At 35.3% G+C, this 72,089-nt stretch overlaps 3 protein-coding genes, 2 long non-coding RNA genes and 1 pseudogene across 7 annotated transcripts in view; 1 reads left to right on the top strand and 5 right to left on the bottom strand.

Annotated features, from left to right (window-relative positions):
• Window positions 1–5,793: 5,793 nt before the first annotated feature.
• LOC104899055 (monothiol glutaredoxin-S6) lies at window positions 5,794–6,435 on the bottom strand. Its single transcript, XM_010686188.4, has one exon. It carries the CDS (start codon window positions 6,338–6,340, stop codon window positions 6,011–6,013), a length of 330 nt encoding a protein of 109 aa, XP_010684490.1. The 5' UTR covers window positions 6,341–6,435; the 3' UTR covers window positions 5,794–6,010.
• Window positions 6,436–12,749: 6,314 nt separating this feature from the next.
• LOC130592158 (glutathione S-transferase T3-like) lies at window positions 12,750–16,283 on the top strand (annotated as a pseudogene).
• Window positions 16,284–24,077: 7,794 nt separating this feature from the next.
• On the bottom strand, window positions 24,078–32,398 carry LOC130589508 (uncharacterized). The gene is made up of 3 exons (XM_057390774.1): window positions 32,390–32,398; window positions 24,595–24,870; window positions 24,078–24,497 (listed from the first exon to the last, which is right to left on the bottom strand). Exons 1-3 carry the CDS (start codon window positions 32,396–32,398, stop codon window positions 24,264–24,266), a joined length of 519 nt encoding a protein of 172 aa, XP_057246757.1. The 3' UTR covers window positions 24,078–24,263.
• Window positions 32,072–41,187, bottom strand: LOC104899057 (BTB/POZ domain-containing protein At1g03010). 3 transcript variants are annotated; one of them, XM_010686189.4, is made up of 4 exons: window positions 40,536–41,187; window positions 34,862–34,928; window positions 33,167–34,369; window positions 32,072–33,038 (listed from the first exon to the last, which is right to left on the bottom strand). In XM_010686189.4, exons 1-4 carry the CDS (start codon window positions 40,628–40,630, stop codon window positions 32,493–32,495), a joined length of 1,911 nt encoding a protein of 636 aa, XP_010684491.2. In that variant the 5' UTR covers window positions 40,631–41,187; the 3' UTR covers window positions 32,072–32,492. The 3 variants fall into 3 exon arrangements, with proteins under 3 accessions (XP_010684491.2, XP_048504112.1, XP_010684492.2); XM_048648155.2 differs by having other exon boundaries at window positions 34,862–34,942; XM_010686190.4 differs by lacking the exon at window positions 40,536–41,187 and adding an exon at window positions 35,024–40,396.
• A 3,464-nt stretch (window positions 41,188–44,651) lies between these two features.
• Window positions 44,652–48,804, bottom strand: LOC125491649 (uncharacterized). The gene is made up of 2 exons (XR_008970284.1): window positions 48,393–48,804; window positions 44,652–44,853 (listed from the first exon to the last, which is right to left on the bottom strand). It is a non-coding gene; the product is annotated as an uncharacterized LOC125491649 (long non-coding RNA).
• Window positions 48,805–71,723: 22,919 nt separating this feature from the next.
• Window positions 71,724–72,089, bottom strand: part of LOC130592057 (uncharacterized) — a 965-nt gene continuing 599 nt past the window's right edge. The window contains exon 3 of the long non-coding RNA XR_008970132.1: window positions 71,724–72,085. This is a non-coding gene — a long non-coding RNA (uncharacterized LOC130592057). The remainder of the gene's footprint in view (window positions 72,086–72,089) is intronic.

Here is a 72,089-nt window from a genome sequence, read left to right on the forward strand (position 1 = left end):
CCTCAATTGCCACCCGATGAAGAATTAGGGTTTTTAAATTAGGGTTCAATTTAATGAAATTGACTGAAATTAACAAAGGGTTTTGCTCGAATTCGCTAAATAAAAGCGAAGTTAAGTTTAAATTCAATTTTTTTTTTAGTTTAGAATTAAGATCTACACCCACTCTCTCCTCATGCACCTCTTTATTGAACGCCTTGTCGCATTTGCCGAAGGCGGCAAAAGCTAGCGCCTCTTATCGCCTGTCGTTGTGGCTTGTTGGAGGCGTTTTGGCCCGCGCCTCCACTCGCCTAGCGCCTAGGCGCGCCCAAGTTTTCTAAACTAAGCCTTTCCCCACATGTATAAATGATGGTGGCAAGGAATCTGCCCTCGCGATCGTGGTAACGTTTGCATCGTTGCGGAAGCGGCTTGTAACGGATGAATGGAAAGGATCACGTCCGACGCTGCGTGAATTTTATAAAAAAATTCACATTAATATGCTCTAACCTTATTTGCAATGTTTTAATTAATGAATCATTATTATAACATAATATAATCAAATCTATCAAAATATCATGTGTCATAAGCTTCATAATCAATTCATCAATATTGCTAATGTTTTGAAAAGAACGAATGTAATGGGGATAAGAGCATTCCAACGCGGCGAGTTCATGTTACCGAACGCACAATGTGGCGAGAAGTATGTGATCTTTATTATGGCGTTCCGTAACGGGATTTCACGGAACGACAAATCCAAAATCCGTACAGAACGACCATTCTGTAACGGAATGGGAGAGTTGTAATTCCATGGATGGTGGGTCTCTTCCATGCAATACCTTCAATGGGTGAGATCATGGTTGATAGATAGGGTGAAGTATTATACTTCCCCCGTTTTGTTTTAAATGAAACATTAGGTGAAATGACACTATTCATTGATCAATATTGACTCCAATTAGTGCCACTATATGAAGAAAAACATAGTCAAGTGGAATCTTGTTAGATTCGTCTCGCTGCATACTATCAAATTATGACATTTTTATATTTTTTATGTGTGTGCACAACTAAAAATATTAATGATTTAAGAAGCGCGTTGGGTTCCATGAAAAAACAAACATTTCATTTAAAACAAAACGGAGGAAGTATGAAAATTCTGCAAAGGTAACCACCGAGCCCATTGACGAAGGTGTCCATTGATAAAGGAACACAAATAAGTCTTAAGAGTTTAACAATCTCGGTTTGGCCATCACTTTGTGGGTGATAGGCTGTAGTTGGGTTATGAAACAACTCCTTCCAAAAAATGCTTGGGAACACCTTGTCCATCTCCGAGAGACCGAGACTATAGAACTTGGAAACCCGTGCAACTTAACCATTTTGTTGATGAAAAGATTGGCCATTGCTTGTTATAAAAGGATGCTTTAACCCTATGAAGTGGAAGTGGTCCACCATTACGAGCATCAAGTTGTAAGCTTGAGAACATGGCAACCCTTCGATGAAATACATTGAAATTTCATCCCGTACTTGGACTGAAATAGGAAGGGGGTGCAGTAACCCGGCTGGGTGCATATTGAAGGCCTTTTGTTGTTGGCACGTTACACATGCTCGAACATACCTCGCCACCTCTTTCGGCATCCCTACCCAATACCACTATGTGGCTAGGCGTAGGTAAGTTTTCAGCTTGCATGCCCACCTGTTGGTGTGAGTCATGGTACTCCTTAAGGAGGGGTCCTGGAATATGAGATTTTGTAGGCACCATGACACGCCCCTTGTGCAAAAATTTATTCCAAGTTGTATTTCGAGCAGTAGAGAACCCCTGATAAATCTGCCCTTCCTCTGAAATTTCCTTTTTTATGCGTTGTATGAAGTCATCCTTCTCAAATCCCTTGTTCAATTTGACTCCAAGGAGTGCCACAACCACTCTCCAAGTTACCCAACTCCTCTCGATGAACCTTGTAGACATGGCATCGGCGACTTTGTTGGAAACTCTGGGTTGTATTGGATGGCAAACTCGAAGCCTATGAGTTTACCCAGCCACCATTGGTACTCCGCCCCTACACTTTGTTCAATAAGGAACTTAAAGCTCTTTTCATCAGAAGGAATCTCCTCCACGTCAAGTAGTGACGCCATTTTTGTACCACAAACACAATGGCATACACTCCTCATAAGTACTTGAGGCGAGCTCTAACCCGAAGAGTGTGGCTGTAAAATGCCATTGGGTGCACCGAACCCATGATCTATGACTCGAGGCGTCCGTTTCAAGGATAAAAAGTTGTTAAAAATTCGGCAAAGCAAGGACCGGGCCGTGTTCATTGCCTTTTTTAGGTTTTTGAAGACATATTTGGCTTCCTTTTGCTAAACAAAACAATCCTTTAGTTGTGCTGACAATATCTTGGCATGATTTGCAACGAGTTTGCGGTAATACCCATTGAGTCCAAGGAAACCCTTAATTTATGAAGGTTCTTAGGTTGGGGCCACTTAAGTATACTTTGAACTTTCTCCCTGGCCACCCTTGTTGCAGAAATAATGTGACCCAATTATGCCACCCTACTCTTTCCAATTTCACATTTTCCCCCATTTGCATATAACTCATCTTGGGCTAAAGTTTGTAGCACCACATTCAAATGTTCACAATGTGTTTCCATCACAACTATACACAAAAATATCGTCGAAGAAAACTAAAACGAACTTGCGTAAAAAGGGTTTGAATACCTCGTTTCTAAGTGATTGAAAGGTAGTCAGGGAATTAGTAAGTCAAATGGCATGACGCGGAACTCTTAGTGGCCCTCGTGGGTCCGGAAAGCCATTTTAGAGACATTCTCCTCCTTTACCTAAATTCGTTGATACACATAATTGGGATCGAGTTTGGAAAACATCGAGCCATGAATTTCATCCAATAATTCTTCGAAATTGGATACTTGTCGGGGACCGTTTCCCGGTTAAGGCTAATCCACACAAAACTCCACAATCCATCCTTCTTCTTTACCAACATGTCCCGGATGAGTCTCTTTATCTCATTCTTATGATCTTGTGGATAGTGGTAGGGCCTCACAAAGATGGGATCTTGCCCTTGTTTCAGTAAGATAGAATGCTCCATGCCTATTGTGGGTGGCATGCCATCGAGAGGTGGAAGACCTGCTTATATTAGGCGATTATGGGTCAAAAGAATGCTGGAACTTGCATCCCAGTATCTCGGTCTCTTTCTTCGTCACTCTGAACTTGTTTGAGTTCGATTAAGAACCCTCCCTCTTCTTTTTGTAGGTACCTAACCATGGCTCGCAGCGTTCAAGTTAGGGGTCCCTTTGCAATGTTACCATCTTGTCTCCTATTTTAATTCTCATACTTGTTGCTTCCAATTGGTCAAAAAATGAGGTTGAAGTTAACTGAGTTTGAGAGGTAAGAAATCCTCACAAATTTTCTCTCCTAAAACCTCTAACTTTAACGCCTTGCACCGCGTAACTCCATGAATCGCCTCCCTGTTCCGTGAGACACCCCAAAGCCTTTACTCAAACTTATGGGCACATGTAGCTCCTCCACGGTGGCAAGGGATACAAATTTGTGGGTGGCATTGGGATCCACCATCACCACCAATTTTCTTCCGTTCAATATCTCCACCATCTTCATAGTCTTTGGGTTCGAGAACCTAGAGTTTAGAGAGATTGCCAGTGAGGTAGGCTTGAGCTCCGTCAGATTTACTACCTCCGCCTCAGTTTCCCCCGTTTCTCCCTCCTCTTCCTCTTGTGCTACCAGGTTATTTAGCTCACGACACCAACATCGGTGGCTAGTCGACCACTTGTCGTCACATCGTAAGCATAACCCCTTCTTTCGCTTATCTAGTAACTCCTTGTAGTTAATCACCTAATTTCTGGGTGGGTGGTGTTTTGGCTAGTGAGTGGTAAGTGGTGGTCGTGTTTCTGGGAGTGTTTAGGTTTGTGTTGAATCTAGGTTTGGGTCCCTTTATTTCGAGAGGAAGGGTTGTGATAATTGGACTTGGGCCCTTTTTTTGTTTGGCTCCTATTCGGTGGCCCAGAGTGAGTATTATTACCGTCTTTAAATATGATTGTTCAGAATTATGCGTCAAGTATTTTGTTTGGCTTCTATTCGGTAGCCCAAGCCCAGGATGTGAACATACTATTCTTGTGCAGAATTATATTTCAATCTTCGAGTATGATTGTAGATGAATACTTTTATTTTTTTCTAAATTAATAAATATAATAATAAGAAGAATCTGGGAAATTGTTTCAAGAGGTTTTGGAAAATTCTCATATGAATCTCATACTTTTCAAATCACTGAGCAATGTCCTTATAAAATTACTCCCTAAGTTTGAAGTCAATATTTTGCCTAGCGCCTAATTACGGTATGTTCTATTTAACTTATCTTAATGTATTTGAACTTTTCGGAATTTATGTTCAAGTCTTATTGGAAGTTGAAACTTTTCTAATATATTTAAACTTATTTTTCTTTATTTTTTCTTTAATAATTCAAAATTAGATGAATAAAACACCTCCTGAAATTAGGACGCGAAGAAAAGAAAGGAAGGAGGTAAGTCACTAAGTTGTATTTTCTAAAATTAGGCACTACCACTAGGAGTTTGGTCAATATGGAGAGGAAATTGTGATATGAGGGTTACCCAAGGTTAATCTGAGCACCTTGCCTAACCTCAAGGTTCTCATAATATTTTCCAAAGAATTATAATCGATAATTATGATAATAAAACAATAGAATAATAATAAAATTTTCCATCTATAAAGGCCAAATTATATTTTTTCAGATTGGGGCTAATGAGTGGAGATAAGTTTAGTTATGGGCCAAAATGTTCGGAGGAATAGGTGATAGCTCAGTGGAGTACATCCCGAATTCTTGGACAATGTCTTGGGTTCGAATCCTCATCCCAATAATATGTTAGGGGACCGATTGATCTTCAAACCGACCTTTTCTTTCTATCAACGAATTAAATTAAGCTTAGTGGTGCATCTTTTTCGTAAAATGGAAGTTCAGATAAGGTTTTATTGGGTAAAAGATGAATGAAATCATGAATACCATAGAATATTTTCTTTCTCCTAATATCTTTCATTAATGAATTAAAGGCTTCTTAAGGACTTCAGACATATTTTGAAGACACCAGTAGGAGGAAGTATGCACCAAAACACTGATACAGGGCTACCTCTGAATTAATGTAGTATCTGTTCCAACTTTGGCAATATATGAGTGTCAGATCAATCCAACCATTTGATTAGTACGTCGTATTTTTACCCTGTACGTATGAACGATTTTACCCTAGCTTGCATCTAATAAGTTAGATATTTACTTGACTACAGGTCATGGACTTACGTTCGAGCGTCAAGACTCAAACATATTATTACAAGTATTTTTGGGATATAGTGAAAGATCAAGCATCTATATCCATGTCCATTGTTGTTTATTGACACAATTCTTTGAGGTGAAAGAAATTATTTACTAAGTTACAACATGCACTTATACAAATTATACTTCTATATATGAATTATACGTCTATTTGGTTATTCTGATCAAGAGTTGCACACCTGGAACAATTGTGTCTCACATGATTATCTGAAGTCAAGACTGGTATCATGGTTGCTGAGAAAAACATGTAGAGTAGTGTAGATTTTTATCAAGAAGAATTGCCTTTTAGTATAGTGAAGGTCGATTATAGTGTAATGTAGCAAATTGCGATTACACAAATGCTGATTCCCGTTTTTGTGTTGTCATCAAGAGTTAGGATTGAAATCATGATCTGGTACAGTAGCTTTCTAACCTTTTGGTTTGTGATTCACATTCACTTGTTGGTTTTATATAATATATACAAATAATAGACTGGATCTTTATTCACGCAAAGAATTAGAACAGGCGCTCGTCACAGCTGAAAGTGATTACGTTAGGTTTAGTGGGCATAGTTGAACTCGTTTTGGATAATAGGGTAGATCCTTATTTACACATGAAACAGTAGAAAACAACTGAAACTGATCATTCTTTACCTCATATGCTAAAACAAAGGTTTAGAAAGTTCTTATGGTTTATCTACTGAGCTGATGTTCTATTCCAAACCCATATGGCTCCTGCTTCTATGAGCAGAGGCACCAGCTTTCCTTGGACTTGGAGGCTAAGCACTTCATTAGACCCACCCACAAACTTATGGCCAATAAAAATAGCTGGCACACTTGGCTTATTTCCCATGCTAAGAAGGCTTTTTTCGATTTCTTTCCCGTTTGGAATTTCATCGAGCTCATAAACAGTTGTGTTAGCTCCATAGCTGCTCATAAGATGCTTCATCGAATGTGAAACACAGCATGAGCTTTTACTGAAGATTACTAAAGGCTTTTCATTCACTAGCTGCCTCACAGCATCCATTGCCAGAAATTATATCTTAAACTTGGAAATTTATGGATGTTGATGTTTGTTTTAGGAATTATAATTGGGATTTGCTTTGCAGAACTTGTGTTAGCTAAAAGGTCTATTTATAGCTGCTTTTTTAGGAAGTGATCTGAGATAGAGCTCTATTAACTGTTCAGGATTATTCCGAATAATTGTCCGTTGGTATTTTCAGATATTATGTGTGATTCATATTCCTCAACTAGCATTTTTCTGTGCTTTACATATGCTTGAAAAATCAATTAGGAATGTTGCGATGGTAACACGTAATGCTTTCTGGAAAAGTTTTTTGTGTATTTTCGGTGTGGGCGAGATTTCACTTTTACTTATTTTGCAAAGTGTTGTTCTTCAGAAGCTGAGAATTTCCTCACTTCAGAATAGATTCCAGAAATGACCTTTCAGTTCCAATTGTTCCAGATTTCTTGAACTATGGGGAAACTAGAAGCTGCTTCCTCCCTTTCTTCATCTCTGACTTTTAGTTCAATATTATAGAGTTGTTTGTGCTACAGCTGTTTGGTGGAATTTGATGAGGTGGATAAAACAGTTGAGGTTTATCCAGAATGTTGAAACTTTTCCTTCTGAACTTTCTGCTCCGGAACAGTGATAGATTGATACCCAGAAAAATTGACCGCCGAGAAATCTGAAGCTGATAAAATCTGATAAGTCAAGAGCTGTTTCGATGCCGTTTCGGATTGAAGATCAGACATTCGATGAAAGGGGAAAAATATCCTTAAATTCTTGCATAATCATTGCTTCAAGTTGAACAAAATGATCAGATTCGGAAGACTATTGAAAATGCTCTCACGCAAATACAACGTGCTTAGGTGCATCTTTATCATTGTTTGTCTCTCATCCTACATTTTCTTAGTGCATATAACAGTGGATTAGGCATTAATTTCTTACTCATCTCAAATTCTATACTTGGAAAATGTTGCTTCATGATAGCCAAAAGAAAGTTGCATCAGTTGATATTACCTCCTACCCCTCTTTTTTTGTTTACTTTTGACAGATCTTTGGAAATTAAGTAGTTCATCTTAAGGTGTAATGCTACCTGCAACCATCACATATAACTGCACCTTGCATTTTAATTAACTTTTGATAATTATGATATATGTGCATCACTTCATAACACAAGTATCAGTGTCATCTTCCTGTGGTTAGCAAGAGGGATTCAATGCATAAGTTGTATGAGAATTGAGAAAAATCTACAGATGCTACGAGAATATAGCATCAGACTCGGATATTTTTGTCCGACAAGTTTGCATGTTAAGTCTTAACTTGGGTATTTTGTGAAATAATTGCATGATTTTTGCCCAAAACTAAGTGTTAATTGGGTCGATAACTTTGTCAAAGAAGGAACTGATACCGCCATACAGGTACTTGAGGTAAATCTAAGAGTCCAGACTTTAGATAAATCAATGCTACTGTTTTTCATTATCTGCATTCTCAAATACATTTCTCCCCTTGTCTAAGGTCTATCATCTATATGGAATGTACATATATACATATGTGATGTGTTCACAAATCAATACAGATTGTCAAGATGATGCCGAATCTTGAGTAATTGGCACATAGCCAGATTTGTTAGTGTCCAAAAAAGGCATAGTTGTGAGTATTGATGATTGAGCTACTACGCTATCATATTACACTGCATCATACGCAGCTCAATAGCAAGCGAAGGGCTGATTCTTTTGGCCACTTGGATCTGTCAAATCTGAAAGATGATCCCTTATCCACAAACCAACCACTTAAATTTTCATGTTTACATTTGCATATGCTTTTCTTAGTGTGGTGTTCTTTTTATCTTTCTTTGTTGGTTATTCTTTCTTTTAGCCTTTAAGACTTGTAAATATTATATTGAATGCTTAATCTTTCTTTTTCAAGCACACATGACTGATTACACTTTGTTTCTGCAGTAAAAACTCAAAAGATTTGCTTCTCTTGTTGGTTAGCGCTAACAGTTCATATTACATGATAAATTTCGTTAGATTCTTTTCTTTTGTAGCAGATTGAAGATTTCCATATTTTCATTATTTGTCCAATGGTTTCCTGCTTAACAAAATTTCACCCTTTTTTTCCTAGAAAGAAGACTTGTTTGCCACAAACTTGCGAAATTGGTCTATCTTGAGTGAGATAATAGCAATAAATCTAATTTTCATTTCCATTTATAAAGAATTTAGGGAACAGTTTTGTTTTTGTGAACTACGATAGGTTGAGTTGCAGGGAAAAGAAGAGAAAAAGTACTCAAATAGATTGTTCATGGTGGTAGTGTACTAGTGTGGTGGTGTGGAGCAGTGTAAATAACATTTACCTTTCACACGTAATATCTTGTTGTATATTCCACACTTGCTTATCATAAAGCATATTGTTTTGTCTATTCTAAGAGCATGAGTAATGGGTGGGTTGATTTTTGTTGGTCTTTGAGTTTTTTTCTTTCTCTCTCCTTTCATCCTTCTTACACCTCACATCCTACTAAAATTCCCGCCAACTTATCTTTTTTTTCTCACAATGGTTTGGTTGGTCTTAGAGCAACTCTAATGGTAGAGCAAAATGAAAATTGGCTTAGAGTGCCACATAGATTTATCTAGCTAACTTTGACTTAAGCCAAAATTCCTCCAATGGTTAGCCAACATGAGTAGGTCCCACTTGAAGTAAGATAGTTTGTTTTTTTAGAGAAGAGTATAGAAATTGTTCACCAAAATTTTCACATGGGCTCACAACTTTAGCTCAAGCAAATTGGCTTAGTTAAGCTACATTGGCTAGCAAGTGAAATTTTAGCTACTCACTCCAATGGTTGGGCTAGTTGCTTAACGTTTATTTATTTGCTAGCAAGTCTCTAAGAGCATCATTAACCATGAGTGAAAAACAAGAATCATGAGATGATTGAAAAAAAAACAGGGTCTTAATCATGATTGGAAAAAGATCATGTGTTGAATGGGAGTGATTGGGGCAAAAAAACGGGATGGGGTGAGTGAAATGGTGATCAGGCGTGGGAGTGGGACCCACTGCCTGGTCAGCATTCCACTAATTTTTTTTGCCTCACCCAGCAGCAAAACGCTGCGTTTTGCTGCTGGGTGAGGCAAAAAAGAGAAGCCCGTTGACACGCTGCAGCTGGCAGCTGAAACGCGTGTCAGCGCCAACTGCAGCGTGACATTTGTCACCCACGCCAAATGTCAGCTTCTTATTGGTTTTTTAAAATATAACCGTTGTAAATTTTACAACGGTTATATTTTAAAAAATATAAATCAAAAAAAAAAATACCAACGGCTCTATTTTTTCGAGATCTATAAATAGAGACCCATTTTGCTATATTTTGGGCACATTTAATTTTCTCCATCTTCACTAAATTTCTTCTCTTTGTTCTAACTCTTCTTCCATTGCTCTTTATTTTCAAATTCTTATAATTATGGATCCTAATCACCCTAATTATATAAGAAATCCACCCTGATGCATATGCATCTAGCTGCTCTAAGCTAACCAATCCGGAATTTTTAATAAGTTTATTTAATTATTGGTTATGGTTAGTTTTGAGAATAAAAAAGATTGTCAAGGGCTTAATTTGCTCTAATCCAGGTGGTAATAAGCAAGAACAAGCACGGTTTTCCCTAAAACTCTTCTTAAGCATCTTAATTAGGCTAATCTCCTTTTAAGAAAAATTAATTAGTACAAATGATACCTTAATTATCATTAAGTATTGATAATTAAGTTTAGTTGGTGATTAATTAGCTTAATTAGGTTGATTAGTTAAGTTAATCATGTTTAGAGCTAAGCTAGCTTATTTTCCTTGTAATCCGATTATGTTATAGCTTAAGGAGATGTATTTTGCTGAAATTCCAAGCCACCTCAAGCTTGTTGATGATCTCATGGATGAGTAGAAGGGCCATGTGAAGTTCACATGGGCAAAGAAGCACCAACAAATGAGAGGAGAGAACTTCATGGCAAGGTATACCAAGCTGCCTTTCACACGTCCAGCAGCTTCATTTTGTTCTGCTTTGGGCAGCCACTTTCCGTCATCATCTTGGGGCGTGTGACCTATGGTTGGAAAGATCTTCAAGTGTAGGAAACCCTCCAATTGGTTTCATGACAAAATTCGCATCCAATCAAAAGTTATAGCCAAAGGAATGGAGAAAGGTCTTTCTGTCCGAGATTCCAGCAGCTTGATCATCTTTTAGGATATTTTAAATATATTTATACTTCTTATTTATATGTGATTTTTGGATATGTTGTACTATAAATAGTTTACTAATAGGATGTTAAATTTAAGCCTTGTTGAATGAAAATTGAGAGAGTTATCTCTTTTAGAAAACAGTTGCGTTTTCTGCCCAAAACCGGGATGGTTTTGTTTATCTTCTAAATCTTTGATTGTATGCTCGTCTTTCATTGAATTGAGAGCTAAACTTCAAAGTAGGTTGAATAATAAGTTTTTTCACCTTATTATTACCTTTGTTTGGTGGTTATTTGGGTTGTGTAAGAGGTGGTTGTTCGTTCATTCGAACCGGTTAGATACATTGTTCTTATCCTTTGTTCTTTGTCAATTCGAATGCTCTTGTTCTCTTAATCAATGTGCATCATTTGGTATCAGAGCTAATGGTTGTTTAAGAGCATTCAAATCATCCCATAAACATCCAAAAAACACTCCTTAAACCCAAACACAAAACCTTAAACACAAAACTACCAGAAATTTAACTCGAAAGTTTGAGGCTATATCTGATTCATTTCTTTGAGTTTTTAGACGTATGATATGTTATTTTGGGGGTTCAAGAAGTGATTTATATGATGGTAAATTTTGAGGCTCATCGGAGTTGATTTGCTATTAATCTGGGTTGTTTTTCTTAAGAGGTCCAAAACTGACGAAATTTTTTGAGTTGTTCTAGTTCTTAAGCCATGAGTGCCTTATACCAGAACCACGAAAACACTCTAATTCCTAAATTTGATGGTTCTCTTTGTCCATCCAAATTTCAGAAATGGCTTCACCAAGTTGATAAAGTTTATGAATGGTATGATCTTTCCGATTATGTTTTGATTGAACTAATCAAATTTTCTTTTAGAAAACATGCTTTAGAATGGTGGGAACACTTAAAGGCCAAGAGAAGAAGAGATGGAAAACAGAAGATAAGCACTTGGAGTAAGTTGAGAAGCGAACTCAAGAAGGAGTTTTTATCATGTTCTTATCAATTGGGTTGTATATGTAATTCATGTACAAGAGAAAAACTCGATTTTTGTACTCAACAGCTTCAAAAGAGTATTTGTCAACTTTAAGCTATAAAAGAAGATCTCCATCAACTTCAACAACCTTTTAGAGACAATGAAATTGAAGTAACCAAAGAAATCATCCCTAATGAAGAAACAACAATGGAGGCCGAATTCATAGTGGAAGAAAAGGAGGAAGTGGTCTCTTGTGAAGCAAAGGAAGCCACAATGATAGTGGAACTAGTAGAAGCACAACAACTCAAAAATGAAGATCAAGAATTGGAAGAAGATTTCATATTTCTTATAATATTATCTGAAAAATCTTGTTTTGCAGGTTTACCAAGGAAAGTTAAAAACTTTGACACAATTTTTGAACCTCTTCCAAGTTGGTTTATCCACACTTTTGGAGTTGAAGAAAATATTGAAGATGAAAGGGGACAAGAAGAGGAGATTGTTGGTGAAAGTTCAAGCTTTCGATGTCCAAAAAGCACTTACAAGATTCGAGGACGAATCTTCTTTCAAGAAGGGGAGTATGATGCATATGCATCTAGCTGCTCTAAGCTAACCAATCCAAAGTTTTTAATAAGTTTATTTAATTATTGGTTATAGTTAGTTTTGAGAATAAAAAAGGTTTTCAAGGGCTTAATTTGCTCTAATCCAGGTGGTAATAAGCAAGAACAAGCACGATTTTCCCTAAAACTCTTCTTAAGCATCTTAATTAGGCTAATCTTTTGCTAATCTCCTTTTAAGCAAAATTAATTAGTACAAATGATACCTTAATTATCATTAAGTATTGATAATCAAGTTTAGTTAGTGATTAATTAGCTTAATTAGGTTGATTAGTTAAGTTAATCATGTTTAGAGCTAAGCTAGCTTATTTTCCTTGTAATCCGATTATGTTATAGCTTAAGGAGAGTTATCTCTTTTAGAAAACAGTTGCGTTTTCTGCCCAAAACCGGGATGGTTTTGTTTATCTTCTAAATCTTTGATTGTATGCTCGTCTTTCATTGAATTGAGAGCTAAAAGGTTGAATAATAAGTTGTTTCACCTTATTATTACCTTTGTTTGGTGGTTATTTGGGTTGTGTAAGAGGTGGTTGTTCGTTCATTCGAACCAGTTAGATACATTGTTCTTATCCTTTGTTCTTTTTCATTTCGAATGCTCTCATATGCTTAATTAATATGTATCAAACCCAAAATCGCTCAAAAAACCAAATGCCTAGGCAACAAAATCGCTTAATTAGCTCTCAAAATCAGTCAAATTATCACCAACCTTCTCAAAATCAATCAAAATATCGTCAACCCTCTTAGATAAATACCAATCAAAGGGGAGAAAATTCTCAAATTGCTTCTCCTCAATATGATAACCTCTACAATGAATCTCCATCTGAAAATGCCAACCTTTCATATCGTCAACTTGATCCTAATTATGGATTTTCTCTATACCAAGAAGATGCATCTCCGAACAATGATGTTGATGATGATGGTGGTGAATACGAAGAAGGTGGTGATGGTTTTGGTCAATACCATCAAGATGATGATTCTGATGATGAGTTTGTTTAGGGAACTCAATCATTTTCGCAATTACTATCAGGTAATCAGTCTCAGCAACCACCGCAAAGACAAACCGTTCAATCACAAAACCCACTTATCCCAACAACAAGTTCATGTGGTAAGAGGGTTTGGGATCAAGTAACCAAAGAAATCATCCCTAATGAAGAAACAACAATGGAGGCCGAATTCATAGTGGAAGAAAAGGAGGAAGTGGTCTCTTGTGAAGCAAAGGAAGCCACAATGATAGTGGAACTAGTAGAAGCACAACAACTCAAAAATGAAGATCAAGAATTGGAAGAAGATTTCATATTTCTTATAATATTATCTGAAAAATCTTGTTTTGCAGGTTTACCAAGGAAAGTTAAAAACTTTGACACAATTTTTGAACCTCTTCCAAGTTGGTTTATCCACATTTTGGAGTTGAAGAAAATATTGAAGATGAAAGGGGACAGAAGAGGAGATTGTTGGTGAAAGTTCAAGCTTTCGATGTCCAAAAAGCACTTACAAGATTCGAGGACGAATCTTCTTTCAAGAAGGGGAGTATGATGCATATGCATCTAGCTGCTCTAAGCTAACCAATCCAAAGTTTTTAATAAGTTTATTTAATTATTGGTTATAGTTAGTTTTGAGAATAAAAAAGGTTTTCAAGGGCTTAATTTGCTCTAATCCAGGTGGTAATAAGCAAGAACAAGCACGATTTTCCCTAAAACTCTTCTTAAGCATCTTAATTAGGCTAATCTTTTGCTAATCTCCTTTTAAGCAAAATTAATTAGTACAAATGATACCTTAATTATCATTAAGTATTGATAATCAAGTTTAGTTAGTGATTAATTAGCTTAATTAGGTTGATTAGTTAAGTTAATCATGTTTAGAGCTAAGCTAGCTTATTTTCCTTGTAATCCGATTATGTTATAGCTTAAGGAGATGTATTTTGCTGAAATTCCAAGCCACCTCAAGCTTGTTGATGATCTCATGGATGAGTAGAAGGGCCATGTGAAGTTCACATGGGCAAAGAAGCACCAACAAATGAGAGGAGAGAACTTCATGGCAAGGTATACCAAGCTGCCTTTCACACGTCCAGCAGCTTCATTTTGTTCTGCTTTGGGCAGCCACTTTCCGTCATCATCTTGGGGCGTGTGACCTATGGTTGGAAAGATCTTCAAGTGTAGGAAACCATCCAATTGGTTTCATGACAAAATTCGCATCCAATCAAAAGTTATAGCCAAAGGAATGGAGAAAGGTCTTTCTGTCCGAGATTCCAGCAGCTTGATCATCTTTTAGGATATTTTAAATATATTTATACTTCTTATTTCTATGTGATTTTTGGATATGTTGTACTATAAATAGTTTACTAATATGATGTTAAATTTAAGCCTTGTTGAATGAAAATTGAGAGAGTTATCTCTTTTAGAAAACAGTTGCGTTTTCTGCCCAAAACCGGGATGGTTTTGTTTATCTTCTAAATCTTTGATTGTATGCTCGTCTTTCATTGAATTGAGAGCTAAAAGGTTGAATAATAAGTTGTTTCACCTTATTATTACCTTTGTTTGGTGGTTATTTGGGTTGTGTAAGAGGTGGTTGTTCGTTCATTCGAACCGGTTAGATACATTGTTCTTATCCTTTGTTCTTTTTCATTTCGAATGCTCTCATATGCTTAATTAATATGTATCAAACCCCAAAATCGCTCAAAAAACCAAATGCCTAGGCAACAAAATCGCTTAATTAGCTCTCAAAATCAGTCAAATTATCACCAACCTTCTCAAAATCAATCAAAATATCGTCAACCCTCTTAGATAAATACCAATCAAAGGGGAGAAAATTCTCAAATTGCTTCTCCTCAATATGATAACCTCTACAATGAATCTCCATCTGAAAATGCCAACCTTTCATATCGTCAACTTGATCCTAATTATGGATTTTCTCTATACCAAGAAGATGCATCTCCGAACAATGATGTTGATGATGATGGTGGTGAATACGAAGAAGGTGGTGATGGTTTTGGTCAATACCATCAAGATGATGATTCTGATGATGATTTGTTTAGGGAACTCAATCATTTTCGCAATTACTATCAGGTAATCAGTCTCAGCAACCACCGCAAAGACAAACCGTTCAATCACAAAACCCACTTATCCCAACAACAAGTTCATGTGGTAAGAGGGTTTGGGATCAAGTTGAAGATGAACTCCTGGTCTCCGCATTTATGAACACTTCTCTTGATAAGGTGAGTGTGACGTACCAAAAGTAAAATGTCTTCTGGGGAAAAGTTTGGGAAGCTTTCGAGGAAGGAAGAATAGCAAACCCAACAGGATTTGCTCCAAGAAATGCTGATATGGTGAAAGGTCGTTGGAGTAGACTTGCTCCACGGGTTTTAAGGTGGGCTGCATTTTATGATGAAGCTCTTGCAAGAAAGAAGAGTGGTCAAAACGATGATGATGTTCTAAGAGAAGCTCATGCATTGCATCGTAGGAAAAATGGTAGGTTCATCCTCGAACATGCTTGGAAAATGTTGAGGAAGTTTCGGAAATGGAGGTCAATAGTTATAAAATCAATGGAAATTCCACGTGGTCGCCCCAAAGATCCATAAGAAAATGTTGATTCACCTGGAAGCGGAGGAAGCGGTAAGAGGACAATAGTTGATGGAAGCGACTCAATGCCCGAGACACCTACTAGTGCTGATGGAGGTGAAGTGGACCCACGTCCCTATGGTACTAAGAAAGTGAAGTCTAAGCTCAAAGGGGTGGCTGGTCAGACAATTGAGTGTTTTGCTACATTCAATGAAAGGCTTCGGATCCATTCAGAGAGTAGGAGTGTAGATGTTGAGAGAGAAGACAGAAAGATGGAGGTTCAAGCAAGGAAGGTTGCTGCAAAGGAGGCAGAAATAGCGTTGCAAACCAGGATGCAGAAAGTGCAAGAGTATCATAAGAACATGGATTTGCTACAAGCATTGTATGCAAAGGAGAATCGAACAACATTAGAGGAGGGTGTGATTGAGACACTAACAACATGGTTGACGAATAATCCAATTTTTCAGTGATTTAGTTTAAATTTTAGTTTATGTTTTAGTTTATATTTTAGTTTATGTTTTAGTTTAAATTTTAGTTTATGTTTTAGTTTAAATTTGTATGTTTAAGTTCACTTAATAAAAAAAAAGGTTTTAAAAATGTACTTGTGTTAATTTTAAGCTTTACTTATTATATGAATTGACATATGAATACAACTTTTTACATGATTGTACTATTTTTTACATTATTGTTCTACTTTCAACATTATTGTACTGATGATAGCACTATTGTTTTACTTTTTACATTATTGTTCTGCTTTTAACATTATTGTACTGCTTTTATGTATTATTGTACTACTTTTTCACATTATTGTTCTGCTTTTAACATTATTGTACTGTTTTTCACATTATTGTTCTGCTTTTAACATTATTGTACTGCTTTTAACATTATTGTACTGCATTTATGTATTATTATTCTACTTTTTACATTATTGTACTGCAATCTCGGTTTGCTATTGTTCGTAAACCATCCCTCACATGGGATGAGGAAATTCTCAGTGACATCATGTTGTCTTGCATTATCATGCACAACATGATTGTGGAAGATGAACGAGATACATAGGCACACTACGCAGTTACTATCGAATTCAATACCAACACAAGTAATAATGGGGATGAATTTGAATATTATCATGATCGGATCGTAGATATCAACCAGTACATGGCCAATAGAGATGCAATTGAAGATCAATATGTGCATCATTCCTTGAAACTTGATTTGGTTGCCAATATATGGCAGAAATTTGGTGGGAATGCTAATTAAGAGCATTTTATGTATTTCTTTCTTAATTAAGTTTTATGTTTTTCGCTCTTAGTTAAGTTTTACGTACTTTTTTTCTTAATTAAGTCTGTAATTGTCGCACCAATGTAGCATTTTATGTATTTCGTTCTTAAAATTATATTAAAAATGCTAATTGTGTCTCATATCATTAAAAACGCTAACTAATTTCGTATTTAATTACTTAATGAAAACGCTAATTACATATGCTACGTATTAATAAAAGCTAATTATGTAGATAACTTAATTATTAAAATGATAATTATAATTTTAAATTTATTAATTTAATTAATTAATAATAAATAATTTTAAATTTATTAATTTAATTAATTAATAATAAAACGCTAACTACTTCATATCATTAAAAAGTAAATAATAAAAGTATTGTATGATGGTGGTTGGGTGATGAGAGAGAAAAAGTAGTTGGGTGGGGTCAAAAAGTAAGAGAGATAGGAAAAAGTAGTTGGGATGATTGAAAAATGGTTCATGGTTAAGGAGATGAGTGGGAATTGATTGTGGGATGTTATTTTTTAGAGAGAGAAAGTTAGAAAGAGAGTAGGATGATTGAGTTTTACTCATGAGTAATGGTGCTCTAAATGTTCACCATTGGAGTTGCTCTTATTTGGTTTTTCTATTTCTCTCTCATACATTTACTATACCTCATCATGTAATCTCTCTCCTACCCCCATGTTTATTATGAAATAGATGATTTGAATTAATAAAAACTAATTAGATTGCGTTAAATTAGATTACGTTTAATTAAATTACGTTTGATTAAATTACATTATTGGCTTAGTATGAGTAATTGTAGATAGAAGAGAGTAATTAAAAAAATAAGTTGGGAAGAAGTGTGGTAAAATATATGAAATTTGGACTCATTTTATAGATAAAATTATTTTATCGTCGTGACCGTAATTATTTTTAAATAATTATTAGCTGATTTTTTTATATTAACGTTACAATTTTATTACATTGAAATGTTGTTAACAAAATCAGCACAAGAAGCCCATAAATCTGCACAAGTAATGTACGTGGAAGCCCCTACTTGTTGTTCAGTGGGCCTTTGACACGCGTCAGGGCCACTGACAGCAAGCGCTAGCCTTGGGCCCATCAATTTGTTGAGTTGTGCGTTTCACATCTCTCATCCGTCTCTCTTTCTTCCTTTTTTCTTCCAAGCGTTACGTTCAACCTGGGCCCACCAGTATTTTCTCGCCAGTTGCTTCGCCACATGGCTGTTTGTCATTCATCTTGTGCACGCCATCCGAGGTGCTGTTGGTCTGGAATTCTAGACCAACCAGCTTCAAGGACCAAGTGCCCCAATGATTAAATCAATTAAAACTAGTTTTACTATTTGCTAGACCAATTAAAACTAGACCATTATAGATGCTCTAAGGAATTTGTTTTGGTAAAAACTACCATTCTTTTAGTAAGTTATTACTATCTTTCCCAAAAAAAAATTCAATTTTTAATTACCTTTATTCTTTCAAAAGTTAGATTACTACTACCTTATAATGGCTAATGTCTACCTTATAATGCTATGAAGAGTGCGACGCAAAACATCATTGCATAAGCAAAAAATATGAGCTATATGTGTCGTACCCTATTGATGTGCAACACATATAGCTCATGTGTGTTGGACCTTGAGGCCCATCCGATGCACATCGTTGCATCCAAGAGACAAAATTTGAAGCCCTATTTGCGTCGCACTTAACTAATGTGCGTTGCAAAAGGCTAATTTGCGTCAGACCCCTTGGCCCATCCGAAGCAGATCAACCCAAAAGCCCACTTAGCCCAACTCACTTTTTTTTAAACCCTAGCGCCTTTTAAATTCCTCTCGTGTCTCTTTCTTTCACTCTCAAACCCTCAAACCCTAAAAATACATGAGTAGGGTCTCTATCTCACCTTCTCACCCTCAAACCCTAAAAACACACGAGCCACGTCTCTCTCTCACCCTCAAACCCCCCTCTCTCTCTCACCCTCTCTCTCTCCTTCTCCCACTCTTAACCGCCGCGTCGCTCCCTATCTCCGTGCGCCTCAAGCGAACCGCGAACAACGAACAACGCTTATCGGCTTCTTCGTGCGCCTCCGGCGACTTTGTCTCAAAACACGTATATTCCACCGTCATGGATGAATACTCTTTCTCTCTCGTCGAAAACTACTACTAGTAGATCCAAATTTTTCGAGTTTGATATGAACGAACACTCTTTCTCTCTCACTTTGACAGGTTCAGTTTTTTTTTTTTCAATTTTTCGATCTGATTTTATAATTTTGTAGTCAACAATTTTCTGTTTTCGGATCAACAATTTCGTTTTAAATTTTTTCACTTTTTAGATCTAATTTTCTGTTTTATTTTTGGAGTTTATCGTAGTCTATTTCGTTTTTCATTATTTAGATCTAATTTTATGTTTTAATTATCAAATATGAAAATTCATTTTTTCATTTTCAGATCTGAAAAATAAAAATGTTCTAGATTCAGTTCATGCATCTGAAAATTATGGCAATCTGTTTTTACACTTTTTATATCTGATTTTTTTTTTTTGGCATTTATCCTAGTCTAGGATTTTCTTTTTAATTTTATGAAATTCTCATTTTCATTTGCACATTTGTGCTTGGTTCTTCTCGAAGTCTTCTTCGTCGGAAAATATCGGCAACTGCTTACTTTCGTCCTCAATTATTTTCATTTTAGTTTTACATTTTATTTACATTTGCAATGTAATTTGTTTATATTTAGTTTACATATTTTTGTGTCTCATTCTAAATTTTGTAATACATATTTGACATTATTAATATAAAATACGGGTTACTAATGTCTGACATTGTCTCCAAATTCTTTACCTTATTAATAATGTTCGTTTAGTTTAAGCATTAGTATATGAAAAAAAAAACTATAAAGCTGAAAAAAGACAAAATATGAAAGCTTAAAACTCATATGCGTCGCATGTTGTGTTTTATGCGACACAAATGAATGTTGATGAGAATTGGCATGGTTCAGCTGTTGGGAATTGGTCAGATTGTTTTGTTGGTACTTGGGAGAGCTATCTGTGTCGCACCTTGTGTACCGTGCGACGCAAATAGTTGTCTGCTGTCATTTGCGTAGCACCGTATGCTATGTGCGACGCAAATGGTTAAAAGATCTACGTCGTTTCTTAATACGACGCAAGTCACTTATTGGTCATTTGCGTCGAGACCTGTGCCGTCAGACCTATGTCCGACATAAATAGGGGTCCCAGGTCCGATGCAAATCAACCTTTCTCTACTAGTGTTAAATTTTTGCTCTTTATAAGCTTCCTAACAATGAGACTAAAGGCATTCTTAAAATTCCCCCAAATCCCCCCTCAACTAGGTTACAATTTATCGATTAATATGATGTGTTGCTCTGCAATCAATTGATCGAGGAATTTCGCTTGCTTGATTATTGTTACTGCCATAAATTAAAGTTGAATTTTCTCAAAATGCAAATTAAGATTCATAACATTGGGTAAATTGGGAAATTTGGAGAAGAGTGATTTACTATTTTGTTCCAAAAAGCTCAACTTTCCTTATGCTTATTAATAGCTTTGGGGTTAACCAGGCATTTTAATTGGTTAAAATGTCTTCCTCCTTTCAATCTCTTGATCTGAAGGTGAAATGCAGTTGTGATATTCCAGCATCCATTAAGAAGGCTTGGACCACTGATGATCCAAGGAGGAGATTTTTATCGTACAAATTCTATGAGCCTTGAATTGAATGGTGTAGGTGCAATTATTTTAGTGGTATGATACGGAGCAACTTCAATTCCATGGTAAAAGGTTGAAATAGATCAACTTGTCCTAGACAAACAGTTACTGATCCTTGAAGATGTTAACTTGAAGACTAAATTGACAGATGTTTGTGGCGAAACAAAAGTAGTTTAAATTGGGTGAAAGTAAGATTGAGGTGGGTGAGAGGAATCTATGGTAATAAAGATGAAGGTGGAGAGTGAAAAGAAGATAGGAAATTTCGAGTAGTTGGAAATTGAGATAAATTAAAACTTTATAGATAAAGAGTGGGTACCACAAGACAAGAAATTAGACGGCAATCGAGGTAGTAATAATCTAGCTTTTAAAACAACAAAGGTAGTTAATTTTTTTTGTTTAGAAGAAGAGTGTTTTGTTAGAAACAACCTTTTAAAACTGATATTTTGTGATGAACAACCTTATAATTTTTTTTTTTGTAAGAAACAACCTTTAAACTCTATTTTCTTGTCAGATCAAACTTATCAACCATTTTTCGACATTGACTGGATTTTTACGACATTGACTTCTTTTACCCCCCAATCTCCTCAATTTCCCTCTAGTTTATGTCTTATATACCCACCCTCTTTCAAACCTAAATAAATTATTCTCTCTCTCCCTTCTCTTGCACTTCCTTAGCATTGAAGAACAACATTGAAGTCTCTCCTCCGACAATAATCAATTAGTATCTGCAACAAGTAAGAACATTGAATCGTCTCCCTTCCCCCTTTCAGTACTTCATTTCTCTCTCTTCTCATACTGTTTATATCTCTCTTAAAAACCACCACTAGTGGAAAAAAGAAGTAGGGCTGCGCTGAAAATGGCATGTAGGGCTGCGCTTTTTGAGGACAGCCCTTTCCATAGCAGCCCTTCACTTTTCAAGTAGGGCTGCGCTAGTCCAGCGCAGCCCTTCAAGTAAGAAGGGCTGCGCTAGTTGACAAAAAGCGCAGCCCTTCAAGAAAAAAGGGCTGCGCTAGTTCTAAAAAGCGCAACCCTTTTGTGAAAAAAGGGCTGCGCCTTTTAGAACTAGCGCAGCCCTTCTTTCATAAAAGGGCAGCCCCTTCTATGAAAGAAGGGCTGCGCTTTTTGAACTAGCGCAGCCCTTCAAACATAGAAGGGCTGCGCTAGTTCAAAATAGCGCAGCCCTTCAAGTAAGAAGGGCTGCGCTAGTTTGAACTAGCGCAACCCTTCTTACATAGAAGGGCTGCACTAGTTCAATCTAGCGCAGCCCTTCTCATATATATATATATATATATTTTTTGTATATAATTCTGCACATTCACGGCCTGCATGCTTCCAGACCTGCACACACACAGCCCCCACTGCCCCCACCCCCAGCCCCCACTGCCCACCCCACTCCCCACCCCCAGCCCCACCCATTGCCCACCCCCACCCCCACCCCACTGCCCACCCACCAGCCCCACCCTGCACCCCCATCCACAGCCTACCCACCCCACCACTCCACCCCCACCCAAAACCTCCCTTGGACAAAAAAAAAGCGCAAATAAAATACGATAATATATGACAAGTGGAGAAAGGTAATAATTAACTTCTATATATTTAATAATGTAAAAAGTGTACATAGGATTGATAGAAACTTTTACATTCGGGCTAAAATCATCCTATGCAATCATCGGTAATGTGGGACGCCAACTTATCCCGAACTTCATCAATTTCTTTTTGGTGAAGTTCCTCAAACGTGGTGTGGAATTCGCATAAACCTTGCAAAACAACCAAGGAATAAACACACATATAAGAATTCATCATTTTACCGTAGTTAGTACTTCTAAAAATGACATATACCTTCCCGAAATTCAATCAAAATCAAATGCAAGCCTAAAAGTCTACACACTAGTTATAATATATCTCATATAATCATGTTCAAAGAGAATTTGGGGTTAAATCACTCCATAAGTACATTTTGGGAGCGAAAAGGCCAAAATAGGCCGGAAATGGCCTTTTCGTTCCCAAAATGCAACCAACAACAAATGAAGCCTAAAATCACATACTAGTTATATTATGCCTCATATAATCATGTTCAAAGAGAATTTGGGGTTAAATCACTTCATAAGTACATTTTGGGAGCGAAAAGGCCAAAATAGGCCAAAATAGGCGGAAATGGCCTTTTCGTTCCCGAAATGCAACCAACAACATATGCAAGCCTAAGAATCTACATACTAGTTATATTATGCCTCATATAATCATGTTCAAAAGAATTTGGGTTAAATCACTTCATAAGTACATTTTGGGAGCGAAAAGGCCAAAATAGGCCGGAAATGGCCTTTTCGTTCCCAAAATGCAACCAACAACAAATGCAAGCCTAAGAATCCACATACTAGTTATATTATGCCTCATATAATCATGTTCAAAGAGAATTTGGGGTTAAATCACTTCATAAGTACATTTTGGGAGCGAAAAGGCCAAAAAAGGCTAAAATAGGCCGGAAATGGCCTTTTCGTTCCCGAAATGCAACCAACAACATATGCAAGCCTACGAATCTACATACTAGTTATTATTATGCCTCATATAATCATGTTCAAAGAGAATTTGATGTTAAATCACTTCATAACTACATTTTGAGGCCTAAAAGGTCAAAATAGGCCGGAAATGCAACAAACAACAATTGGAAACCTAAAAGTTACATACCTTTCGAAGATCACCAACATCTTTGCAATAGTTGACGATATCGAGCATGAACCTCACGACGTAATACCCACACGCAAGTCCACCTTCTTGTACCGGACACTAAAATTCACCAAAGATGCAATAAATGACATGTTAGATGTGTATTATGTGTTTCTATTTTTTGGATGCAAAAAATTACTCATGCTACCTCGACTAAATACCAAACAGGAGGTTTCCTTGTCGAAGTCCAGATGCACTACGCTTCTTCATCACACTACATCAATAGATTATTATAAGATTAGATGTACATTTAATATTTAATAAGCTAAGTGTGCATATAGTTTCGATTAGGCTACCTATTTAACAATGATTTGACTAGTAAGGACCGTATTGTTCCTTTACGCAAAGAATCAAAGTGGTAGACTTCGTTACGTGACAAACATATTGCAATCAGTGTCCAATGGTTCCTACAACAATAAAAATGTTATTCTTATCGTAGAACAACTAATAGGTAGGTCAATTTAATTAATAAAAAAGTGAGTTTAAGAAGCATACGATTCAATGTAAGGAAGAAGAATGATCTTATATCCAATACGAGAACATGCGTTCAAAGATTCCTTGAGATATGCTTTCACCTCCTCTTCGTTTTGTACGCAACTGTCGTCTCGTACAAAGCTTGGACATAACCAACCAAACATTGGCTGACTAGATCGCCTCAAATCATAGTATAATAGCCTGAGAATTCATATTGATACAAATAAAACTTACTTATTATAGAAGTTATTATTAGTTGGATTGAATACTACTTAATTAAGGCATATATGTATATTTATTAATTTAAATATACTAATAAAGTATTACCTCATGAATGTTTGTATCATGGAAACATTCAACTCGTCCCCAAGTAAGAATTCTTTGATATCAACCTTAGAAAGAAAGGTCATGTTTCCTCAATGTAGTGGAATTGGTGGTCCGACAACTTAATCTCAATCATTGCTTCATCGTCTGCATCGCTAACGCACTCATGTAGCCAGAAGCACGGTTGAGTAAGGCCTTGCACCACCTCCATATCCGTAATGAGTGGAGACTTTGCCGTAGAAACATTTACTTGGGCACGTCGGCCTCCCTGAGGTGAAGCTACCTTCTTTCCCTTCCTGTCGGCCTTCCCCGAACACTAGTAATTAGTTAAATTAAAAGATATTACTGACAATCATATATAGGAACTATAAAAGAAAACTATATATGTATATAACTTATGTTAGACATTGTACCTGATCTGATAACCGCACCAATGCACGCGGCCATAGAATATAACTGCCAAGGGTATCAGACAATAACTGTACACCATCTCCTGCATTCGGCAGCGGAAGAGGAAATGCTTCGAAATCGGGCACAATGTCTGAAACGCTGACCACATAGTGAATATCAGCGACTGGCTGGTTGTGCAATCGTACCCGGTCCCTAGGGGGCTGTACAGATCCATAAGCCACGATAGTGAAACGACCATGACCATCTCCTTGATTTAGTAGCTCACATGGTGTCTCTACCTTTAAAAAAAACTCTATTAGTTAGTTATTATGAAACAACATATTTAAGAACAATAGTTGTGATATTAAATGATTCCGTCAACTCCGGATATGGATGAGGCTACGTAGGAACAGGCTGCGCAGGAACACCGCCCTGCGGGAAAGCACCAAAAGTCGGTAAGCCCATCTGGCGTTGAAATTCTGAGTCATCTCCGCTCTCAGCTCCTCCCGAAGCTCGGCTTTCATAGCCTCCACATCTATGGCAGCTGCTGAATTGACACTAGAGGCACTGGATCTTGACGTAGAGGTGTATTGATCACCATACACCTTTCTCACCCCGAGGCGGACACCTCCTACGCCCCTCACACGTCCATACTGGTCCCGTCCTAGAGTCTCGTGTAAGGCATCAACTTGTCCTCTAGGAGTGAACTCACCAGTTGTCTCCTTTTCCTTCAAGCCAATCTGCCTAAAAATTTACATACTAGTTACATTATACATCATATAATCATGTTCAAAGAAAATTTAGGGTTAAATCACTCGATAAGTACGATTTGGGAGCGAAAAGGCCAAAATAGCCGAAATAGGCCGGAAATGGCCTTTTCGTTCCCGAAATGCAACCAACAACAAATAACGACCTAACAATCTCATACTAGTTACATTATACATCATATAATCATGTTCAAAGAAAATTTGGGGTTAAATCATCGATAAGTACGATTTGGGAGCGAAAAGGCCAAAATAGGCCGAAATGGAGAAATTACAACACTGAGTTTATGTCTCATGATTTATTGACTTCCGCCGTTTCACAGGATCCTCAAGTACATTTATCCCTTCCGTGTGATCTACACGCATATAGTTCTCCGACATATTTACATCATCTTCCACACAATTTCAGGATAGGTAAAGGGGGGAGGTCCTCAAATGCATCATATTCTTCCTCATTATCAACATCACCAATACCGAGGATACTCCTTTTACACAACAATTGACCACTTATGATCAGCAGGATCAGTTACAAAAAATACTTGCTTACTTGTGATGCAATTACAAATGGCTCCTCAGTTTCACGTAGACGACTAAGGTCAACAAGAGTGAAACCGCAAGGATCATCGTTTCTTACACAACGTCGATTATTGTCAACCCACGTGCAACACAAGAGGCAAATATTAAAAGTACAGTAGTCCAGCTCCCATATTTCTTGTATTCGCCCAAATAGTTGCTTTCAGCATGTACAGGCGACTTATCTTTCGAGCTTGCATATTGTGTAGACGACGCCACAAGTGAAACACCACTATTTTGTTGCGATCTTGACTTGAGATCTTGACGTTCAGTCCAAAACGTATACCCATTAATATCATAACCCTCATAAGAGCGTACAGCTTCACGAGGACCAAATGCTAACCACTTGACTGTTTCAGGAACACTTTCATCCAAATCATTGAGTACTCGTTTATGAAACCAATCAATGAAAGTCTTGTTATGCATTTGCGTCAATGCCCTCACTCCTTTTCCAGGATTGCTAACACGTAATTCCTCCATATGTTCACTTAAATAAGGATGGACATCTGGTACGTGATGCAATACAAATAAGTGAGCTTGTTTACGCTTTTCTACGGAAGGTGTGATCAATTTTGAACCAATTGTACCCTTGCCCTCAAGTCTGCCCTCGTGTCGGGATGTCGGAAGTCCAACAGGATCAACACTAGCAAAATACTCAGCCACAAAATTACTGATCTCTTCACCCACAATCCCTTGAATTATACTACCTTCTGGTTGTGCAGGATTCGAACTTTATCCTTCAAAGTTCCCATATATCTCTCAAAAGGATAGCACCACCTCAAAAACACTGGACCACACAGCTTAATTTCTCGAACTAGATGGACAATGAGATGGACCATAATGTCAAAGAATGCGGGGGGAAATACATCTCAAATTTGCATAGAGTTTCAACTACTCTGACTGCAAGGAATCGAGGGTCGACGGGTCTAGGACTTTGCTGCAGATTGAATGAAAAAATGAACACAGTTCTGTAATGGTGTGCCTCACATGCTTTGGAAGTATCCCACGAATTGCAATCGGTAAGAATACTTGCATCATGACATGACAATCGTGCGATTTCATACTCGATAACTTCAACTCACCATTTAAGGTAACAAAGCGCTTCATATTCGATGAGTAGCCAGTAGGGACCTTAATGCCATACAATGACTCGCAAAAAATCCGTTTCTCTGCACGCGACATCGTGTAGCAAGCTGGTGGCAAATAATTCTTCTCCGAATCCTCCACCTTTTTACTTTTCTGTGTTTCATCATCATCAACCCTTTCCTCCCCTCTTTTCTTCTTCCTTCCGTCCCTTTTCTGAGCCCACAACTCTGGTCGAATCCCCTCTTTTTCCAAGTAAAGTCGTGACGCCTTAACATCTTTTGTCTTGCCCGGAATATTCATAAGTGTCGCGATAATAGCTTCACAAACATTCTTCTCTATGTGCATGACATCCAAACAATGTCTGACCTTTAGATCTTTCCAATATGGGAGTTTCCAAAAAATGGACTGTTTTTTCCATAATCCTGTAGGTCTATCAACCTCACTAGCAGGTTTACCAAAGACTGTTTCAATGCCCTTCACCTGATTATAAACTTCAGTACCAGTTAATGGTCTATGAGCAACTTCTTCTTCAACCGTCCCATCGAATGCCTTCTTCTTAAACCGATAGGGATGGTCGCGGCTGAGGAGCCTTCGTGTGCGCATATACACATGTTTGCAGCCCTTAAGGTGTGTAGATTTCATGTCATCTAAACAAATCGGGCAAGGTTGTTTTCCTTTAGTCTTATACCCAGATAAGTTCCCATAAGCTGGATAATCGTTCATAGTACAAAAAAGCATGGCACGCAGAGTGAACATCTCATTAGCATACGCATCAAATACTAACACTCCTTCGTTCCACATCTTCTGTAAATCTTCAACAAGCGGCTGAAGGTATACATCTATGTCATTTCCAGGTTGTTTGGGCCCCGATATAAGAAGCGACAACATCATGTACTTGCGTTTCATGCACAACCAAGGAGGCAAGTTGTAAACCACTAAAACTACTGGCCATGTACTATGCTGCGAGCTGAGATTGCCAAAAGGGTTCATGCCATCCGTACATAATCCAAGCCTCAGATTCCTATCCTCATTACCAAATGACTTATGCACCCTGTCGATAGTTTTCCACTCAGGCGAATCAGCCGGATGCTTGAGCAGACCGTCTTTCTTCCTACGATCTGCATGCCACCTCAAATTCTTCGCATCTCCTTTAATTGAGAACATGCGCTTAAATCTAGGTATTATGGGTAGATACCACAACACCTTGGCTGGTGGTCCTTCACTACCTCCAGCTCCTTCACGCTTGTACCTCGACAATCCACAACGTGGACACTCATGTAAATGCTCATACTCATTACGATAAAGCACACAATCGTTAGGACAAGCATGTATCCGCTCGTACTCTAAACCCAAAGGACACATCAGCTTCTTCGCATAATAGTACGACTTTGGCAGTTCATTTCCATCAGGGAGCATCTCAGCTAAAACTAAAAACGATGTGAAACTAGAGTCCGTCCAACCAGCGTTCGACTTAATGTTGAACAGTGTTACCACCGCGGAAAGTTTGGTGTACTTTGTACAACCTGGATACAACGGCTTTTCAGCAGCCTGAGACATAGACTCAAAAATACGAGGTCGTCTACACGACTGATCTTCAACCTCGTGTATCATCTCGTCTACCCGATCCCTATCATCATCTCCAAATTCATCATCCAAATTCTCATCCCCTAACTCATCATCATCCTTCTTTTTTTTCTTCACATACATCATTCTTTACTCCAGAGCTTCCCATATACCTCCCCTGCTCACCATGCCAAATCCATACGTGGTATTGAGGCCTAAACCCACGGCAAAGACATGCTCCCTAACCACATGTATACTACTAACCTTGCTCACATTTCTACAATCCAAACAAGGACAATAAAAGTCGACTGCTCCAGAGGATGTTTGATATTCTAATGCACTTCTACAGAATTCCGAAACCCCATTCACAAACTCAATCGATTCACGACTACCATACATCCAAGTACGATCCATCTCATTCAAGAAGACCACCTCTAATAATTAAACACAACATTCATTATAATGCATCAATCATTATTAAAGTACACACACTCACATATTCAAATCACACACGTATACAACAAGCTAAGATAGTCACATGTTCAATTGTATGCATGCAGTCAAAGGTCCTTATCACTCCAACCTAACCCATCCTTGGACGTCTAATCTCACTAGTGAATATATGCCAACTTTTCAATTCTAAGGAAAATCCGGCAGCATTTCCCTACAGTTCTCCAAGTACACAATGTAGATAATTGCTTATCTACATATGTACCCAGAGAACAATGTAGCGAAACGATAAGCCAAGATTTTCCTCAGAATTGAAAAGAAGACACACATTCACCACCTAAGTGAGATCAAACGTCCAAGAACAGTCCCAAACCGGGGACTATTCAAGACTTACTCCTAATGAGTAAGTCTTGAACGGGTATCTAGGCATATATGATGATGATTAAACAACTTGTAGATTTTCATATATAGCTAAATCACATTGCGTTTTCATACAATCTCATATCAACAAATAATATATATATACATTATAAAAATACATATATCATTCAATAATTATCAACTCTTATCAATTTAAGACATACAACTTTGTCTACATGTTAAAGTAGTTACCTCTTAACACCAACGACGACAATGAGAGAGAAAAGAGATATTGGACTTTATTGCCTTCCTTAGCCTCTTCTTCCTACATTAACAAAACCCACATTGCACATTAATCATTTAATTCAATATTAAGAAAAAATAAAGTAACTTAAAAACAAAATTAATTCATACCTAATTAACCACTCAAATGGTGGAGAAAAGAAGAGAAGAGAAGAGAATGGCGGCGTTGCACGTGGTGGTGCAATGTGGTGCGCAAGGAGGTGGGAAGCAGTGGTGCGCAAGGTGGTGGCTGCAGCAGTGGTGGTGCGCAAGGAGCAATGTGGTGGTGGTGGTGCGCGAGGAGAGTGGTAGCAGCAGTGGTGGTGGTGGTGGTGCGCAAACCCAGTGGTGGTGGTGCGCATACCCAGTGGTGGTGGTGGTGGTGCGCAAGGAGAGTGGTAGCTGCAGTGGTGGTGGTGGTGTTAGGGCTCGAGAATTTTCGCTCATAATAGACTAAGGGAGGAGAGGGAAAGTGGAATGAATGAGTAATTAGGCGCGCATAGGAAGTATCGAAAAAAAAAGAAGCAGGTAGTAGGGCTGCGCTAGTTTTAAAAAAGCGCAGCCCTACCTAGAAAAGGGCTGCGCTTTTTAAAAAGCGCAGCCCTTCCCAAAAGGGCTGCGCTTTTTTAAATGCGCAGCCCTTCACTTTGGGAAGGGCTGCGCTTTTTAAAAAGCGCAACCCTTCCAATTGAAGGGCTGCGCTTTTTTGAAAAGGCGCAGCCCTTCATATTTGTAGGGCTGCGCTTTTCCAAAAAGGCGCAGCCCTTCAACCATAAGGCTGCGCTTTTATCAAAAGCGCAACCCTTCTGTTTTTTTACCCTAGTGCACATATTAAGTTTGCAAGAATGCCTAATTCAATTAAAAAGAGAAGCCCGAATTGTTTTGAAGAAATTTTATGAATTGAGATGAAGAACCCTAAAACATAAAAGCAAAGAAGATTTAGGAATCAAGAATCCTAAACTTACCAATTCAAGATCCTGATTGGGGAATTTATTTGGGAAAAGTTGGAAGAGAGGGAAACAATGGTTAAGCGTGGAAGAGATGGAAAGAGTAGTTAAGTGTGGAAGAGAGGGAAACAAGGTTACATATGGCGAAATATGAAGGAAAATGAAACTATAAAACAAATAAAAGAGAGGGAAGAGGGGGTAAAAAAAAGTCACTGCCGAAAAAATCCAGTCAATGCCGAAAATGGTTAATAAGTTTGATCTGACAAAAAATAGAATTTGAAGGATGTTTCTCACACAAAAAAAAAATTGGGTTTTTCTATGATATACCCCTGTGTTTTTTAAAATTCTACGCTATACCCCTAACGTTTTTTTTGTTTTATACTATACCCTTATATTTTTTAAGTTTCCTACACATTACTCAGAATATGTATTAATGAAGACGAATGTTAGAAATCCCAACCAAACCTTTATTTAGTAGTTTAATAACCATGAAATTCTTCATTTGAATCTTCTAAGTTCTTCCCAAAACCTTCTCAGTTAGTTCAATCTTCTATTCTTGTCACTTGAAATCCCTAAATCACATTGTGAAACTGTAAAATTTGCTCTTTCCGAAAATTGGAGTTCCATTGAAGATAAAAGTGGAGACGGAAGATGAAAGTGCAAAACCAAGAGTATCTTAAAGGAGAACCAAGATTCAGGTAATTTTTTTTATTATAAGTTGTTAAATTGTTAAATTCCTGAATTTGCATTTGTTTCAGTGAAGTTTAAAGTTTGATTGAGCTGTTAAATTTATGGAGGAGAAGATCAACAATGAGAACTTTTGAGAAAGAGAGAGAGAGAGGGGGGGGGGGAGAGAGAAGTTGAGCAATGCGCATTTAAGAGAGAGAAGAACCAATGGAAGAGAATTTTCCTCCAACCGTTGTTAAAACGAATAATTAACAACGATAATAATTAATTGACAGTAAACGTTAAGTACACTTAACAGAGGAGTACTGTTTATAAAACTTTAAAAGCTCAAGGATACGGTATAGAATAAAAAACATTATGGGTACAACGTAGAATTTTAAAAAACACATGGGTATATCATATAAAATAATAATAAAAATTATTAGGTTATTTATCACAAAACGCCACTTTTAAAAGCTTGTTTCTGACAAAATTTTTTTTTTTTAAAAATAGAAAGGTAATAATTTCAATAACTTGCTAAAAGAAAGGTGATTTTCCAAAAATAGCCCTATTCTAAATGAAAATTTCTTCAACAATGGTAAAAGTTTCAACAAAAAAACCCATCAAGTAACAACATGATTGAAATTTGTATCTCCGATCAGCAATAATTGTGTTTATAGCATGCTTTCATATCACATCATTTGGTAAAAGTATTTTCACAATTTAATAAAGTTGGCAACTGTACCGGTTGTTGAAGAGCTAGATGAGCAAGAGCAACTAAAATTGCCCTGAAATAAAAGCATAGTGAATGAACACTGTCCAAAATCAACCTCCAACGTTTACATTTTCATGATCTTCAGATTACAAAGATTGTACTTCTTATATTATTTTTCCTCTGATGACACTTTGTTGAAAGAAAATTTTACACATCTATGATATAGGAGTAACACAAAAAAAGAAGAAGCCACAAGGCTTAACTCAAGGCACACAGAACCACCCAACATTTGGGAAAAAATCAACAAATTAATATCACAAAAAACCTATCTACACTATTTAGACAACAATTAACACTAATTAAGTACACTATACACCTATGAAGCCCCGGTATAAAGACACGTTTACGAAACCTGAGCCATCTTTTAGCTAGTGAAGTTCGGAAATGGATGAACTTCCGTGCTACATAGCTATACACTTACATTTGTATGTATAGACATTATAAGAATAAGAAATTCATCCAACAGAATGGCGCCTTCGCCTCTGGAAGAAGAATCGCGATTCCGAGTTAGCCTTAGACCCTAATGGCTTACCAGTACTGTTAAGCCGAAAAAGGGCATTAAGCTTACTAAGTTTCTTGGTAAATGACTTGAACAACTTATTTGCAGGATGTGTTCTTACCAGTTCTTGTTTCATAGAAACATGATCTTTTTCTAAGTCAGTTAACCTCATTCGCATCCTTGCGACTTCCAACTTAAGCTCGCGATTCTCTCTTCGAACAGAGGCGTAATTGTCCCTAGGAGATATGGCTCCACTTCCTGCTCCACTGCTTGATCTTTGTGGGAAATGATGTCCATTGACTGATCCAAAGAATAGCTGGTTGTGGCCTCCATTCATAGCATTTCTAAGCCTGATTTGTTCGAAGTAGAGTACTTGAACTGCCATTTGTACTGGCAGTCGTTCATTCTGAGCTGCATGACTGCATGCTTCTTGGGAGAGTTTTTGACAATCGATTGTTTTGCATAGTCGGTATCTTTCTGAGTCCTTGATATTTGGATGAACCTGAAAGGAGTATGTAAAGTTACTCAGTATTTTTCAATATATAGTACCTTAAAGGTATTGATTCAAGGAGGAAGGGGGGGCGTGGGGGAGGGAGGGATGACGGAAGCGGCAAGGAAAGAATGGCTTACCTTAAGGAAGATATCAGCTGCTCTATAGAGGCCATCAGTAACAACGCGAGCATGATCCGGCAGCAATTCCGCAAGAGCTATGAATTTGGATGGTGTCAGGTTTGAATCCAACGCAACTTCTGCAAGAAAGTTGTCTAACAACTTGGAAACCTTTATAATTGAGCTTTGCTTAGGAGATCCAGGGCTATCAAAACTATACATCATCTCACTCTGATCCCTCAAAAGAGTATCATCGTCATCATCGTCATCCTCATCCAAGTTCAGAAAGGTAGAGAAAATCCTCAACACTGAATCAATATCATACATGGGACTATGATTGTTCCCATGGGAACTAGAAGGAATAAGTATATCTTCCAAGATTGCTTGGTCTAATTGCAAGCCAATCCTTCTCTCTAAATCCGTCCTACATGATGTAGATGCTAACTGTGCAATCGCACTCTTCAATAAGCTCGAAAGGAATGCCATAGGAACAGTGCTTTTCCTGGATTGTGTTGGTAACAAGCTTACCATTGCTTCAACAAGTGTTCTTTGTTTCTTCTGAAGTTCTAAATCTATGTAATTTCCCTTTTGAAGTTGTAGGTCTCTTACAACTACACCTTGAAGTGATGTTTGAGCATAGTTTATCAAAATCTTGCTGATAATATCTTGTTTAAGACCCTTCAATTTCACTGCTGATAAAACCCTTTTAAAATAATCAAGATTTAAGACCGTCAGTGATTTCCCCCACCAATTTGCCGGTGTTTCTGGCTCCAAATTTGATAACCCTTTGGTAACAAAATTATGCTCGAGTTTCAATAATCCCGAACAAAGTTGTTCCTTGCTAGCATTGTTAGCAATTGCTGTAACTATCCTGTCAACAAGATTAATGTCCTCTGCTATAGGCAACAGTGTCTCGCATCTGTGTAGAACCAATATAGAATTTGATATATTAGTGAGGACCGTGTCTTTTAGATATACCTCAGTTCGTGTTTCCAAGCTCTTTTCTGCATAATCATCGGTCATTTCGAGGAAATGTGCTGCACACCGCAGCATAGCTACATTTGAAAGAGTGATCTCGACATTGATTCCATAACAGAACTTGGCAGCAAGCTCAAATGCCTCTGATCCACCAGGCACTGTAGGAAGACTAATCCTCGATGATTTTGAATCTTTAGCCTCCAATAAGAGTTTCCGGATTCTTCCACTGCGAGAAACAAGAGGAAACTGCAGAGAAATGTGTTATAGCCCTAAAATAGTATCACACATTCTGTTTTTTTTTTTAACAAGTCTACTATGCTACCCTCATTTTGTATATAGCTAATTGATAGTAGATATAATTGTGTAATGGTCCCCTCGATCGTGCATATTTAATTTCCTATTTAGCTCAATTCCTCATCTTTCAATATGAGGCAAAACTAATCAGTATATAAAGAAAGCCACAAAAAAGAACAAAGCTAAAAGGTGCAGTTTTGTTCTCTATATATATATAATACTGCCAATTAACTATTTTAAAGTGAGATGTATACGTTGTATATTATGTAGACTTTAATATATCATGTTAATCTTAATATCTGACAACAGATAACGAGAACCTAATGATTCTGTTTTTCTTTTAATGAAAAGAATAAAACCTCGAAACAGAAAACGATAACAAACCAAAGCTGCCTTAGTATAAAAACTTGAGTAGCAGTAGCCAGTATGAGATAGAGTGCTTACTTTGTGAAGTGCGAAGCTGGACCCGCCCATTTCAATGGTGAGATCACTAGTAACATCAGATATTGGCCTGAGACAAGAAAACTAATAAGAATTTGAGAAGTTTCATATAGACAAAGACATAAAGGTTGGATACTTGGATTCAATCTAAAACACAAACTGCACCTATACATGCTTTTGCTATGCTTTCTCTTACTCTTTTCTTTTCCTGTGACAGCACACATTAGACCATATAATTCATTCTGAATTATTCAGCTCAATAACTAGAACAATGTTTTTCATTATAAAGTTGGCATCTAATAGAATTCAAAGTAGCCCATTCATTTATTGTCATATGACTTTGACATAAGCTGGTCGGTCCACATGAAAAAATAATTTTGTTTTTGGTAGAGAAATTTTCGTGGGGTCTTTCTGAAACATAAGTGTTGAAACATGAGGTTGAAGTTGATTCTTGAAATGTACCAGATTTGGTTAGTAGTCAATGTAAAGCTATAAGATGACAAAATTATCAATCGAAATGCTTTTTATTTTTGCCGTACAATATGTTAATTCCTCCTCAAAGAATGATCAATCATCTATGTGGACAAAACTATAGTTCATCAATCATCTAAAAATGAAATTTTGATGCAGGTTGGTGGATAGACAGATCAGGACCAGGCTCGTGATTCAGTCATTTTCAGCAAGAGTGTAAGGGTTTATCTAACTACAATAAACAATAATGAACAACTAAGCCCTTTTCTCTTTTTAGATTTATTTTCCATTATGTTCACCTTAGCTCATTAAATTTAATTTAGTTTAGTTCAATTCAGCTCAATATTTTAATTATTATTTTTGTTTTATTATTACTATTACAATTAATTTCGTATTTTTTTTTCTTTCTTATTATTATCATCATTGTTAGTAATAATAATTAATAATATTATTATTATTATCATTAGCATTTCAATTCAATTCAACTCAGTTTCAGATCGTTCAAAAGAATGGGGCCTAAGTCTTTGTTTAACGAAACTCTAATTTATAACGGGCCCACACTTTTAGGCCATGGTGTGACGCCGGCTACCAAGAATGCATAAATGGATCAGTAAAAATGCATGAATGAGGGAACCGATAAGCACTAATAAAATGAAAGGAAGCCCTATCTTCACGTGAACCAATGTAAATGAAACTTATTACACCTAAGTGGACATAAACACCTTCTAAATTTATCTTTTTTTAAGATGAAAGAGAACCGACCCATAATAAGGTTCTCGTTAATGCACCAATGACTTATTAGCAAAGCTTTCATGGTAATACTGATAAAGTCATGGTATTATATTTAATTTTGCACAATCCTTGCTATGACCCCTCTATCCAATAGCAAACTACAGAGTATAGAACCGATCACACTGTACTCTTAACTCTTAGGCCTTAACAACAATGGCAGTTGTTATTTTTTTAAAAAAGTTTCCAAAAAACAAAATCTCAACCTAAATCTTGTTTCTTCTACTCTTCGTCTCTTCCGGCATTCCGGCTTCTGCAACCCTCGTCCACTTTTCCTTTACTCTCTCTCGGTGTTCTTCTTCCTACTTTTGCTCATCGTTGATGCTGAGTCGGGTCCTTATTTTTCTTCGAGTCTCTTATCTCTATCTCTTATTCTCTTCCCGCCGCTTGGAGATAGAGTTCCTCCGTCGTCGTCTGTGTATGGATCTTGATCTCTTAATCTTTTATTTTTCTTTTTCTTTTTCTTTGATGGTTTAATCGGAAATTGGATATTTAGATGCGTCAATTTCATTTGTTAGTGAATGAATTATTAGAATATTGTTATTTTATTGTAATTCTGGAAATGAATTTTTAGCGAATAAATTGTTAGCAAATTTTTAGTGATGAGAATTTTTAGTAAATTGCTTGAATTTTCTTTCTTTCTTAGATGTTCTTACTTCTTTTCTCATCTTATATTGGCTAGTTGTTGATTTATAGAATGAACTTGTGATTTCTGATTTATCAATTGTGGAATTACAAATTTGTGGCATTTGAATGGTGCATTGTGAATTTTCAACTATGAATTAACATATGTGAATGCTAGAATAATATAATAATTAAATTATGATGTCGTGGATGTGTGATATGTGCTTTGATGTCGGTTTATAGTAATATGATATCAAATTACAATGCGATTTAGAAAATGTTAGTTGAATTATTAAATAGTGAAACTATTGGATCGGACCGTCTGACCCAATAATACTATTAGACTGGCCGAGCCCAATTCATATTTCGCACGCGTGTGTTTTTTTTTTTTTTATTTTTTTATTTTTTGCTTTCCACTTCTCCCAGTTTATTCAACGGTTACCTCTAATTTAGCAGTTTTTCACTCCATTGCTAAATTTCAAACTCCATTCCTAAATTTCAAAATCTTTCTTATATTTTCTACTCCGAAATTCTCTAACCTCAAAGTTTTACGTTTGATTTCTACTTTTGCATTTGATCAACTCGACCATGGTAGTTAAGAGGGGAAGAGAAGATGATTCCAGGTATTTCGAAATTTTTTGGCCATTAATCTCTTGCTTGATAGTTTAGTTGATCTTTTTTTAAAAAAAAAAAATTTGTGTTGATCGTTTTTTTTCTTTAAATGTAGTTCTAACGCTTCTAAGAAGTTATAATGTTTTTTTTTGCAATTTTTGGAAAGAGGAGAGAGAGAATGAAAAGATAATGTTTTCCTTCTTGTGATATGATTTTTCTTTCATTTGGTCTTTTATGTTTTTTCAGTTGGTATTTAAATTCTTTCAGTTTGTGTTGTTTTTCTTTCATTTGGTCTTCTGTATTCTTTCAGTTGGTGTGTAAATTCTTGCAGTTTGTGTTGTTTTTCTTTCATTTGGTCTTCTGTGTTCTTTCAGTTGGTGTTTAAATTCTTTCAGCTTGTGTTGTTTTTCTTTCATTTGATCTTTTGTGTTCTTTTAGTTGGTGTGTAAATTCTTTCAGCTTGTATTGTTTTTCTTTCATTTGGTCTTCTGAACAAAAATTGAAACCAATTGAAAAAAATTTGAAACTAACGGAAAAAAAAAAAATGAAACCAACTGAAAATCGCCCGACCAAATATTATGGTCGGACGCGTCTGACCCAATACCTTCTCTATTAAATAAATTCTTGTGTTCTCTGCATTTGTGTATTTCAAAATCATGAACATAAAATATCTCAATTTTTTTCTTAAATAGGGACCCCCAATAAAAATTGAATTAATTCTAATTCAATTTTCCTTTCATCTCAACCAAGCTAGCTAGCAAAATTCTTCTTTACCGACCCGTGCTACCACTAAACCAAAATTCTAGATGCGCCCTATTTAACAAAAGTATTTTTTATAGTCTCGGGCTATGCCTCGGGTAATAAAAAATTTTATTTATTAATATAATGTTTTATGATAATAACACTAAATACAACTTAGTCTAGTGGTTAAAACTTTAGTATATGTACTTGAGGTCTTGGGATCAAACCTTATACTATGCAATTTCTTAATTTTTTTATTGTACACATAATTTCTTGTTTTCGCACGCCTTTTAATATATTTATATAGGTTTTTTGGACACTGATTAGTGATCAATTACCTTTGAAGGAATAAAAAAATTTATTAGATGGGAACCCACCAACTTTGTTTTGAAACTTGTTTAATACACTGGACATTTGATAATCACAAAATGGAATTATACTTGCATTATTGGTCATCAATTCATTTACAATTCTGTACGATCTAAAACTATAAAAGAACGAACAATCATCGTATTAAATGTAAACGGACTTGGTAATCCGTTGCAAGTGCTTAAAATGGTCAAGATATTTATAGAAAAGGGCAATGATTATTGAGTTACAAAAATCTGTAAAAGTGGTTGTAGACTTGTAGTGCACCGCCGGGACCATTTTTTAAGCAGCACATATATGTAGAGGGTACTTAAGAGTAAAGAATAGTCTAGTGATTAGAGTTTTCTTTTTGATTTCGGGAGGTTTTCGAATCGATTCTTACTCTGGATAAGTTGGGATTTCTTTATAAGTTTAATTTGTTTTCTTATTAAAAAAACTACTTTTTACCACAAATTTATTTCAAAATATTACCAGACGACCGTTCTATTAAGTTTAGTTGTTTGTTCCACCATTGACTTTCAAATTATTGTCCTCTAACCTTCTTCAACCTTTTCTCCACCATTCAGAACACTAATATGGGGAATTTTCTACCGTGTGTTTATGGGTTCATTGGACAAATCCCTCCAATTCGAGCTTCAAATTGGAGTTGATAAAAGCCACATGATTACCATTTGTAACTTAATGGCAGAATCGAATGGTCAAGCTTAACGAAAATCATTAACTGGTACTATCTGTTTCCATTGGTGGTTTGTTAAAAAAGTGTTTCCTATTTGCCTGAAATGTTTTCGTAAAGGCAAAAAAAAATCATTATTTTCTATAACAATAAAAAAGAGAAAAGGACTCCGCGACATATTGTTTGTGGTTGGATTTGTCGTTGATCTTTATTTGGCATAATTTATGGAAAATCTAGTGACAGAAAAGTCACCTTTCGAGGACTTTTTTTCCCATATTTACCATACCTAAATAGTCAGCTCTTCAGTGTCCTGAGTTTCACACAGCTAGCAACACCGTTAATTGTTCCAGAAAATGACCTGAATCCAAATCATTGAACGGTCTGACTCTCTAGCTTCTTGATTTTTTTTTTACAGTTTCTCTTATGACGTCTTGAACTCTACTAATGAAGGAGTTCTCACAACAAAACAACTTAAGGATTTGCAACCGTCGTACAATAATAGAGTGCCAATAACACCTACGTAGAGCAGAAAAAGGATTGTCTAGTTGCGCGTGCAATTGCATCAACAGAACGGCCCCGCTGTTTAGAGGGTCTAAAAGACTTATTAATTTTTTTTTTTTTCATATTGTTCGAACTCAAGCTTTATTCTTTCAAAAGTAATTTAACAATAATATAATATACAGAATACATTATTTATAATTTTTCAATCTATGCATAATACTTCTATATTTAGGACCCAAATTTATAATTAGCACAAGGGCCTCAAACTTTTTAGGAAAATTTGCAAAAAAAACCTTTTAAAAGTTCAATTTTGCGGAAAAAACAGTTTAAAGCATTTTTTGCAAAAACAAACAAACTTTATTTTTTCAAGATGAAATCTATTTCTATTGTTCGATGTGACTTTTAAGTTGCATAGGAGTTGTGTTGCAGTTAATGGAAATAAGGGGTAAAAAAAAAAAGATAGAATGACCACCACTATACATCTCAAAATACAGACGGAAAATGGGAATGAATTCCATCTTGCAAACAAAATTAAGTTTGTGTTTTTTTTTTTTCAAAAATGGCTTAAGAAGTTGTTTTTTTCCGCAAAATTCAACTTTTAGGTTTCTTTGGACAGGTTTTTCAAATTTTTAAGATGGCCTTGAACGGAAACGAGGGTTCTGAAAACATGCATAAAAGGTTTTAATTTGGAAACGGAGATACTCCAATCTCCATGTTCCAGCAACCATTCCTGAGTCCTGACTCCTGGGCATCATAAACTGAGAAACATCTCAATTACAAGAATGAAAATTACGTTTAGATAACAGAAGATTCTGAGGGATCATAGGTTTCCGTGCTACGTACATAAATAACACTTGAATTGCGTAGTTTGAAAAAGAAAGTGAAGGAGAGGAATACCATTCAGTAGCATGCTGCCTTGTGCTGGAACTCGGCCTAAAAGCTCTTTTCCCAGATATATTAGTCTTCAGATCACCCATAGTCACTACTCCCATCTTTGTCACAGTACAATGTCCTGCAATATTTTATCGATCACCTGTTTTCTTAACTGTTTTTTTACCAGTAATTTCCTTCCTTAATTTGCTATCAACACTTCATCTTTTCAGTTGATTTCTCATCTCGCTTCTACGTAGTTTTTACATATATCTGTTTTTCTCTGTGTTTATGTGTTTGTGCTAGTGAGTAGAGTGAGGTAACAGTTAGATGAAGTGATCCCACTTTTAAAATTTTGCGTAATGTATGTGTTTGTGTTAAGGGAAGGTTGTGGGGAGAAGATGTTTATAATTATTTGATTAAGGTAAAAGGTGAAGGAGATGAAGTTATGTTGACACTTTTCGGTGAAAAGTTGAGGGATGATTAACAATGCTAACAAAATATTAAAGTTTTGTGTTTTTCTTTTTGAAAAGTTAACTGAAAATAAATAAATAAAAAAGATTAATTTGGAGACACCAGCCGGATGAGTGATGAGATGCATTGCTTTTAGGGGGTTGGTAATCATGGCATAGTGAAAGCAACCTCATAAAGATTTGTTTAAAAATTGGAAATATGTGTAAAGAGAGTAGCTTTGAGTCCTTAGGCATGGAGTTATTGGGGTATTTATGTTTAATCATCAACACCATACGTAACTACTATTCTTAATGAATGGTCTATGCTCCTAGGTACACATTATGCTATACTAAAAGCTATTATTCTTTATGCAAATGGCTTTTTTTCCTAATGTTTTTTTACCACTTCATAATATAACATGTTATATCATAAATTATTAAATTATTATATAATAATATTTCACACTTATGTGAACTAATATGAGAGTTTCATATTGTAGTTGTGTTTTTATTGTCTACGCGCTCATTTTTAGTTACCTCTTTGTAAAAGTGTTATTGAAAAATATTTTAAAGTTAGCAAAAAGTCATTAAAAAAGACTCATGAACCTAATTGGATATTGAAAAACCACATGGACAACTTAAGGACCTATCAAATCTGTACCCGGACTTAACAAAAATAAACATGTGCAGTGATGAAAGCATTAAATCATACAATCATGCATATGAATTTTAATATAAATAATATATAGAAATAAAATACGAGACATTAGAAATGGATGTACAAGACTATCATCAATTCCTTCAAGATCTACATTATGACAAATAGATTGTTATTGAAAAAATAACTTAAATTGGAATTGACCCTCGTAAATGTATACCTTTGTCGCTTGGGTCTTATGTAACGATCTGTACAAGGAACAATTTTGAAGCTTCAGTGCAAACCAATAGAGTTTGAATGTATTTGAATATTGTATTATGTGTTTGAATGTATATAAGTATACATTGTTAAGTGTATGAATGTGTGTTGTTATCGTAAATAAAGAGTATAAAAAACGTTCACATAAATAACAACTATTGTATGGAAAGGAAGCTGAAAATGATCTAAGAGCCATTGCTTCGCGTTTCTGGTTTTTGTAAGTGGCATCGACATTGCATCAAACACACCTAAATCTATGCCTTTTTTTGTCCGTTTTAAGATTACTTTTTACCTTTGATGAAATTTATCTTTTGAAATCTGAAATAAGCTATCTTTAGCAATAAAAATACGAGTTTGAAATATCCTTTAGAAAAATAGTTATCGAGAATAAATATTAGTAAAATATTCAAAAATATAATTAATTATCGAGAATAATTAAATGGAACTTGAAAATTGGGCATGGATTTAATAAATAGACTCTATGTTTTCAAAACGCTTTTAGGCTTAGCTTGTTTGATTACTCTTCCTATGGACCATACCAATTAGGACAACAGTGTAGGCATGCTTTTATTTCACCTATGCGGGATGAGCCCGGATTTTTTACTACCTCATTGTAAAAGTTTTGTATTGAAAATGTTTTGAAATCGCCAACAAGTCTTTAAACTAAGACTCATAAACCTAATTGAATATTGGAAAATCGTAGGGACAAATTACGAGCTTATCCAATGTAGATTTCCGCGTCCTGAGTCCATATATGGTCAATGAACCATAAATTAAGTTCGAGTGTGAGAGTACAAAAACAGTCAGTAACCACATTCGTGCATTGATGACTTCTATTTAATATTGACTCATGTCAAGTTTCATGCAAAATAATAACCAAATAATATTTTCATGCACCCTAAAAATAGATTAGTCTAGGTTCTTGAAACACATAAAAATACTATTTTGTGACACGTTATTAAGCAATCAATATTACATAGAACCTAGCAGGTTATTCAAATTATGTGATTAATATTTGAACAATTCTATAGGTCCTTGATAACAAAAATAACATGTGAGGTGATGAAAGCATTAAACATATAATCATGCATAAACATATGTATATGGAAAATAAATAGAAAAGAAATAAAAAGGGTTAGAATGCACAAAATAACGATTTATATTAAAGATCTACATCATGAAAGAAATAGTTAGTAAATTCAATATAAAAATAAAGAATTTATTTAAGGACCTTTAGGATTATAGGATTATGTGTCTATATGTCTGAAAGTTCGTGTTTTTTTTTAAAGTATGAAAGTATGAGTTTTAGAGAGGTTTTGTTATGATATTTGTAAAGTTCAAAAGTATGAAAGTCGTAATGTAAAAGTGTTGAAGTATTTTAGTTCGGAAAATTGTCATGTATTTGTAGGAAAATACTAAAAAAATATAGAAAAGAAGATTGCGCTTCACAAAGAGAAGTGCACCAGGTGCACGACTCTGTAACGCACAATTAGAGATGGCAGTGGGTAATGGACCCTACCCGGATCCGTGGATCTAGATCCTTTTTTTACGGATTTGGATCCTCAAATTTTAGACCCTATGGATCCGGGTAGTATCTGGATCCTCTTTGGAATAAAACGGATCTGGATCGGGTCCTAAATAATTACCCAGATTCAGATTCGTTTACCCGTTTTTATAACATTATTATTTAATTATAATACTAGTTATTACATGTAATAACGGATTTTGCTTGAATTTCGAATCATTGTTCTAATTATGTGCAATTTACTGGATTATTGAGTTCGAAAAATCGGTTGATAATTGTTAATCTTTCAGAATTAGTTGATTAATCTACAGTTTCATAATTAAATAGTAGTAAATGGTTGCAATGGTTATTTTTCAGAAATTAAATGTGATTTTTGGTTGATATTAGATGATTTTCTTGTTAAAAATCTTTAATTATTGTGAAAATTAGGATAGTTTGAACAAAATAGACAAGCATCTGTTTTGGATCCGTTTAGGGCCCGGATCCGTAGGATCCATACGGATCTGGATCCTCATTTTTATCACCCAATGGATATGGGTAGGATCTGGATCCTTGCCTAAAAAACGGATCTAGATCAAGATCCTAGAGGACCCTGTCCATAGATCCTACCCATTGCCATCTCTACGCACAATGCCACGTGCCAGTCGTAGATTGGTGCGCCTGACAAGCTGGACATGTGTGCTCGGTGCGCGTGGTTCGCCTTGTGCTTGACAAGCTTTGACATCCTTTTTATAAAATGTGTTTTAACGATTTTTCTTTATCTTTTAAATCCGCAAATCTAATTTTACGCGGGTTAAAAATGCGATTTTATTTTAAAAGTATCTTTGAAAATTTTATTTTTTAAAACATAATCAATTATTAATGAATAATTAATTATTAGGCTTTTTCAAAAGATTAGGATCAAAATAAAATTGGCGGGCTTAAAATACAATTAATTATTAAGAATAATTAATTGAGCTTCAAAAATAGGATTTTGGATTATTAATATAAACTTTAACACTTTAAAATAGTTTTAGCTCTTCGAACTGCTCTGCCCTTGGGTCGGACCAATTAAGACCGCTATATGTTTCATCATTAGGCCCTTAAATGAAAAGACACGATTATGTATCTACAAAAGCCCCCACTTTGACTGGGGTTCATGTAACAGCCCGCACTTCCGAGCTGCTAACTAATCACACTTAAGATACACAAAACACAATCAACACTTAACAATCCTCGAATTTACATTTATTCACAGCGGAAACAAAACCTATAAAAACGATTCTGGATCTGTGGGTCAGGGGCCCACAACATAACAACTTGAAAATCAAATAACAGATTACAAATACTTCCGAACAAAGCATCGAACTTTAACCTCAGTTCACCATCTCAAAACATAAAAATCTTCTTCTTGATCAATAATCATATTCCAAGTCCTCGACATCAACCCTGCAAAATCACTAACAATGAACCCTGCCCCCACCAGGACAGGTTCAAGAACAAAATCAGAAAAACTGAGTACACACACTGTCCAACCAGAAATTCATTTTAGTGGCTTAAAATATAGTTGTGCGGTTTATTACTCTCAAGTGGAACAATCCCAAATTCAAAAATACTTAAAATCAAATAGTTAGAAAGTTTTTATTACGACACCAAGAACCCTTAACTAGAAGTCCGATAAAGAGTACTCATACATATACTATAGATAATAAGTTCTTGCCATAAGGACAAATTTCAACAACAGTTGAATACATAAGCTCATCCCAAACCCATTTTTGGTGGCTTAAGACCATTCATATACAATTCATGCTAGAATTCGCATGCTTCACAAGTAAGTGCTTGCTTAAAAATTTCAGGATTACTATCCTTGCACAATCGCATTAAAGTAAGAATTTTTATCATGAAGATCACCACTTAGATCATTCAAAACCCTTTGGGTCTATAGCATTTAATTTCTTGGGTAAAGCGAACACGAATAGAGAGGGGTCCTTACACAAGGAGCCGACTGTCTCTAAGCTAATGGAGGTCGTCACCCCACCGTTTAAATATTTATGCTTGCAAGCCTTAACCAGGACATGTCCCATTTTTATTATCTGCTGGACTTCACCCACCCAGCGAGGGTTCGAAAGGAGATCACCCATCCTCCAAGGGTTGTTGTTCATACCGTACCTTATTTGGTATCGGCCTTTACCCACTTGTATCCATAGTTTATTTAATAAATAGTTTAAATGCACAGTTTATCAATACAACACGTGTTCCAAAGAACACATATTTATCCATGAAGAGGAAAAAGAATCACAACTACTATGGTGTTGCTAATCATTGCAAGACTTGGATCTTCTTTTGAAATCTTTTGTTTTACGTCAACAATTTCACATATTAGTTACGTGTAAAGATATAAGGAAATAATCAATTCTTTACTGCTTGTAAAAGTCGTATAGGCACTTAGTGTGCTCATTTAAACTTTACCAAAAGGGTTGAGTTAACTTGAACATTTGGAACTTTTGTCAAAATAATTACAGCAAAAATACTGAACTTAAAATGAACATAACTTCCTGCTCGGTACTTCGAATTAGGAATTTCCAAAACTTAACCTCAATAACTTTTAGGTCATTACTCCTCAAAGGAACAATACCCACTCCATAACAATATTGGACATCTCGCTCCATAAATTTGTTTACTTTCCCCATAAAACAATAACTAAATCATAATGCTTATTTTCTCAATAACACAAATTATATCTTTCAAAACTTTACTCTTGTTCTTAATTCGTATCGCATACTCAATTCCAAAGTGTATCAACGACTTAAACTTCTCCGTAAATTAATATAAAACAAAACAAAGTTGAAATGTAATTAACAAATCCAAAATACCTGAACCTCAATAATCTTATTATAACACAAGCTCGAACATCAAATAATCTCACTTACCTTAAATATTCTTTTAAAGGAAGTAATATACATAAAACGTATTCGAAATCAAATGTCTCTCCGCAGTCGAACCCATAACATAATCAAAATGTAAAATATGTTTCTCAAAGACTTATAAGATAATTAACTATATCGAGACCCAATTCTAAGCTCGTGCGATTAACCTGTAATATTTTACTTGTAGACTATAAGGTATCCTCTAACATGTTTTGGCAATTCCCTTCATCATAATAGTTTCTCTTTGTACTTGGACTTCCGTCTTTAACTTATAGCATCTAAACTATAGCATTCCAAAATTCTCATGATATGAATTTTCCCCTTAAAGGTTTTCTTATTCCCAATACATGAACTTTCATTGCCAGAATATAACCTTATTACATTATCATAAATCACCTACAATTACTATGGCAATTCAAAATATTCATCCATTATTTCCCAATACTCACTCGTTGTCCTCATCCTTCTCAAATTTATAATTCACAACCATACGTCCCCATGTATTTGTACTGAAAGCTCATATTAGCTTAACACCATAGCTTAGTATTGTCATTATATAACTTTAATTACCATGCTCTCTATTATCTAGATTTATATTTTTCTTTCCAACATCCATTTATATAATCTTACTCATCCAATAGACGAAATTATGCTCCAAACTCTTTTACTTGACCCCTTTGCGGATATGATCTTTTATTACATAAGTATTGTAAATTATATCTCTCTAATCGATACTTCTCTAAACCACCACCAAGATTGGATCCTTTATTTCACTGATACGACATTCATATCTCAAATCCTACACATCCTCTGAACTCACAAACCTCTCGTAACAACTCCATTAACTCATAAATTAATATTTGACCTTTGAAATTCACATCCAATTTACTATTCCCTAACTATCTAATCTATGTCCAACACATAACATCTTCATTCTTAGTTAGAACCTCCCAACAATTACTTCATCCTTCAATTATGACATCACAAATCTTCATTCTTATATAATCAAGCTCCATATTTTTTCGGAGATATCTTCGAGTGATACCATTCAGCCTTGTTTATACGCCATAAGTAAATCTTGGAATATTTGACTACTTCTAATAATATCCTCAAAGCGACAATTGTATTTCTTAAACAGAATTCACAAGTACCCATCTCACAACAAACTCATTCTAACTTAGATTCCAAACTCCATATAACATAATTCATCCATGATATTCTGTAAAGATATAACTTGTTTCACTAGACTTACGTGTTTCCAAACTTAAATCCGAAAATAATGTTCATTAAATTGACCCAAATTTGAGAGACTTTTTCCTATGAGAACTTCTTCATAAAAATTTAAGTAGGAGTAAGATCCCCCCCGTCATTACTAGAACTAGAAAAACCTTATTTATAGTTTCACGAGTCCATATTTGCTCATAACTCAAATTCATAATTTTCAAAGTTCATGATCATATATAATCAAAATCTCAAACAATATTAAAGAGTTTTTTATACTTTCAGAATACCATATAAAGCTTATATCACAAATATTTTCACAATTGTCTTAAACCTGAAATTTTAACTCAACATCCTTGATCAAAATTCCTTTCTTTTTTCTGAAACTTTCAAATATAACTATAGTTCAAATCGAAAGCAAGTTCATGCATATATCGAGTCGACGTCCCGACTTAGTTCATAAATCGGAGTACTTGTTGTAAAACCATTATATAGTTAGATATACTAAAGATCCTTGCTTTAATTCTCATAGCTACACTTTCATATAAAAGATCAACTTACTAAGCATAAGAAGCTTATTATAAATTCGATGTGGAAACAAGTAGGTTTAATAATATCACACATCGATATTATTGAAGGATTCAACTACCTCCAATCAGTTCTTCATAAAAATATCACTCAGTAAACTCATCACATATAAAGCTTTCGCTCTAGCTTAAAACCAAATATGTAGTTAACAACTCTTGTAAACACACGAATAACACTTTGAATAATTTTGTATTTATATAAAAGGCTTATTAAGCTCAGACATGAAATCACATAAAACACGAATATAGATTCAAAGGTGGAAGGACATGTGTGTACCTTGAAACAATTCCAATAATTCGACATTCTGGATAACCACTATAGCTCGAACTTCATAATTTATCTCCATATACATACTCCAACAACGACCTCAAAACAATAACAAAATCATTAACCATCCTCACAACAATTTAGATAAACAAATTGAATTACTCATACTTTCTATGCTCTTCCATGAACTAACCACCACAACTCTTATATACAACCCATTCTACTAATCCAACAACTCACAACATCAATTTCATCTCTAACTAACATCATTCTGATTTTAGAGAGTATTATCAAACAACATAATTTATAAAAAATCAGTTTTTATAAACTTACTTAAGGGCTTACTTCATATTAGAAGCTTCAATCCAATAAGAAAGAAAAAATTTCAATCTTTAAGTTTAACAACTCTTATCATAACTATATTTGCTAATCAATAACAAAATTAGAACCAAGTTTATTTCTAAAATGACAAATATAAAATCAATTGCACCACACTTGAATTGGAATCAAAGGAATGGGAATTAAGAAAAATTAGCTTATACCTTCATATGGAAAGGAATACCACAATGGCAGCAACAAGGCACAAGTTAGCAATGACAACATGGGCAAACAAGCCAACCACGACAGCAACGCAAACAAAGTACAAAGCAGTGCTGAACTTGTGTAGGCGTAACTCATAGCTCCGAACTCCAAATTGAGCTATTTTTGTGCTCAAATTCATTAGCTCGAAGTGATCTACAACTTTGATTCAGAAACAAAGAGCAAAATTGGATTGCATGTTATAGATAATTGAGGAAACAGATTGTCAGAATAAAAACAGAGGAGAGAGAAATGAAGGTAGGCAACACCAAACTTACAAAGACATAACTCATAGCTCAAACTCCAAATCAAGTGATTTTTGTGCCAAATTCATTAGCTCGAAGTTATTACAACTTTGATTCAGCAACAAAGAGCAAAATTGGATTGCATGTTGTAGATAATTGGGGAAACAGATTGTCGGAATAAAAACAAAGGAGAGAGAAATGAAGGTAGCAACACCAAACTTGCAAAGACAATAACTCATAGCTCCGATCTCCAAATCAAGTGATTTTTGGGTCTAAGTTCAATAACTTTTCGAGATCTACAACTTTGATTCAATAAGTTTGGGTAAATTCCGACTCTAAATTGAAGAAATTGAGCATGCACAGTACGGGGTATAAAATCAGAGGAGAGAGAAAATTGAGGTTTTGGGGTTTTATTTTTGTTTTAAGGTTTCTCCCAATTCTTAACCACTTGGGTAATTAAACTGAAATCTTGAAGAGAATAATTGATCAATGGAAAAAATACACTTTGGCACTTGATTGAGAAGTTATGAAGAGGAGAGAGTGATGCTTTAGCATCTAAAGTAGATGACTCAAGGAGAGATAAATTGTAATTAAAAATGGGTTTCTCTTTATTTCAAAGCTTGAAATCCTTAACTCAATATCTCTATTATATAAAATCCATACTAAATTATTTGTGCTTAGAACTTACTTTAGACGATAAAAAAAATAATTCTCAAAGTAATTTCTTTACTAATATGAACATAGCTAACTTTGACTAAAACGTGTCTGAAAATATAAGCTATTATACTTATCAAATCTCATTTATAAAGTCGTTATTAAACCTGCTTAAAATATAGGCTATTACAGTTCAGGAAACCGAAAGTCAAAGTATAAGTTGTCGGGACGGAGAATAATTTTAAACACTCTACAATTTAGAACTAATTTAAATGTCGGTATCTGTAAAACAAAGTTATTATGCAAGATGATAACTACAACAATCTGATTATCTGTATAAAAAGATGTTACCATATAGATGTAAACTACTTAGATAAGGCACAAAATGATGCAAAGATGCTGACTTAGACTTTCTAAGGATGCATGAGACGTTATGCAAGGATTATAGTCATGCAAAGCTAATGAAGATGAAATGTCATGCAAGGTCAGGGTTATGCAAGACTCAATGTATGGAATTTAATGTCGGAGTTTTGCAAGGCTAGGAGATCTAAATATGTAAAGATAGAATGATTAGAAATAGATAGATTGATATTCAAAAACTGTATTAGTAAATGATCGGGGTCCGCATGTGAGATTCACATATTACAACTTTTGTGAATTTTATTTGATTTGGAGGAACTACCACATTTAGGAAGCCCCACTTATCTTTAGGTAAGCTTGTCTTGATTTAGGCACTATGAGCATTGATTGAAATGTACTGGATCTGTCTTGAGCATTCAAAGTTTTTCACTCGCAATTCTTTTTGAGGAGTTGATAGAAGCAAAGTCAGATATCGCCAGGACCCATGGAATTTTAAAAGAGTTCTTCATGAAAAAGCATATCTTGGAATAAAAATAATAAGGTTGAAATTTTTGTAACCTAAATTAATGTAGGTGGGAAAAGGCTTGAATGTAGCCGGGTTCAAACTCGAGTCTATGTTAGGATCTAGAAAGTGTATAGTCTAGAATTTTAGAAAGTCAAATCATTAGACCTTGGTTAATTTTCTTTATGGAAGCGGTCGGACCTGGAGATGAGGGTTCCCATGTATCCTTGCAAAATATGCCATAACTTTTGCCTAGACCACCCTTTTGGGTTTTTGACCTAGCTGGCTTGGACATACCCTGAACAAGGATTTAGGGTTTGATAAAAAGTTGAAAGGTTGATGCTTGAGGTTTTGATGAATTGAAGGACTTGTATGCAAGCCCCCCTAGCTTGATTTTTTTTTTTTGCCTTTGGCCTTTTCTTTTTTGACCTGTGCATTTTCTTTTGCATTTGGTTTTTTTCGCAAGTCAAAATTTTTCACTTTTTTTGCTTGGCATTTATTTTTTTATGTAATGAGGCTTGCACACAAGTATTTGGTCCAGGGGTATTGGAAGGTTTGAGGGTTATTTGTAAAGCTTTGATTTGAAAGGCTATGTGGCTAAGGATCATGAAGAATGATGGCTTAAGGGACTGTATGGAGATGGCTTTTTGAATGACGGAGAAGAGAGGAAAATAACTCATAGTCCAAAGTATAACCATTTTATTTTTTTTTGTTAATTTTTTTAATTAATCAAGGTCATTAGAGACAATTTTATTCTAGTTTCATCATCGAATTCAAAGCATGGATGATGGTGAAAGACCAATGAAAATGAAAAGAAAAATAAAATGAAAATGAAAAAGCTATATTATGAAGTCCTATAATAACATATACTCGATGGAAAAGGATAAAAATGGCTTAGGGTAAGGACTCTGTAAATCATCCTAGGAAATTAGAAATAAAAGACTATGCCCTTTGAATTGTTGATGCACTGCAAAAAAATGTTGATCATGATGTTGATTATCGTTGTAGTAAGTATTAGAATTCCATTATCATCGACCATATTTTACAATGCATTTGTAGAATCATATACTAGATGTCAGATGTTCATTGTTTAGTTGGAATTCACAATAGAAATATAGGTTGCACCATTTGAATTTTCTTTTATGTGAAGGGTTCAGAGTAGACCCTATGGAAGTGATCGCGCATCTATTGTCAAGGCGGTCAAAAGTAATTTTCATGACTTTAAACAAAGTCGGGGTGGTGATAATGCACTTGATGAGCTTTAGAGTAGGCTCACATTTATTCCTCTATTAGGCGTTCCTAAGTTGTAATCTCTCGACCGGTCATGAACAGAATTGGGTGGACCTCACTTATAAGTTTTTGGAAATAATTTTTTTCAAAGAAGAAATGGAAATGAGAAATGAAATTGGAAGATAAAAAGGGAAATGAAAATGGAAAAGGTAAATGAAAATTAGAATTGGGTATGGTATTGAACTAGTATGAGCTTGACCATGATGCTGACATGGGCTTAACTACATGCATATGCAGACATGGACTGGCCTGAACTGTACTATGCAAGTAGACTGGACTCAATGATTGGGCTTTGGTGTTAATACGAGAGACTAGACTTTGAGCATACATGTGAGCAAGCAGGCTAGACTTTAAGGAAGGTTGGAGAATAAGGGAGACTAGACATTTAACTTAAGACAAGCAAGCTAGGCAACTAGACTTTGAACTTACAGGTGAACAAGTGGGCTAGACAATTAGACTTTGTAACATATATTAGACTAAGCATGATAGACTCAAAAATTGCCTATATGGACTTAAGGAATGCTAGCTTCAATAGGCTTAGGGGTTGCCGTTATGGTCTTACAGGGATGAGTAGCTTCGTTAAACTCAAAGGGTGCTTTTATGGTCTTAGGAATGACTAGCTTTGCTAGGTCAAAGGGTGTCGTTATGGTCTTACGGATGGCTAGCTTTGTTAGGTCAAAGGGTGTCGTTATGAACTTAAAGGATGACTAGCTTCAATAGGTCAATGGGTGCCATTATGGTCTTAGGATAACTAGCTTCGCTAGGTCAAAGGGTGTCATTTGGTCTTAAGGATGACTAGCTTTGCTGGGTCGAAGGGTGTTGTTATGGTCTTAAGCATGACCAGTTAAAGGGTGCCATTATGGTGCAGGGATATGTGATTTGTTACTGTCTTAATTAACGGTCTGAATCCCACAAAGTCTTTCATTAGACTATGAGTTTTAGAAAACTTTGAACTCGTAACCCTATTAACATATGAATAGGGACATATTTATTTAATTAATCATTTAAAATCAATTTCAAGAAATATCATTTAAAACGACGATGACATCATATGGATAAGGTTTTTTAAAAATTGGTCTTTCATACCATGATGTAGGATTCGGGGTTTAAGTTACGAGGTGCGAACGTCTATAACTCGTCTTCTCTTCTGTTCTAAAGAATGTGCTCTTACTAAATGCGTTATTTTCCATTTTAAAGTAATCATGACTATCAAAAAGAAAGAAAATCACATAGGTTGCACATATACACATCAACCATTTTTTTAGTGTTTTTAGCACCGATATATCATTTGTACATGGTAGGTTTGAGGTTTGAGCATTGAAGTTGCACTACGTACCAATCATTGCGGGATTGGAAACCACTCATGGATCAAAACATTCGTAGTTTGATCTATGTTTCACCCTAAGTGGCCAATTTCATTGGGGAAGAAAATGAAATAGATTATGAATAATTCACCTTTAAAATTAAATAAATCTATTGAAAAATGAGGTAATCACTGCAATTAGTGATTGAAATGAGATTTAAATGATCACTCCAATTAGTGATTAAAATAAAGGATTAAGATAATCACCTTAATTAGTGATTAAAGGAAGGAAAGATAATCACCTCAATTAGTGATCAAGATAAAGGTTAGGAAATAATCACCCTAATGAGTGATTATTCAAGGTTTAAGATAATCACCCTAATTAGTGATTAAACATGATGAAATGTTAAGATAATTACCCTAATTAGTGATTAATCAAGGTTTAAGATAATTACTCTAATTAGTGATTAAATATGATGAACGGTTAAGATAATCACCCTAATTAGTGATTAATCAAGGTTTAATATGATCACCCTAAATAGTAGTTAAATATGAAGAAAGTAATCACCTAAATTAGTCATGGAATGTGAGTTGAAATAATCACCTTAATTAGTGATTAAATATGAAGAAAGTAATCACCTAAATTAGTCATGGAATGTGAGTTGAAATAATCACCTTAATTAGTGATTAAATATGACGAAAGTAATCACCTTAATAATTGATTAAATATGAAAAAAGTAATCACCTTAATTATTGATTAAATATGAAGAAAATAATCACCTTAATTAGTGATTAAATATGAAGAAAGTAATCACCTCAATTAGTGATTGAATGGGAGTTAAAATAATCACCTTAATTAGTGATTGAACTTGGGTTTTTTTTCAAAATAGGTCTTAAGAGATTTATTTCCTAATTGAAGGATTTTGAATGGATGAGAAAAAATCTTATTTGAAGATTATTAAGTCATTTTAGTAAGATTATCAATTTGAGATGCAATTCGGAGAATGTGTTTGGCTAATCAAAATTTGGTCATCTAAAGTGAGACACATGAAGTGGCTCAAAATCATTAGGAGGCCATAATTACCTTTCTAATTATGTCAAATTATATAATTGATCCATTTGAAGATTATGGAGAATAATTTTGAAAATATAAGATAGATCATCATACAATTTAGCTTAGTTAGATTAATTTGTAATTTTTCCTTTTGATTGAAATTGGGTCATTTAATTCATATACTATGATATATTGGACCCAACATGCAATATTTATAACATTGTTTGCTCATTTTATTCAAAAAGAATTGTGGAATTAGTTATGATATATGCATAACATCTCCATATTTTTCATTCATTGAGTGATGTAATAACTACTCCCTCCGTCCTCTATTAGTTTACCCCTTTCTTTTGCATATAATTTTAGGAGGAATAGTATTGTGGGGCATACAAAGAGAGAGAAAAGATTATTTTTACTTAAAGTTAGATGTGTGGGTGAGGGAGAGATAGTGGGCCCATTCCAAAAATAGCAAAAAAAAAAGGGGTAAACTAATAAGGGACATCCTCAAAAGGAATAGGGGTAAACTGATAGAGGACAGATGGAGTATTTACAAAGAAACTATTTTTACAACAATTTGTACAAATTCTATGAGTATACAAATCTTCAATCTTGATCTTCACCATGATGCTCCTTGATCTTCATTTCCATGAATGGGATTTAGAATTCATATTTATTTGTAAACTTATGAAATTTAAAGATTTAACTTCCTTAATTTGATTTTTTATGATGATTTTATTGATTTAAAAAAATGAGTCATTTTAAGAGAAACTCAAAATTTAATGACTTTTAATTAACATTTTTGTAACAAAAGAAAATATTTTTATGAAAATTGAGTTAATCACTTTATATCATTTTTCAGATTGCACTTTTGTTTTTGTACTGACTTATAAAATTTATAACATTCTTTAAAGAACGTGAAATTGAATATTTGATACACCTATGGACAGGTCAGTGAGTTCTTTATGTTATATCAAAATTTCACAAGCTTTTAGTGATAACTCGAATTATGGTTAATTATATACTAAAACTGGTGAAAACAAGATCTTTATCTAATTTATTCTTTGAAACCTAACTTATTAAACTTGGTTTAAAGTGAATTTTGTTATAAACATTACAGACACAATGAAGGACTATAATGAAAATTTTCACATAAATTGGAAATTTTAAAGACCCTTTTTTAATTTATTTTCTTAACTAAAGAGAAAAATGAGTTTTATGGAATTTAGTGATTTGGAGGAACGGTTTTGTAAAAATGAGATAAAATTATATAAAATTCATATGAATATAATTTTTATGTTTTTAGAATTCTAATGATGTCTACTTTAAAAATTTTTCCTTTTATCTAAATGAGTTTAGTTTGAACTTTATTGAAAGGACAAGCTTACATGCTACTGTATGAAACCAGTTTTTCATAATAATTTTGTATGATTTAATTAACTGCAAAAAAAATTATTTTTTATAAATTCCAAGTTCTAGCTGGTGGAATCATCGTTAACTTCAATTCATAGGAAAAATATTACTTCCTAAAACCTATTTATATAATATAGACGAAAAATAAATAAAATACAAAATTAAAACTGATTATAATTACAACATCACATTTTCCTTTTTAAGGAGATGTTTATGCACAACTTTTCTTGAAATTTTTTTATGAAAATACATTTTTGGTGATGAATAACAACTTTGTTAGTCTAGTATAAATACTAGATCAACTATAAGGGGGAGGGGGAGTGAATTGTAGTTGGGGAGATTTTCAAACTTTTTGCGGATAAACTAATTTGAAAGTTAATAAAGAGAAATGGCAATAAGAAAGAACACATGAAGATCCTTTTAACAAGGATCTCTTCCTCAATTCTTTAGGAAGAAACCTTGCTCTTTTTATTTATAATAGTTCTTACAACTTATTATAAATTAATCCTCACTTTGTTCCTCTAGGAACCAGTTCCCAGTCACCTTGTTTCCCCTGAATACGTGACTATCCTTACTTGACTTCACTAGAAGTCTTCTGATCTCTTTATCTTTCTCACTCTTGAATACAAGATTTTTGTTCTCTCAACCCACACTCGAAAAGTATTACAAGAATAATTGTTTGAAGAGTAATAAATCGAAATAAATTTCCTTATAAAATAATACAAATAAATCTGGAAAGTTACATATCAATTCTGGTTCGTTATCGCACCATATATAGGAGGTCTTCAGCAGCTCCTACATTTGCTCCATTACATAGATGTGGGTGTTAGAACTCACCCATGATCTATTCGTTGATGCCACACTATCCATGCTAATTTTTCTCCACTAAATCCACAATCATCCAACCACTTTTCCATAGTTTCAGCAGTTGGTTAGTTGTGCACTATCAGCGTGGCTTTAGTATTCTTCGCAACAGACTACAGTGAGTTAGGGTTTGTTACGCTTAACTTCAGCCATGCAATCTATAATGAAGCAACAAACACATACTCTTTCTAATAGCATTGATATTAATTTTATTCAAAATAATATTCCACGTAATTAGGTTAGCAATTTTATAACACTCAATATTTCAAGCAAATTAAATAATTTATTTAAATAACTTGACTAGGTTAAATTCATAACCATTTCTCTATAAATTATAATTAAATAAATTATACTCAAGACAATATAGAAACTTAATTTACACAATTAATTTCCTGAACTCAATTTATTTTCCCAGACTCAATAATATTATTTTTCATCATTAAAATCGTGAATACAACAAACTTGATTAAGAAAAAGCATATAAACACATTGTTTCCTGCTAAGAGTCTCCCATTAGAATTGACTATTCTAGGTGAGGTGATTTAAGATTTGGAACCTATTAGGACTTTCACATACCCAAATCACTCTAAAGATTAAAACATAATAAGAGAAAATAAAGAGAAAGTTAGTATATGATCAAGAAGTTAATTAAGAAAAATAATAAAAACATAACTTTATCTTTCTAACTCAATGATGCAATTCCTTTGCAAAGTTTTCTACTTTTTTTTTTTTTTTGTGATTTTCTTAGTTTCTTAGTGAGTTTCTAAGTTTACTTAATTACTAACTATTTTTTTTTGTGTGTTTTTGTTTCATATACTTCTTACTACGAATTACTTTCCTAACTATTCTTTCTTTTCTTGAATGAGATTTTTTAGAGGAAAGAATTAGAGAAGATGAGATTGAGAGAAGTTGTGTGGAAAGTTCTTGATATGTGGGGCGTTCTTGGTCCTTAGTGAAGGTAAATTGGGGGGTATTTATAGGAAAAACGTGATGAATTAGCTTTGAAAGAGGTAGAAAATCAACGTTGTAACCCAAAAATTTGATTTTCCCCATCCTAAATCACCCTAATGAATCACTCCAATGACCTCCCCTAATAACATCATCAAATTTTTTTGAAAATATGAATATTCTTATTCTTTTTCGATTTTATCATCATGATGCAAAATTATGTTTTTAGAAAATATTCCTCCTAAAATACATCCTAATATGTAGAAATACATCGGAAAACGTGAAAGAAGTGCTAATCGGACCAACCGTGCCTAATACAAAGTCTTACGCTAGACACAACTTCTGGCGAAGGAACCCGTTGTGCGCTGGGTGCATGATCATGCGCCTGCCTGGCGCGCAGTTCGAATCTTCCGAAAAAAATCGGATTCTTAGCTCTTACACTTTGGATTTGATTCTTATTCTCACCCCTTTTCATGATTCTTATTATTTAACTAATGGATAAAGGAATTAGAGTTAAAAAATATATTCTTATTATTTATTCAATGAACAATAACTTGACCATCAAGAAAACTGATTCCTGTCAGTTTGAAGAGACAGTTAAAATTTCGGTGCCCAATCGCTACTCGTTTTTTATATTTTCGAAAAACTAACTTGAAATAATCAACGAACATTCGTCATATTATTAAAGACGAACATGATTCGTCGACAAATCATTTTATTAAAATCAGTGGTTGTAGTCATTGACTACCTTTTTTGGAAAATTATATTTCTAAACCGTGATTGTGTGACAAACACGTAAATAATGGAAAATCGCATGATAAAATGAAACTCGCGTTACGAGATGAAACGTGCCTCTAGCGGGGAGCGCGGTCCACGATGTATGACGGTTGTCATGATTTTAAAAACAAAAGTTTTATTGCGACATTTTATATATAACATGTGCTCAAAATTTGGTGTCTACATAATGCTCCACATTGGTCGAATTTTGGATGAAATGATGACTTATTTTTGAGATAACATATTCTCTATAGAAAACAGTTATCATTAGTGTTGTTTTGAAAGCACGATTTGCAACTTCCGAATAATCCCATTCAATTTTCTAAGATTTTGAAAAGCGACTTTGATGTCGTATTAAATAGAAAATCCCAATTAATTTTCTGAAATTGAAAATGTGACTTTATGATCGTCTTAAGTAGAAAATCTCTTTTAATTTTCTATTATTTGAAATGCGACATTATTGTTGTCTTAAATCGAATATCCCAAGAAATTTTCTAAAATTGAAAATGCAACTTTGTCGTCGTCTTAAGTAGAATATCCCTATTGATTTTCTAAATTGAAAATGCGACTTTATCGTCGTCTTAAGTAGAAAAGCCCAATTAATTTTCTAAAATTGAAAACACGACTTTGTCGTCTTAAGTAGCAAACCCCAATTAATTTTCTAAGATTTGAAAAACGCGACTTTATCGTCGTGTTAAGCATTCTTGCCTTATCAATCAGTATTTTGTTAACGCGAGAGATTCCGACACTTAACATGTTGACTCCATTTTTTTTATTAACAGTTTTCATGGTCTTGATGACAATCAAATTGTCAAATCTCCATCACTTACTTTTTATGACTCCATTTGTTATCATGTCACCTTAAATTAAGACATTGTGAGGTCATGTCACCTTAAAGTGATGTATTGTTAAATCATTTCACCTACAAGGGTTGACCAAAGGTGATTGCGCTCTAGACGAACTATGGTGGACCAACCGTTATATGGCAAAATTTTATCTGTTTTTTTTTTCGAAAATCATTCAGGCAATTTTTCATGCATAATGCTTATTTGCTTTATTGGAAAATGACGATCACTATATAATATAGATTGATCGGTCATTATTTTGAATGATCATTAAAAAAGGGATTGTATCAATGTTTTTGATTCATCATTGACATAGTTTTTTTTTTTTTAATGTTCGACTTCAACAAAAATTGTCATACCACAAATGCTTGGTCATTAACCATGGTGAAGGATGCTCCTTATTACCCCATGGACATGGATCATGGATGATCATCCTTTTCATCTATAAAAGGGGCATGGTTCTTCATTTTAAATGCACCATCTTCACTACTCCAATCTCATCTCTAACTTTTATTCTTTTAAAAAAATGGCTCCTAATATGTAGAAGCTAATGAAATGGGGAGTCTTGAGAAAAAACAACTCTCTGGGGCATAAAGAACTTGGAGCAACCAAGGCAATCTTTTTGTTCTTCTTCCTGCTTCACTAAGGCTCTTATGCCTTTCCTTTCACTTTCTATCTGTTATGAAATGATTCATGCTGCTTCCCAATTTTGGGATGAAACTCGTCGATCATGTCTACCGCTTTGTAGTCATGGAGATTGTGCCTCTTGTTGAAGTGGTCCGGGGATTGCTAGGATTACCATCCAATGGTGTAGTTTTTACACCTCGGTCTCCTACAAGGATCTTAGGATGTTTTATCAACAATTTTATATCTTCCTGAAAACCTTCACGGCAACTACCTACAATATGGTTAGGTACTTCTTCTTAACTTATTATTGACTTTTCAGTTTGGTACTTGGCAATTCTCTAATAATGCCAACTATAAGATTGCTAGAGAAAATGCTTGCATTATTATAATTTTAGGAGGTACCCTCACTAAATGTTCTTTAAACATATGCCATGTTCGATGTCTTTCACTTATTCCTCAAATCATTATTGGGGGTCATCTTGGACCACTTATTTTGGGGAAAATATTTCTTGGCTTAGATGAACTTAAAAGAGAACCCCAAAGTTTTATGAAGGGACATCCATTATCCCTGCACTTACAGTTACTGGAAAAAATTTTCTCTCATGAAACCCACAAGAGTCTTACTTACAAAACTAATCATGTATGGGAGAGAGGTCTTCACCTTTTATTTTATCAACTTAGCAAAAATGGTGGGTAAGAGGATTTTTCCTGCAGCAAGACATAAAGTGGATCACAAACCACCTTGGCATTAGTGCAATTGTATATTGCAATTATGGTTGCAGAGGTGTATAATTACCCAGGCTTTGCCAAGTCACTTTCTACCTTCCATGCAGGTGTCTAAGGAAAATTGGTTGGAGGCAAGAACACATTCCTGCCCTCCAAACTCTTCCAATATGTACCGCTTATGAGGTTGATATGAGTGATATTCAGAGAACTCCTACTATATGACAGGGGTTAAAACTATATCAGTGCTATCGGAACCTCCCTTTACAACGACTGATCATCATTAACTTTAGTTGCTCCTGCATGATGTTGGTCAAGGTAATGGTTCAAACGAGCCAATCATGAAGAGGAAAAGAGTTTGAGAGAAATGTCATGTTTATTTCTTATGTTGTTGTTTTTTATGTTTTTTTTAATCTTTCGTAGATAATAGAGGCTTTATGTTTCTTTTATTTATGAAATGAAGTACCTCAGTTGGGATGAATAAAAAATATCTGTTTGAGAAATTCAATGTGAACACGATTCCAAATACGTGCATACTTTAACATTAAATATCACATGCAAATTATAATTAATCGATCATATGACACATAAAATCAATAACACATAAAACCTAACAAAATCTTCACATGCTTCATCATTTTTATTTTTATCCTCTTTTTTTCCTTTCTTTTTTTTCTCTTTTTTTTTTATTTTTTCTTTTTTTTTTTTGCATACAGTCTATGAATATCTTCGAATAGATACATAATTGGATCAAGTCTCGAGATCAGGTAGGTGGTATGAACTTGAAGGTGATGCCTCAACTTCTTTGTGGCATAGACCAAGGAGATACATCCTTTTTTCAGTGGGGTATATCTCGTCTTATACTCCATGAATTTCTTGCTGAGATAGTATATGGAACTTCCTTCTTCGTTCCTTCTTAATATTGGGCTACGAGAGCTGCCATAGCCATTTTTGTGATAAATCAAAGGTTCTCTTGGTCTAGGTGGCATTAGATCAGGTGAATTTGAGAGATACTCTTTCGTGGAATCGAAAGCTTCCTGACATTCCTCAGTTTACTCATGGGAGGCCCCTTTTCCAGAGCATCTTGAAATAGGTTCACATCTCGTAGTGAGTTGTGAAATGAACCTGCTGATATATTGAATTATGCCAAGAAATCCTCTTATTTCTTTTTCTAAATTTAGAGGAGGTAACTCTTGAATGGCCTTCATCTTTTTCAGAGTCCACTTTGATGCCATCTTCACCAATAATGAATCCCAACAACTTCCCCGAAGTGACGCCAAACACACACTTTTTAGGATTTAGCCTTAGATTGTATTTCTTGATTCTTTCAAAGTAGGACTTTAGTGCGAGAATATGTCCCTCACGATCTTTTCTTTTCACAATCATATCATCTACATAGACCTCCACGATGTCGTGGATGAGGTCATGAAAGATAGTCGTGGCAACCCTTTGATATATGGCTCCGACATTCTTGAGACCGAGAGGCATAACTTGATAGAAGAAGTTCCCCACGGAGTGATGAAAGACGTCTTTGTCATATCTTCTTGGGCCATGAATATTTTATTATACCATGAGAATCAATCCATGAAGGAAAACATTGCATGACCGGCCGTACTATTCATCAGGACATTGATATGGTGTAGAGGAAAACAATCCTTTGGTGATGCCGCGTTCAAATCATGAAAATTAATGCACATCCGAACTCTTCCATCCTTTTTAGGTACAACCACTATGTTGGCGAGCCAACTCAGATGCTAACTGCTTGGATGAATTTGGCATCAAGCCGTTTCTAGATTTCTCCTTATAATTTTAGACTAATCTCTGTTTCATTTTGTGGAGCTTTTCCTGCTTAGGCTTGCTTTCAGGATGTGACGGAGTGCGATGTTCCACAATTTCTCTATTAATACCAGGCATATCAGCATAGGCCCACAGAAACACATAGACACACTCTTTTAATAATGCAATAAAGACAAACTGTTTAGTTGGGGAGAGGGTTGAACTTTTTTTGACTTCTTTTACAACATTTTCTGTACCAATATTAATTATAATGGACTCTTCCATGGGTTTTATATATGTTTAAGGTGTGTCAAGTGAATCATCATTATTAAATTCACTGTATGAATTAGTGTCTTGCATGCAAATGTACTTAGATAAAGGTTCACATTTAATTTCCTCACTATCTGAATTTCTGACTGGGTATGCAGGGTACATTGGCTAGAAGATGAGCTAATATGATAACCATCTGAAAGGGGTGAAAAGGTAGTATCATGAGATGGTAGTGGAGGATGGTTCCCTAAATATATTCTAAATTCAATAGGCCCATCTTTTGCCTGATACTCCATTCTCCACTTATGTTTAATGCTTTTGCCTGAAGGTATCATCAAAGATACATGATCAAAATCCCCTTCTTCGGAAGACTCAAAAGTTAAAATTTTCCTAAGGATCCTAGGTTCCTGATTATCCACATAGTATTTCGCCTTTTTCATTCCTTGTTCCTAGACAAACCAGCTTTTGATTAAGTACAAATTCTAAGATTCATAAAAGAATATCTCCAATCCCAGTAAATTTTTTTGTTGCCTCCTACTAAGCCAAGGTTCTAGAGATTCGTAGTACAATATAGCTCAGTATCCCCTTGGAGGATGAACTGGCCATTGAGGGTAAGAGAAGACTCTTTAATGTTGTAAGAAGTGATGCCCGGATCATATCCTAATGCGTATCGATTTTGCTTGTCTACTATGGGGATTGGTTGCTTTATTCCGTACTATCACGCCCTACTCTAGTTCCTTGAAAATAACCTATCTTCATCATGATTTGAAGTCCTTTGGATAAAGGGTGCATGTCAAATTCTACAGGCTCTTTGACTGCATTTGTGGATATGGCTGAGGCTTTTGTTTTTTATGGCAATTGGTCATCCTTAAAGAAGGGACAAATTTCTTCTTCTTGGTTCTAAAGGTAAATAAAAAGAATTATTAAAAGAAAAATGATGAAAGCCACATATTGCAGAATGCGTTGCAGAATAAAGAATGTTTTGAAAACGATTTTGCCATATTTTGATTGGAATGGTCCACCTTTACAACTTTGTTTTCGTTTTTCTTTTATGTTTTCACTCTCTGAAGTGATTTTACTGACATTGGGGTTAATAACAAAATATCGTTTTTTAATCATTCTTCCATTCATTGCTTTAGTATATGAACAAAGACAAAGAATATACAAATTAGGGCATGTATCCTTATTGATGTCTCAATTCAATGTTCTGAAATTGTTCCTATGATGATCGGCACCTTGAACTGTGATCACATCACTTGGAATACAATGGTTAGTTTATTTGAGTTGAACCCAAAGACTTCTTACATATCCCTATGGCTCCAGGTGCAATTTTGAGGGAATCAGAGTCAGTGTTAGTTCATCATTTTGAAAGGAACTAAAGTTTTTTTATTTAATAAAGCAGTTGCACTCGTATTGAGCTACAACCGTACCCCAGGTGTTACATAGGTGGAGTGATCTTATAGTGTACGTGTAGGTGATAATGGGGATTCAAGCTGCACGTAATTCTCTGATACTAATAACTAAAATATTTTTTTTATCTATGGGCTAACGCCCTACAAGACGTTTACCGAAATATTTTTTCTTTTTGTCAAATAATAGGCATGAGACAATTAAGGAGCTTTGCGGTAGACGAGAGCAATGTTGTGATCTGCTTGATGCGATAGCTGAGAGCATGATATTTGTTTGTGCCGTGACCATGCAATTGATGATAATGGCATTACTTGTGGAGATTTGATCCTACATGACTTACCCTGGGAGTCTAGGAAGTGGATGAATCTGACCCTACTCGACTAGTTTACGGAAGATTTCTAATTGAGACTGCAGTTGAGGGCGCTTTGACACTCTCCTTGCAGACACTTACTTATGGGTTGGACTAATGATGCCTCGATCAACCAGGTTTTGAATTTAATACTAAGATCATGGCATCTGTCAGTTTCGTGCCCAAATTGGCGACAATAAGCGCAAAGTCTACTCATGTCTATTCTAGGAAGGGGCAAACAGTGCACATACATAAAGGCTTGAATTATAACTCTTGGAAGGCGATCATACACCATACTCAAGGTTCGTCCACCTTAGCGTATACCCTTGGATTTGAGCTGGGAGTTTCAATATCTTCTCGAGGTCGTTTTTCTTGCAATTTCAGAGCATCGATGTCGAAGCCATGTTATTCCATGTGGCTGAGGGAGGTATACTTTGATAGTAACCATGTGACGATAATAGAAATCATTCAGGTTCCACAACAATATGAGCATAAACTCTCGATCATTAATAGGGAAAGTAAGCTGTGTGCGGATATGAGTGCATCTCGAACAAATGTGTGCCTATCTTTCTCCATATGGAAGTGCTGCGGGCACATAGAGATGTGGGTAAAGGAAGCCTCAAAAAGCGTGAGAAATTTTCGAAGGCGCTCTGACGCAAAGTGAATAAATTCAGCTTCTGACATCATTCTGTTTATGTTCAAGAGCCCAATTAACAAAGGCTTGGCTAGCATTTTCCCGACTAGCTCTATCCACATAATCCAAAGAGTAGTACCAGTCCAAAGCTAGTCCTTCTAAACTCTTGTCAAATATTATGGGGTAATCTTCCTGTTGTATTGCCCCATGGGTGCAAGGCATTCACAAATCCAACTAAGTGGACAAAAGGATCACCGTTCCCGTCAAATTTTTGAAACTGTTGTAATTCATGATAGTGATCTTCATGTTGATATCCTGGAAAGAGAATCATTGATTTAGTGTGAACTTCTCGGATAGGACCTACTACATTGCAATCCAAGTTAAAATCATCAGTCCTAGATCTCTTCTGATCTTTCAGTCATTATCATCATCTTGAGGATTGTTAACACATGATTTATCTGGTGTTTTGGTTGACGTATCATGAGTGTCAATGCTTGGAACTCCCACTTTTTTCTCGTTATCCTCACTATACCCTGACTCTCTTTCTTCATGACTTATGTCCGTTGTAGCTGCTGGGATCTCACATGCCCATGAAGTTCCAGGCCCTACTAGAATACTATGGACAGTGTAACCTTCCAACCTAGTGCCATCTACTTCATTTAGATATAATACATACTTTCCGATTTTGGAGACGGACATAATTTTTGGATCACCAATAATAGTCACAACACCCAGATCTGTTAGAAGCTTTATCTTCTGATGTATAGTAGAGGCTACTACTCTATTTTCATGCAGTCACGACCTTCCTAATAAAAGGTTGAAACATGCTTGAATGTCAATGACCATGAATTTCACCTTCCTGCTGCGGGACCACATTCATTGAGGAGGATAATTAAACCCAATACTTCTCTTTTGGCATTATTATAAGCTCTGACCACTTGGTTGGATGGCACCATATCTTATTTTACATAACCGAGTCTTGTTAGTACATGCTGAGGGCAAACATTGATTGTGGAGCCATTGTCGATCAATACGCTAGGTATCTCCCATCCATTGCAGCGTATAATGATGTGCTACGAATTGTTGTGGTTGATATTACCAGGGAGAGCATGGTCTTTACAGATGAGAGTTCGATCTACACTGTGAATGAGCCCTACTATTTGGTCAGGTGTTATGGAGGAGCTTACCGAGGATTCATTGAGATGCTTTAGAACGGCTGCCCTGTGAGGCTGGGAATGAATTAACAATTTCCAGATTGAAACATTAGTGTTTACTTCTTTCACACGCTTGATATCATCATCTTCCTTGTTACTATCCTTTGTCATTGGATCCTTACCCTTTTCTTTCTTCTCAATACCTCCAAAGGATTTTCATCCTCCAAATGGGATGGTTTAAAATGACGACCTGCTCTAGTTAAATGAGACGTATTCCTCATTACTAAGATCATCGAGGCAGACAAGGCACCAGATGTATTTAGAGTAGTGAAATATCCTTTAGTGTTTATCTCTACAATCGTCAAAACTGAAGAGATATCTTCATCAGCGTCGGAGTCGAAAATGAAGAACACATTGTCATAATCCAAGGTTCCACACATGTCAGAGAATGGATCCTTGTTCAGAGTGGAATCAGGGTGGGGTCTTTGCAAGGCATCATTTTCAGATTTTCTTGAGTGGAATAGTAGTAAACCAGGCACTTGTAACCTGTGGCTATTGGCATTTCATACATCTGAGCGATCATCTTACGGATTAGCTGGATTGGGTAGCATCCATCTATCACACAAGAGATTGCATTGATTGCAAATGAGGGTTTATGATTTTGAAGGGTTTTTTTGTGTGATGTTGGGCCGAGAGTCATTTGGTTTAGCGAAAGTGGATCCTAAAGAGAGCTTTCCATCATGTACAAGATTTTGAATCAAATGCTTTAGGGTCGTGTAACTTTCAATGTTATGCCCCGGGCTTTGGTGAAATTCACGATTTTAGTTTGGGTTATAACTAGGCTAAGAATTATTAGGAGGTGGGCGCGGATTCAAGGGTTGAATGAGATTGGCCTTGTTTTTAGCTTGGAGTGAGCTTGGGAATAAGTCATGTTGAAAGGAGTGAAGTTCCTTTGGGCTGGCAACTGGAATACAAAAGCTGCGCCAATGGCATGGATGAAATTAATTGTTTTAAGAGCTACTGAGTCATTGTTTGGCGCTTTTTTTTTGTTATTTCCAAACTTTGCATTAGAAGTAGCGCCACTAGTAGGTTCATCCTTCCTAATGTCTCCCTTTTTCACAACATCCTCTACTAGAGTTCCCGGAGCAGTCAAAGCTTTGAAGGTTGACAAATATTGGTATGCCATATGCAACTGGTATACAGGAAGAAGATTCTTCACAATCATTTGTAATTGTTCCTCTTCATTAGGCCTACTCATCATTTTGGAGGCTTTGTTTCTCCGCTGAGTGATGAATGAAGAAAGTGTCTCATTAAGGTTTTGGGAGGTGGTCTCCAAATCTCTTATAGTAACATCAATTTCTTCATTATACTTGTATTGATTTGAGAATTCTTTGATTATAACATCCCAAATGGAATTTTTTGTGTTCTCCAGATTAAGGAACCAATGTGTTACGGCACCATCCAAATAATGTTGAAAGAATTGGGCCATCAAAGACTTCCACTCCCTTGGGACTCATTACTCCCACATATATTTTCATGAAATTTATGGGGCTACCGGTATCATCAAACTTTGTCAGATTAGGCATCTTGAAACCATGAGGTAATCATGCCTTGTAAAAAGTGTTAGTCCAAGAATGTCCATCCATGGTTCAACCTTCGTCATACCTTATTTCAAGACTTCTTTGAGCTTAACCACCGCATCCTGAAGCTTAATGGGATTTTCTCTTTCATTGTTCATGGGCTCAGGGTGAAAAGGTAAAGCTACTTCTGACTCTGGAGGAGGAGAAGGAGGCATCTGGGCGCTTTGGCGCATTATGCCCAACACAATTTGTTCAATGTTATCATGTCGGTCGAGCATGGCCTGAACAAGTCCTCATAGCTCAACCATTAGATCAGGTGGAGGGGTACAGTTATGTGGGTGCTCATTATTGTTTGGAATTTCAAACATATTATTGAGACGGGTAGCAGAGAATACATCTGGTGTGGACAAGGATGACGGTTCACTGATAAATTAAAGAACATTCACTATGGTCAGGACTTCGACGAATCAACCTCGATCTGAGCGAGCCCAGGCAGAGTTCTTGTAAAATGAAACGAAATGTTAATATCGTGATTTATCCAGACATTGTCTCTTTTTTTTATATATTTTATTCCACATGGAATAAAAGAAATGATATTTTTGAGAAGATTTTTAACCCCAATTTCCAATAATTTTGTTTTGGTCTTTTCATTGAATTTCTTTTTTTTTTTTATACTTAGTCTTTGCATTTTTCGTGATAAGACACAAACATATTTTATTAAAAAATATCAATTTAGTGATACCCTTTCATTTCCAGCTGCTACAGAAATAAATAAGAGAAAAGAGATATAACAAGGCTTGTATCCTCATTTTGGCAAATTATAATGTCATAGATGTTCTTCTTTGCGGTGATCCGCATGTATTGATCGCCTTTAAGCACTGAACCCATAAAGGAACAACATCGAATGCTAAAGGGGCCGAACCTGAAGGCTGCCTAAGTATCTCCATAGGTAGATTTGGATTTGGAAAGTAATTTTTTGCGATAATTTTTTTAGAGAATCAGGCCCAACAACGTTTTGATGTATTAAAAATGAAATTTTACAAAATATTTTTTTTTGCAGCTGCACTAAGAAAATGAGTTACCTACGTACTCCTTTTAGCACATTACATATTAAAGAAAGCTAAGATAAATGCATTACAACTTTAGAAATTTTTGTTTTGTTTTTTGTTTTTTTCAGGGGATCAGGCCGCACGTAGCTCTACCTAGAAAGTACAAACCGAAAGCAATAATTCTCAGACTTTTCCAGAATTTAGTCTGGTGAGCGCTATGCCATGTATTCTCCCAATCTTCTCGGCTAAGGAGCCATGATGCCCATACACTAGTGAAAAAAACCCAAAGTGATGGCGGTCAAATGTGGGCTTTCGGATGCGGTTTTGGTCCGCAACAGGTGGGCTCGTAGTAGGTGTGTAAATCATTCTGATGCGGTCCAAAACTGCATTAGAAATGGATAATCTGATGCGGTTTTAAGGGAAAACCGCATCAGATTATGGTCTTGGCGCCAAGGTTTTTGACCTCTAGGTGTACAATCTGATGCTGTTTTCTCTAGAACCACATCAGATTTTTAATATATAAACATAATATATATATCTATATATATGTATATATATATATATATATATATGTATTATTATATATATATATGTATATATATATATATATATGTATATATATGTATATATATATATGTATATATATTATATGTATATATATATATATATATATATATATATATATATATATATATGTATATATATTATATTATATTTATATAAAGCTTGTATCTAAACATGCCTTAATTAGAAAACATCTCACGCACGTGTCGTATAAAGTACTCAAAATGGTACTATTATATATAATATAATATTCATAATGTACTAAAAATGAAGTTATAAATAAGTACTAAAATAAAAAATAAACATATGAAGCTCAAAATCCTAACAAAAAAGCTCAAAGCCGCGACATCATCCTCACATGCAAATGTCGGTAAGGTAGCGTGCTAGCAAATCCCGAACCTCGTTTATCTCTAAGGTGGTGAAAGAATCCTCCGTTGGCTTGCCCTTGATGAACACCTTATAAAAAAATTCATAACGAAACACACATAAGAAGTCAATAATGAGATTAAGTGTGGAAGGTTAAAGAAATTAAAGTTAAGGTAAGAAGTCAAATATCGGCCCGAAATGACCTTCTTTTACCCAAATTGGATTTTAAAGCGTGAGATATGATTTTTCTTGACTCTAATGGTTATATATGTAGCTATTATTACTATATATATCTTAACATGTGGCTAAATGTGGGAATTTAAGGAAAATGAACATGAAAGTCTAAAATCGATCCTAAATGACCTTCATTTACCCAAATTGGGTTTCAAAGCATGATAAATGGTTTTTCTTGACTCTAATGGTTATATATGTAGCTATTAGTACTATATATGTCTTAACATGTGCTAAATGTGAGAATTTAAGGAAAATGAACATGAAAGTCTAAAATCGGCCCTAAATGACCTTCATTTACCCAAATTGGGTTTCAAAGCATGAGAAATGGTTTTTCTTGACTCTAATGGTTATATATGTAGCTATTATTACTATATATATCTTAACATGTGGCTAAATGTGAGAATTTAAGGAAAATGAACATGAAAGTCTAAAATCGATCCTAAATGACCTTAATTTACCCAAATTGGGTTACAAAGCATGATAAATGGTTTTTCTTGACTCTAATGGTTATATATGTAGCTATTAGTACTATATATGTCTTAACATGTGGCTAGATGTGAGAATTTAAGGAAAATGAACATGAAAGTCTAAAATCGGCCCTAAATGACCTTCATTTACCCAAATTGGGTTTCAAAGCATGAGAAATGGTTTTTCTTGACTCTAATGGTTATATATGTAGCTATTAGTACTCTATATGTCTTAACATGAGGGTAAATGTGAGAATTTAAGGAAAATGAACATGAAAGTCTAATATTGGCCCGAAATGACCTTCATTTACCCAAATTGGGTTTAAAAGCATGAGAAATGGTGGTTCTTGACTCTAATTGTTATATATGTTGCTATTAGTACTATATATGTCCTAACATGTGTCTAAATATGGAAAAATATTTAAATTGAACTTCAAAGGCCAAAAAACGTCGAAAAAGGCAAAAATGGGTTGTCATGTATAATACCTTGTCAATATACCCGACTTCCTTGCAACATGAGGCTATATCGAACATGAACCTCAACACATAGTAGCCACACTCGGTTCCCCCAGTTTGTTGAGCACACTAATTATAGAGTTACATTAAAAAATCATGTAAGAAACATACATGTTTGTTTATTGTAAAATTAAAGAAAGAAGTAGAAAAATAATATGAATTATCTTCATTGCTTTCCACTGAGGAACTCTTCCTGTTCTCCCAACCTTCTTCAAGCAGCTGTAGTTATTTTAATTTCATGTGAGAAGCGGACAAAGGAAGAAAATTAGTGAAACGTGTTGGAGCTAATAAAAACATACCTATTTATGCATGATTTGAGGAGTAAGGATCGTGGTGGATGTTGAGCTGCAAATCAAACTGATATACTTGTTGTTTGAAGGAGAAATCACAAGAAGCGACCAAGGCACTAAAATCACAAAATCAAGTTACGAAGCAATCATGTGAGTATATACTTGTATTGTATAATAATTATTAAGTGCTAAAAATGGATAAGGTTAAGAACTATACTCTTCAAAACAAGGGGAAATATGAACTTATGTGTGCAACGTTGAGCTGTTTGGAGACATAGCCTAATATACTCCTTAACCTAGCTGGTTTTGCAAACAATTGTCAGCTCGGACGAAATCTGGACATAACCACCCAAACTGACCGCGTCCACAAGGAGACTCTTGGAGTAATCTTCAATTCAAAGCACAATCATATACATAACATAGATATATTATTAGATATTGCAAAGAAAGTTCATACATTTCATAAGTACCGATGTTATACCTCATGAATGCTTGAATTAACGAAACATTCAACATATCTCCGCAAAGGAACTCTTTCACATCATCCTTGGACACCCATGTCGACGCTTCCTCGTGGTAGTTGAATTCCGTGGCATCCAACTTAACCTCCAAAGGTGTATCATCCGGCATATCACGCATATTTGCATGTAGCCACGAGCATGCCTTACTGAGACCTTGAAGCGTTGATGACTCGATCCAAGTAGGTTTAGGAGGGTTTTGTTTGGGACTTGAACCTTTGGAGACTTGCGTTCCTTCCCCAAATCGCCTTCTTTGGCTTGCTTGAACCCTCCTTTTCCTTCGCCTTTTGTAGAGGAGGTGAGTCCGCCTTGCTTTCGTTAGGCTTCTTTATTCTCTCCAAAACCTAT

The sequence above is a fragment of the Beta vulgaris genome, chromosome 7, assembly GCF_026745355.1.
Source record: "Beta vulgaris subsp. vulgaris cultivar EL10 chromosome 7, EL10.2, whole genome shotgun sequence".
NCBI lineage: Eukaryota > Viridiplantae > Streptophyta > Magnoliopsida > Caryophyllales > Amaranthaceae > Beta > Beta vulgaris.

What these genes read in the sequence shown, in the direction of transcription:
- LOC130589508 (XM_057390774.1), bottom strand. An exon ending in TGGTGCGGTTATCAGATCAG is followed by an intron (nt 24,498 to 24,594) that starts GTACAATGTCTA and finishes ACTAATTACTAG; the next exon opens with TGTTCGGGGAAGGCCGACAG.
- LOC104899055 (XM_010686188.4), bottom strand. Translation starts at nt 6,340, where the DNA reads ATGGATGCTGTGAGGCAGCTAGTGAATGAAAAGCCTTTAGTAATCTTC.
- LOC104899057 (XM_010686189.4), bottom strand. Translation starts at nt 40,630, where the DNA reads ATGGGAGTAGTGACTATGGGTGATCTGAAGACTAATATATCTGGGAAA. An exon ending in AGGCAGCATGCTACTGAATG is followed by an intron (nt 34,929 to 40,535) that starts GTATTCCTCTCC and finishes TTCTTGTCTCAG; the next exon opens with GCCAATATCTGATGTTACTA. An exon ending in CAGCTGATATCTTCCTTAAG is followed by an intron (nt 33,039 to 33,166) that starts GTAAGCCATTCT and finishes TACTCCTTTCAG; the next exon opens with GTTCATCCAAATATCAAGGA.